This window comes from Gorilla gorilla, chromosome 15 (assembly GCF_029281585.2).
Source record: "Gorilla gorilla gorilla isolate KB3781 chromosome 15, NHGRI_mGorGor1-v2.1_pri, whole genome shotgun sequence".
In the NCBI taxonomy this organism is placed as follows: Eukaryota; Metazoa; Chordata; class Mammalia; order Primates; family Hominidae; genus Gorilla; species Gorilla gorilla.
Window position 1 is genome coordinate 86386607 of NC_073239.2, and position 69830 is coordinate 86456436.

Consider the following 69830-nt stretch of genomic DNA (forward strand, 5'->3'; position numbering starts at 1 on the left):
GACAGTGAGCAACAAGGGGATGCTGTCTGAGCTTGGGAACCCCAGAGGGGGTTAAGGGAAGAGTACCAGGGTGATGATTAGCTAGAGTCATAAAATGGGGAGATCTAGGATGGCCTTGGGGAACATCTAGTGGGCGTCACACATCCACATGCCTGCAGAGAGGGGCCAGGCAGGTCAGACAATAGGGGATGATGGGGCCTGTGGGGATGTGCCTTTAGGCATTACATTCAAAGACTTAAGTCTGCTGTGCAGAGGTGGTAAGAATGATACAAGTGGTTGTTGTTGGGGGGCTGATTGACTATAAAGGGGCATGAAGAAACTTTCTGCAGGTGATGGAAATGTTCTGTCTGTTGCTTTGGGTGGGGTTACATCTTATATACCTTCATCAAAGAAATAACTTAGATCTGTGCATTTTACCATGAAGTATACCTCAATTTAAAAACTCGGGGCAAATTCATAAAGCAATGTGGATCTGGCTCTCGGGCTAACCATTTGCAAACTTCTGTTGCAATCCGACTTCCAGAGCCGTCCTTGGCTCCTCGTCCTGGAAAAGCGCGACTGCGACGTGGTCTGGCGGGCGGCCGCTCACTGCGCGGTCTCCACGCCTGGCCGGTGGCGCGGGGCAGGCAGCTGTGCCAGCCTAGCATTTCCACCTGCCGGGAGGAAGCGGTCCCCTGGGGCCCGGCCGGCGTCTCCCTGGCCTGAAAATGAGCCGGTCACCCCAAACGCCAACTCCGAAAGGAGCGGAAGCGGATGGAACAGCTGGTCCCAGGGAGCGCGGGCCAGGCGCGCAGATAAATCACGGACACACACTGCACGGATAGCTCCAGACTGGCGTTGAGTGCCAAATGCCGACACAGACACGGTCAGGTTCCAGGAAGAGAAATCCGATCCGATGCGCGCTAGGCGGCGGCGGCGGAGCACAGTGAAACCCACCTGAGGGGGAAGGGTTGGGGGGCACCCAACCTTGATGGAGCCCCTCCCCGTGCGGGCACTTTGGGAGTCCTGAAGTCCTACCTGGCCACCCGCCTGCCCGGGGCATCAGGCATCGCCACTTCACTGGGGAGAAAAGCCAGACTGCCGCAGTTCACGGAGCGGTAGGAATTGCGGTGGAATTCCAGGCCGGAGTGTGTGACCCCACGCCCTAGCTCAGTCCTCTCCTCCACCCCGAGGCGAGCAGGTGTCTGCAGGAGTGCCTCCAACCCCATCGCAAAGCGGACGTGGCCCTCGTCTCGATGTCGGCGCTGCTCGCCGAGAGGGACCCCGGGGTGATGTTGGGCGCGCGGGGCGGGGACGGGGACGCGCTGCGGCCAAGTCCCCGGGCCCTGCGACCCGCAGGGACCTTCCGGACGCACGGAGCCCGGCCCTCCAGCCGGCGCCCGCCCTGATTGGCGCCCGAGGCCGGCCTCCCGCCGGCTCACCTGCCACTCCCAGCCAATCGGGGCCACCAGAATTGGGGCTGTCGCCGGGGGAGGGGGGCGGCTAGGGCGGGAGGGGAGGAGATGCTGCCGGCCCGAGGCTGAGCCACCCTCCCCGCGGAGTTCCCGCCCGGCTCTCTGCAATCCGCAGCCCAAGCCGCCGGCTACGCGCCCTGAGACCCCTTGGTGCCGCGTCCAGTGCCCAGCGCGCTTTGATGCTGCAGCTCCGGGCCGGGCCGCTCTGCTTCTCTGCTCGCTGGGACGCTCTCCGACGGCTCCGCCCTCGCCTCTCGCCCCGCGTCCCTGCCGACCCCGGGGAGGTGGGGTCCGGGCCGGGCACAGCCCCGCTGAGGCAGGATGTTCACGTCCAAGTCCAACTCGGTGTCGCCCTCGCCGTCCCTGGAGCAGGCTGACTCGGACGCCCTGGACATTAGCACCAAAGTGCAGCTCTACGGCGTGCTGTGGAAGAGGCCTTTCGGCAGGCCGTCGGCCAAGTGGTCCCGGCGGTGAGTGCGCCCCCGCGTCCCGAGGAGACCGCCGGGGAGAGAGCCTGGGCCTCGTTACCCCTCCCACCCCCTCCAGTCGCCGTCGTGCCTCTGCTTTCCTGTGTGACCTTGGCGTCACCCCGTTTCACTCTACACTGGCTCCCGCAGGAAAATGTGGACCATAGTCTGGGCCAGGAGAATGGGGATGGGGCCCCTGCCCTGGGGCGGTGGCAAATTCTCTATGGAATGAACTTGACCCTCGAGTGGGAATGTTGGGTGTGGGCAGAAGAGACCGTGGTCGGGGTGGGATCCCAGCTAGGTCAGATCAGGCCAGACCGAGGGGAGGGAGAAACTCCATCTCTAGCCAAAGATGCCCCCCACCCCGGGACCCCCACTGTCAATTCCATCGTCTTCACAACCCCTAACCCAGGCCGCGAGGACCGGGCCTGAGTGTCTTCCTCCCGCCAACCACCCACCCTTAGACGGAGAGGGACCTGGCCCTTCTGAAAGGCTCAGGCTAAGGAGGGAGGAAGGGCCAGGAAGGGTACTTGTCCATGGGGAAGTGACCTTGGCAACCCCTCCAACTGTCCCTTGAAATAATTTTTTTAAAAGTGAGCACAGGGAAGAGAGATTCCAGTGCTTCAGGCGGAGGAGCTGGAAAGGAGGGAGGCAGCTGGAGTGAGGGAGGGGATTGATTGGTTCTGCCAAGGATGATCCTCTGAAAGGAGTGGTGGAGAGAGACAGGGTAGTCCCAACCATCCTTCAGCCCCAGCTGCCTGGTCCCCAACTCAGACGCGACTCCGCGGACATCGGTAGCCACTCTCCACTTACAAATTAGCCTGGGAGGTATTGAGGGAAGAGGGAGTTCACAGCCCTGGACTTGCAGGAAGCTCCCAACTGGCTGCAGGTGCTGTGTGCCATTTTCTGGACAGTTTTCACTCTCCAGTCAATTTCAGTTCTGAGATTCACTACTGGTATGGCCTGGAGAATGCAGACCCTGTCCAGCCCTTCCGCGGAGGTGTGACCCTTCCAGGAAACCACGGGTACCCAGATGCCCCTTCCCCATCCCACACTCTATGAGTCTGCCCCTGAGCAGAGGGGGCCTCCAATGTTCCCAGGACCACAGATCATGTGGATTTGGTAGTGGTGGGTGCTGATGTTCTGTTCTGTTGAATAATTTAATGTTTCTATAAGACCGCAGAACAAATGGAGCTGTGGACAGTAGCTCACATTTTACATCTCTGGTTTCATATTGTTTTGTTGCTTCTGACAGGTTTCTCTCTGGGATTTAATGGGATACAGGCTTCTTGAGTTCCTCCAAAGTTGAGCTTATCTCTGACCCCCTAAATGAAGGCTTGGAGCAACATGGAGTGTATTTGGGGAGCTTCCAGTATTGTGCTATGTGAGCTGCAGCCCCCAGGGCCAGGAGAGCTGGGGTGGAAAGGCTGTGTGTAGATTCAAGCACAATTAGCAGAATATCTCCCCCCACCACCCACCTTTCTTCTGCCTCAGCAGCTCCAGATAGTTAATCTTTCTTTTGTATTGGGTCTGGCTGCTGTTCTGGGTTCTGTCAACCAAGACTTCTCTTGCCAGACATTTTCACCTGACAGCATCCCTAGAAAATGCTAGGTGCTTGTGACCCCCAGGGTATGTCCCCTGGTCCTCCCCTTCACCACTGCAGGTACATTGGGAACCTGGTCTCTGCACCCACAGTTGATTCCAGGGCTAGGAAGTGTCAGGAGTACAGGGCATAGGCCCCCAACTAAAAGCACAATGGTAGTGCCAAGGAGGCTTGGAGAGGTTTAGCGTCCCCCACCCAGAGACTCCATCTTCTACTCCATCCACTACCGTGGTCCCCAAAGCCACCCGAAACGATGCAATCAGAGTCTGAGCAGTATGTATGCTCTGCTAATACAGCTAAAAGTCAAGCCCTTTAGCCTCCTTCCAAGGAGATTGTTACCTGGGTTCCCTTCCTTTGTAGGAATTCCGGAGCTGCCACTGTGCAAAGACTACCTGGGGCTCAAGAAAGAACTAACATCCCACCTGCCCATTCTAGGCCTCTGTGTTCTCAGTTCTGGGAATACACAACACACACACACACACACACACACACACACACACACACACACACACACACACACACACACGCTATATTTAGTCTTGGGTCAGTGACAGAGCCAGCCAGAGAGGGCCTGGGTGTGGGGGAGAAAGATGCTCAGCTCAGCCCCCTCTCACTTCCCATCAGGGCCCCCTGGGCCCCAGCTTCCCATTTGTAAAGTAGAGTCTGTGGGCTCAGCTAATTAGCAGCCACAGGAAGACTTGGGGACAGAGCAGCTGAGGGCCGCCACCGCAGAGCCTTGCCATTAGGGCGATCAATGCCCTGGCTGGAGCAGTTAAGGGGAGGGGGCCTGGAAAGGCTCAGCACTGCATTAGTAAAGAACAGGCTGGAGAGAACTTCCTGTGGCCAGCTGGGTTCTGTAAAACCTTTTCCGCTCAGGGTCTGTCTTAGGACCTGTGCCTCCAGCTTCCACCGTCCAAGCAGCCCTGCCTGCCTGGGGTGGGAAGGTGCCCTTGAGCTGAAGGGTCAACTTATTTCCTGGGGGCAACAAAAGGGGAAGGGAATCAAAAGCATTAATTAGCAGAGATCAGATAATCTGGGAGAGATGTCTAGAAGGGAAGGCTGTTGACTGTGTCCTCACCTTGGTCTGTGAGTGGAGATGGAAGTGCAAAGACCTGGGCAGTGCCAAGACAAAGAGGAAGGGGGTGGGAGGTCTCTGCCTCAGCCAGTGTCATGCTGTGAGGGCTTGGCCTAGGCTAATTCTTTCCTGAGATTGAATGCTTTTTCCAGCGTTCTATTCCACCTCCCAAATCCCTGCTGAACACCTCCCAAGGCCGGAACCCCTCAGGAGGAGGACCCACCCACTTCCTTCCTGCAACAGGAGCATCTATAATCCTCCTCACCCCTTCTCCTCCCCAGGGGCAAGGTAGCCAGTATGTCCTGAACCGAGCTCCGCAGTTTACTCTTGCAGAGCATTGGTGGGTCCCTGACTTAGGGAGCTAAGATTCATGGTGTCCACCTGGTGCCAGTGGAGCCATGGAGACAGTGGCCATGTGTCCTAAATCTCAGGCCACAACCTGTACAGTGTGTAAAGATTATCTGTGCAGATGAGGGTCACCATGCCAAAAAGACTTGAGGAGACTTTCTTCCCACAGGGATTTGGAGCCCAGGGTTTTGACTTTGGTGCTCAGCACTGCTTCCCAGAGGTGACATCAATGCCGAGCTTTCCCAGAGGAGAGAGAAGAGCCTATCATGTCAGCTTCATGGCACTAGGCTCAGCCTCACCCTGGTGACCCTGGGGTTTGATCTCACTTTCTGGCACCCCTGGCATTCCCCTCAGCTGGCTGTGTGAGGTATCCCACAAGCAGAGTTGTAACATTTCCGCTGTAGAGGGTGCCTGCAGGACCCCCTTTAAAAAATAAACTTCTATTCTTCAAACTTCTACCAGAGTGGGAACATAAGGTGTGGGGAACAGTGACCAGGTGGCAGTTGAGGGGCAGGGATCTTCTGCTAATGTGTGTGGGAAGTTGGGGAGGGGACAGAGCAGAGGAGCTCTTTCAGCATTGATGAAGAAGAAGGACTTGGGGAACAGTGTCTCTGCCTCCAGAAAAAAAAGTGACCAAATTACTTTATTCTGAAGATTTCATAGTGTTTTTCACTCTCTGGCTCCTTGTTCCAGAGCTGTTCTCCCAAGCTCACTGATAGGAAACTGAGGCACAGAGGCAGGGGGAAGGTGCCTTTTCTCAGTCTCCTCAGATTCCTCTACCCATCACCCTCTTCCCTTTCTGTGCTGGTAGCATCCAGGTTACAGTGAATCCTTGGGTTAGGGAGATGGGCACACTCTCTGGATCACCCAGCCATAAATGAAATGATACACATCAGGTCAGGCTTCACTGGGGTCGTATGATTATTTACCCAGACCAGGTCTGCCAAAGTTAAGTGAGTTAATTGTGCAAACAAGTGGCATTTCTTTCTCACCCACTCCCTGAGGAGCTGCCCTCCGTGGCTGTTGATGTCCTATTTGAAAATGAGTCTCACCTGTGTACGGGTCAGACCTCCAGCTTGCAGAGAGTTCAGCTTCCTTGTCCCCAAGACTTAAAAATAACAAAGTAATTGTTTCTGAGAGCAGCTGTGGGTATGGTAGAAAGTGAATCTAAGGCCGGGTGTGGTGGCTGGTAATTCCAGCACTTTGGGAGTCCAAGGTGGGTGGATCACTTGAGGTCAGGAGTTGGAGACCAGCCTGGCCAACATGGCAAAACCCTGTCTCTACTAAAAATACAAAGATTAGCCAGGCATGGTGGTGGGTGCCTGTAATCCCAGCTACTCAGGAGGTTGAGGCAGGAGAATCGCTTGAACCTAGGAGGTGGAGGTTGCAATGAGCAGAGATTGAGCCACTGCACTCCAGCCTGAGGCACAGAGTGATACTCCATCTCAAAAAAAAAAAAAAAAAAAAAAAAAAAAGGAAAAAAAAGAAAGTGAATCTAAGCTTAGAGGCAGGTGCTCCAAGTTCCAGCCCCAGCTCTGCCAGTAACCAGCTGCATGATCCAGGCTGTGGCATTTCAACCCACTGGCCAGCAGTGTCTCATCTATAGAGTGGGAATGGGATGGGTCAAACTGTGTGCCACAGATGACCCCAGAGATGCCTTGAGTCTACCACAAGGGAATGGGGAACAGGGGTACAGCTCCAAGACTCCCCACCCACTTCAAGCAATACCTCTGCGCTGTTATATATATTTTTTGTTTGTTTGTTTGAGAGAGTCTCCTTCTGTCACCAAGGCTGGAGTGCAGTGTCGCGATCTTGGCTCACTGCAACCTCTGCCTCCCAGGTTCAAGGAATTCTCATACCTCAGCCTCCCGATTAGCTGGGATGACAGGCATGTACCACCATGCCCAGCTAATTTTTGTATTTTTGAGTAGAGATGGGGTCTCACCATGTTGGCTAGGCTGTTCTCAAACTCCTGACCTCAGGTGATCTGCCCGCCTCGGCCTCCCAAAGTGCTGGGTTTACAGGCATGAGCCACCTGTTATATGTTTTACACCAGCAGTCCCCAACATTTTTGGCACCAGGTGCCATGACTGGTTTCATGGAAGACAATTTTTCCAAGGACAGGGGTGGGTGTGGGGGTGGTTTCATCAGGCATTAGATTCTCATAATGACTGTGCATCCTAGATCCCTTGCCATGCACAATTTACAAAAGGGTTGGTGCTCCTATGAGAATCTAATGCTGCCGCTGATCTGACAGGAGGCGGAGCTCAGGCAGTAATGCCAGCCATGGGGAGAAGCTGTAAAAACAGATGAAGCTTCACCTGCTCATCTTCTGCTGTGTGGCCCAGTTCCTAACAGGCCATGGACTGGTACTGGTCCAGGGCCCAGGGGTTGAGGACTCCTGTTTTACACATTATGGTTGTCTTACTGTTGTTGGAATACTTGTTCCAGGGGGACTAAGTTTTTGAGCCCCCTTGGACTTGATAATCTCTCTGAACTCTAATGTGTCATGACTCATGCATTTCACAGATAGAATTCCTGCTGTTCTGCCATCTTAGACTGGATGCCAGATGAGAAGCACAGGCCAGGATGAGCATTTCCTGAACACACCAGGCCATCCAGAATGGACACAAGGGACACATACTGGGGTTGTGTCATTTCTACCTTCCTTCTGCCAGTTCTGAAAAGGACACTTCTGAGGGCAGTCCTTCTCCACCTCCACCCCCTACATAGCCATTCTCAGTATCCAGGAGGCTCGGAGAGGAGAGAGACTGGCTGCTGGGCCTATTCTGGAAGTTGGTGCCTGGGGAAGAGGGGGAAGCCAGGCTGGATGTTCGCCTTCCTGGGAAATGTAACTCATGTGTAACTCACACATCCACTGGGCTCTTGCTGCTCTCTTGAGAGTGAGATAAATTTGGTCCCAAGACCAAATCCCATATCTAAAGGAAGTCTAAAATCTGTACCAAGGTTTCTGTTAATCCCTAAGAGGCTGTAAACTAGTTTCTTTGTTGATGGATTAATTTGCTGACCAATGTACACGGTCCTTGTTGCACAACCAGAGGTGGAACTCAGCTTTTATTCCTCAGTTTTCCAGCCTTCCACACTGCTGCATAAACACAGCAGGTATTTATGAGTCTAGCAGCCTATCCTGAAGGGAAGCTGTGGCAGAGAGGAGGGCAGAGGAGGTATTTAAATTACAGAATTGCAAACATCTTCAAATTGAGCGTTAGGTCCCTGGCAGGCACCCCACTTCGCTGTCACCAGAGATGGTGACATCACTCTCTCTCTGGACTCTTGGATCCTCCCAGGATCCTCTCTCCTCTGCACTCTGCCATCACTCCTCCTCCCTGTTGTCCTACAGGATTTTCCCCAAATTCAAATTTCTTTCACTCTGTTAAGCAAAGCCCTTTCTAGCTCCTACTCCTAAACTCAATGGCATTCGCATCTCCAAACATTAGGGAGCTCACCCGAGTGGACAGAGACTGGATAGGCCTTTGTTTAACAGGACCTGCCCAACATAGAAGATACCTGTGGTTCTAGATAACATTTTCCTTGGCTCCAGATGGGCTTATCATGAGGCAGTGGTGACCATCAAGCTCTGGTTGAGCCCTTGTTGCATTCAGAGCACTGGGGAGGGGGGCAGAAGATGGGGACAAAGCTAAAGCTTGAGAAAACCCTTCTTGGGTTCCCTAATTCATATTGGATGGCACCTGTGCCACTCTGTGACCCAAGCTAGAGTCCTGGTCTTCGTGTCATCCCAGTCCCTGCTCACCCTGCCCTTGTTTAACATTTCGATGAGCCTTGCTGATTTGTACCTCCCAATAAATTTAATTTTCCCTTTGCCTGGTTGTGGACTTCCCCATGGCTAAAACTACAATATGACCTTACAAGTGCCCTGTTTGAAACTTGCTGGCAGCTCCCCTTGTCTGCAGGAAGAAGTCCAGCGTCTTCACAAGGACTACTCACTCTGCCCCGCTCTGTCCCTGCTCTCTGACCTTAACTCACTCCTTACCGCACCTCCCCTGCACCACTGCCCACCCTTTGCACTTTCTGCCAATAATACCAGAGATATTTTTATAACTTTGAACACACTATTCTTTGCCTATGCTGTTCCCCTCTGTCTGGAATGGATCTCTCCCACTTCCATTTCCTTCCAAATTCCCAAGATACTCCTATTCATTCTTCAAAGCCCTGCTTAGTTGTCACATCTTGGGGAGCTCCCTTGGCTGGACCCCTAAACCATTGATTCCTCCCGGTCTTCACTCTTCTTATACCTAATATAAACTTACAATGTTGCAATATATTGTGGCACATTACAACGTTGCAGTCTACTCTCCTGGTGTGTTGTGAAGTTACAGTGTACTGTGGTATGCTACGATGTTGCAGAGTACTTCCCTGGTATGTTACAAAGTTAAAGCCTACCCTGGAGCTTTACAATGTTGCGGTGTATCCTCTTGATGCTTTACAACTATCCTAGCTCCCCCATTCCCAGCTATGTGATCTGGGGCATTATTTAATTTCTCTATGCCCCAGTTTCCTCACCTACCTCGTGTGAGGAGTTGAATGAGTTAGCACAATGCTGTTACTAGAACAGTGTTTAGCACCTAGCACAAAGGAGGAGCTTGATAAACATTAGGTGTTTTGTTTTTGTTTTTTAGGGTCTTTTGAGACAGGGTCTGGCTTTGTGGCGCAGGCTGGAGGGTAGTGGCATGATCACAGCTCACTGTAGCGTCGACCTCCTGGTCTCAAGCAATACTTCTACCTCAGCCTCCCAAGTAGCTAGGACCACAGGCACGAGCTACCATACCCAGCTAATTTTTTAATTTTCTGTTGAGACAGTCTCCCTGTGTTGCCCAGGCTGGTATGGACTCCTGGGTTGAAATGATCCTTCTGCCTTGGTCCCACAAAGTACTGGGATTACAGGCGTGAGCCACCACACCCGGCCAATATTAGCTATTTTTAAAAGTATGTTGGTTTCTGCACTCTTTCTCCTGCTTTTGATTATCAGCTCCCTGAGGTCAGCAAATCATCAAGCTCCAGGGCCCAGCATAGTAGCTTGGTGTACCAGGGGAATCAGTCATGCTTTCTGACCTGAGCTGACCAGCAGCTTGCAGTCACTCTGCAGAGATAGCAGAGATAAGCTCTAGGAAGAGAAACAATTCCAGTCACATGTAATGAGGAAATGAGGAGGACCAGGCATCACAGAGCACAGCAGGTGAGAACTTGGGCTTTGTCAGCAGAGATAACCGTGTTCTGAGTTTGCCACTTACTAGTCGCTTAATCTCTATGCCTCAGTTTCCTCTCTAGTGAAATAGTTTCCTATTTCACTAGAGAAACCTCTGTGCCTCAGTTTCCTCACTAGTGAAATAGAAAAAACAAGCACGTTTACAACTATCCTAGCTCCGCCATTCCGAGTTGTGTGATCTGGGACATATTATTTAACTTCTCTTAGAGTTGTTATGAGAAATTTAAATAAGATAAAGTCAATAAAACACTTAGCATCAGGGCCTTTGCACTTGCAGCTCCTCTGCCAGAAACACCTTACCTCTCCTCAAAGATTACCTTCTTAACTAGGCTCTCCCTGGCCACTCTCTTAGCAAGGTGAGTGTCCTGGCACCCTGCGAATGCTCTTTAATCTGGAAATGAAAATACTATTCTTTATGATGGGAGAGAGAGACAGCCAGCGTTGACACAAGCCCCGTACCTCACCCAATGCTCTGGGCTTCACCCCAACACATGGGGACAGAAAAGGGCCAGAGCTGATGGGCAAAGCTTCTCCCAGGATTGATGTTGGGTCTGGAAGGAGGGATGGGCTTCACACAGGGGGCAGGGGGAAGCAGCATATGCAGGGATAAGCCATGTGTTGGGAGGTCAGGGATCTGGCCAGCTGGGCTGGAGCCAAGAGCTCCCTCCAGTAGCAGCCTTGTGAGCACAAATGGAAAAGGAGGTCAGGGGAGAGTGCAGCTTATTATTACTGAGTCTGAACCCAATCATAATAAATAATAATTTTAATCATAAAAGTAATCATTTATTAAATATTTACCACCATGTTCTAAGTCTTTAGGGGAACATTATCCTGACAGCTCTATGAGATACAGGTATTATTATTATTATCCTCAAGTTGCACGGTGGGGAACTGAGGCCTAAATATATTAGGTAACTTGCCCCAGTCACATTGCCAGTCAGTGGCAGAGCTCTAACACTGGCTACCCCAACCTTGAAACTTACAGCCTTTGGCCCATCTGTTTCCTGGTCAGGAGCTGGATGGAGCAGCTCCTTAGGCAATGGCTGTGGGAAGTAGGTGTAGGGACTATTGTCCATGGATTCCAATCCCAGTTCCACCTCTGCCCTAGGAGTATGGCTTTGCATACACTATTTTGCCTCTAAGCCTCAGTTTCCTCATCTGTGAAATGAGAATAAAATGCCCAACCGTCCACAATTGTGACGTGGATCAGATACATGTGGAACCCTTAGCACAGAAGCCAATGCATGAGAACAGCTGCAGAAAGGGCAGCCATCTCTCGCCCTTGGGCCGTCTCTAGCCAGACCAACTGCGTAGGGCCTGGGAAGACGTGGCCCCTGGCTTGCAGTCAGAATGAGAGTGTCAGGGAACAAGGGGACTTTGGAATAAGGGGTGGGAAGAGGAAGTGTTCCTCTGTGCAGGGCACTGGTGTTCTGAGTCCCTGCCTGTTGAGAAGATGCTGAGAAGGGGCAACTAAAATAGCAGGGCTGTCACTGAGACAGGTTTATAAGCAAGGCCAGATCTTTGGGTCCTAGAAATATGCTTGCCAGGTGAGCCCTCCATTGGGCCGAACTCATTCCTGCCTGCCAGGCCATTGTCCTCCTCCTCCAGGTCCATGCTAGCTCCCCTCCCTTGACCCCCATCTCCACCCAAGCCATTCTGGGGACAGCTGCAGCCAGGCCGGGTGTGGCATGTGTGATGTGTGGGCCCTTCACAATCCCTACTGAACTCTGGCCCTCACAGAGCAAAGACTACCCTGAACATCCACCTTCCTTCCCCTGCCCCTCTCTATGCTGTCCTTCAGAAGCACGAGGAGAAGAAGGGATATGACATTAGGGAACACTTTCTGTATGCCAGGCAAGTGCTGAGGACTTTACATGCCTCCATCCACTGGATCCTCTCTTGCCCCCTAACGATATGTGGCAATATCCCCTAATGAATCTCCCTGCCTTTACCCTGACAATCTGCCCTCAACACAGCAGGGATGAGACTTTTGCAATGTAAGCCAGGTCACTCCTGCTCAAAGCCTTCCAGTGGCTGTCTCTCTTACTCAGAGAAAAAGCCAGCCTCTACCAACTAGTGCTGTGACCTTCAGCAAGTCATGCCTCCTCTCTGCTTCATTTCTGACCATGTAAAATGCAGGGAGCATTTCTCTCATAGCATCATTGTGAGTGGCGTTAAGTGCATTAATAGCAGTAACTGCTTGGAATGAGGTGTGGTATGTGGAAAGTACTATATAAATGTTAGCTTGATCATTATTGTCATTACCATAGCCATAGAGCCCTATGCAGTCTGGCCCAACTGCCGCAGCCTTGCAGTTCCCTCGAGAGCTAGGCACACTTCCTGCCTCAGGGCGTTTGCACCTGCAGCTCCTCTGCTGGAAACACCTTACCTCTCCTCAAAGATTACCTTCTTAACTAGGCTGTCCCTGCCCACCCTCTTTGACATGGACCCATGCCCACTCCCAATTCCCCCTAACCTGCTTTATTTTCCTCCATAGCATATATCAGCATCTGGCACATGACATCTCTATGTCTCATTTATTCATCATCCGACACCCACTACGTGCAAGTAGTGTAAGCTCTAAGGAGACAGGGATTTTTGTCTGTCTTGTTCACAACTGTATCTCCAACACCTAGAGCAGTGCTTGGCACACAGTGGCAACTCAGTAATTGCTGAATCAATGGAGGAATCTTTATAACAGCCCTAAGAGACAGTTATTTGTACCCCCATTTTATAGAGGAAGAAAGGGAGGCTTAGTAAGGCTGGGAGTTTGCCTGAGGCTGCAGCTTGAAGGATGGGGGTTGGTGGACCCCAGAGCCCTGTGCTCTCCTTGCCATGTGTGTAATGATCTTCTGCCCACCCACTTCCCGGCCCTGGCACAGTGCTTTTCCTTAAGTGGGAGGGGCTCCAGAAGTGGCAGGAAGGCATAAAGGTATTTATTTGTTTCAGTCAGCTTGGGCTACTATAACAAAATGCCATAGACTGGGTGGCTTAAACCCTGGAAGTGTATTTGGTCACAGTTCTGCAGGCTGAGAGTCTGAGATCAGGTTGCCAGCATGGTCAGGTTCTGATGAGGGCACCTGTTCCTGGCTTGCAGATGGCCACCTTCTCAATATGTCCCCACACGGTGGAGGAAGAGGAAAAAGAGGGTGAAAGAGGTTTGATTTATTTATTTTTGCAACAGGGTCTTGATCTGTCACCCAGGCTGGAGGCCACCCAGGAGTGCAGTGGTGGTGTGATCACGGCTCACTGCAGCTTTGAACTCCTGGACTCAAGCGATCCTCCCACTCAGCCTCCTGGCTAGAAATACAGGCATGTACCACCATGCCCAGCTAATTTTTTTTTTTTTTTAATGTAGAGACAAGGCCTTGCTATGTTGCCCAGGCTGGTCTTGAACTCCTGGGCTCAAGTAATCCCCCTGCTTCAGCCTTCCAAACTGTCATGATTACAGATATGAGCCACTGTACCCAGCCAGGAAAGAGAGCTCTTCTTATAAGGCCACAGTCCTATTGGATTAGGGCCCTACCCTTATGACCTTCCTTAACATTAATTACCTCCTAAAGACCTTATCTCCAAATACAGTCACATGTGGGGTTAGGGCTTGAACATATGAATGTTGAGGAGACATATTGAGTCCATAGTAGTATTTCCAAAGCCATTGAGAGGAGGCGGCGGCCCTGGAGACAGTCGTGTGCTGCTTACTGCAGTGACTGTATTCAGACCATGGAATGCATCGCTCAGCACTGTCCTGAGTCCTCCGCAGATTGGTGGGGTGATGAGCACTATCTCATTTGACCCTCAAAATAACCGCATAAGGTAGTTGTTATTATCCCCATTCTATCGGTAGAGAAACTAAGGCTCAGAAAGGAGAGCTGACTTGCCCAAGGACCCCCAACCCCAGCCGGAAAATGTCAGGTCTCTCTGATGCCAAAGCCTATATGCTCTTAACTACTCTATGAAATTCCCTTGGAACAGCCAGGGGACACCTACCTGGGCCCATGGGACTGAAGTGGGATGTACTTGCCCTCCAGGAGCCTGATGCCCCATTGGGGCAAGATGCATACATGGGATGTGGCAGTGGGCCTAAGTGCCAAGTGCAGGCTCTGCTAGCAAGTGCAGAAGGAGCCCAGACATCAGTGTGGCCTGGGTGGGTCACCAAGGGTGGGAAGGGTCCCGCTGGCTGAAGAGCAAGAGGGAGGGCATTCCAGGCCAAGCCACACAATCTCCATGTGCAGGACCACGCAAGTGTAGCAGGCAGGGGACAGTGAGCTTGGCAGTTGACTGGAGGACAGAGAGGCTGAAGGGCAGACATGGCAGGAAAGCTGAGAGGTGGGCAGAGGTCAGGTGCTGGCAGGCCTGGAATGTCACTGAGGTTCTGCAGCAGGTGGTATTCATGTGCTGTTTCTGCAGTGGGGGCAGAAAGGCCTAGGAAGAGCGTTGGCTTTAGTAGGGTATCAACCCTGAGCAGGGGCCACAGGGCTGTGTTTGTTATGTGGCCGGTCAGAGAGGGTAGGTTCAGGTAAAGAAAATGGGGCTGAGTACAGTGGCTCAGCCTGTAATCCCAGCACTTTGAGAGGCTGAGGCAGGAGGGTCACTTGAGGCCAAGAGTTCGAGGCCAGCCTGGGCAACATAGCAAGACCCTGTTTCTATTTTATTTTATTTTAGACAGTCTTGCTCTGTCACCCAGGTTGGAGTGCAATGATGTTATCTCTGCTCACTGCAACCTCCTGGGTTCAAGTGATTCTCCTGCCACAGCCTCCTGAGTAACTGGGATTACAGGCCTGAGCCACCACACCTGGCTGATTTTTGTATTTTTAGTAGAGGCAGAGTTTTACCATTTTCACTAGGCTTGTCTCAAACTCCTGACTTCAAGTGATCTACCTGCCTCGGCCTCCCAAAGTGCTGGGATTACAGGTGTGAGCCATCGCACCCCAGCCTTCTATTTTTAAAAAAGAAAATGGGTTGACATGAGGCTCACACCACAGCACAGAGCTGAGCTTCACTTCCCTCAGATGGCAGCTGCCAGTAGTCCCAGGCCTGCCTCCCCATAGCAGCTGTGGCCTTAGGAAAGATCACGTGGCTGGTAGGACTTTCAGAGATTCACTGACTTCGTCATGCTCACCAGCAAGGTTTCTTTTTGTTTTCTCTTCTCTTCTCTTCTTTGAGATGGAGTCTCACTCGTGTTGCCTAGGCTGGAGTGCAGCGGCGTGATCTGGGCTCACTGCAACCTCTGCATCCTGGGTTCAAGTGATTCTCATGCCTCAGCCTCCTGAGTAGCTGGGATTACAGGTGTGCGCCACCACACCCAGCTAATTTCTGTATTTTTAGTAGAGATGGGGTTTCACCATATTGGCCAAGCTGGTCTCGATCTCCCGACCTCAAGTGATCCGCCGGCCTCAGCCTCCCAAAATGCTGGGATTGATTACAGGTGTGAGCCACAGAACCCAGCGTCACTGGCAAGTTTTCAAGCCCCTCACAAGAGGGCCCATTTGACCAGTTGTGTGCTGGCAAATGCTTACACTAGGCTCTTGGGGGAGGGAGCTGAGGCAATTCTGTAGGATTGGACTTGCATGGTGCAAATACTCCCATCACAGCCACTATCGAGCTACCAACACCATGTGACCAAATGCAGAGCAGGGAAGAGATTGACATTGTGGGCTCTTAGGAGCCCATCTGAGCTGGCTCCAACTCTCCCTGCATGTAAACTTTAAACTCTCATACGTGCACACACACACACACACACACACACTCACACCAGCTTTCAGAATCGCCACCACATTCTGCTCACACCCCGTCACTACAACAGCACTTATTAGCAGGGGCCTGGAGGAAGGAGCCAGCCACTCTGGGTGTCCCTGAATCTCTAGGCTTTGAGTGCCAATTGGACCTTCCCCTAGAGGGTGCTTGGTGGCTCATCATAGCTCCGAACATGAGTCCTGGGAGAGCCCCTGGGGCGGGTCCAAATGCTCCACATGTTGACCTCAAGGACGTGGCCTCCCCAGCAGTCAAAAAGCACCAAAGTCACAGAGCCCTCAGACCTGAGTCCCAGAAGGAGACTGGGGAGTAGCCCGAGACAAAGGGAAGAAGGAGACTGGGGAGCAGCCTGAGACAAATGGAATGCCAATGTCACACTGGGGTGTTCGGGGCTGCAGATTGCCAGCTTTCATGTCACTTGCCAAAGACCCATCTTAGCATCTTGCATCTTCTTGCGTTCCTTCTCCTAGAGAAGACCCTAAGTGGCTGGAGGTGAGAGCTCAAGGGGCTGAAGGTGTCCAAGGGGAAGAACCACAGCTCTCCTGCTGTGCTGAGCCAGGGTGGTGGTTCAGCGGGACAGAGGCAGCCAGACCTGGAAGCCAGTAGTGGGGCTCCCGCTCCAGCTGGCCACCTGTGCAGGGGCCCAGCTGCCTGTGGGGACGTCACTGGCCAGCTGAGGCCTTTGTGAGGGTGTGGAGCTTGAGTTGGTAAGGATGGCTGAGCTGGTGTCCCTGTGGGCTCCCATGTGAGTCCAGGGCCCCCAAGGGTGCTCTTGTTGTCCCAAGAAGCCTCACCCCTTCTCTCCTGGTTGCTTTTCCTTCCCCACCGCCCACTATAGGTTTTTCATCATCAAAGAGAGCTTTCTGCTTTACTACTCCGAGAGCGAAAAAAAGAGCTTTGAAACCAATAAATACTTCAATATACATCCTAAGGTGAGGCGGCCCCTCCCAGGGCCACAGCAGGGGAGGGCCCAGTGTGGGCATCAGGGCTTGCATCTTGTGAGGGGAGGGGACTGCGCTCTTGCTCTGGCCTAGCAGAGAGTCTGGAGAGCAAATCCTCTTGGGGCAAAAGACCCCCTGCCCCTGTCCTGGGCTGGACCCTCACCCTCCTGTGCCCCAGACCCTGCCCCAGCCCTTTCCCTTCTCTCTGAACATCAGTTCTGGCCTCTGTCCCGTGGCCCCAGGGTCTAGCTTCCATCCTGGGGCACTTGGCAGGAACTGGCTTTGTCCAGGGGCCCCCAGAATCCCTGAGTGACCCCAGTTGGGTGGGGTGGGGGCTGTCTGTTCTGGTTCTTCCTCAGGGCGTCATCCCTCTGGGGGGCTGCCTGGTGGAGCCCAAGGAAGAGCCTAGCATGCCTTATGCCATGAAGATCTCCCACCAGGACTTCCATGTGAGTAAAGCTCTTCCCTCAGCCTGGGCTCCGCAGGAGCAGACCAGCCTCTCAGGCCTCTTCAGGACAAACACCCCATGTCCTGGCCTGGGAGAGGGGCATCAGCACCCAGGGATGTGGGGTGGGTGACAGGGCAGAGCTGGGCCTCCATCACCCTCAGTGTGGCTGCCTCTCAGGCATGCGCATGGCTCCTCTTCCTGGCAGGGGAACATCTTGCTTGCTGCTGAGTCGGAGTTTGAGCAGACCCAGTGGCTGGAGATGCTGCAGGAGTCTGGGAAGGTGTAAGTGCTCACAGCCGGGAGGGCAGCCTGCAGATCCAGGATGGGGTGGGCGGGGCTGCCCCTGAACTCCCTGCCTCTCTGCTGGGATCCTGGTGGGCACAGGGCCAGGGCTGTGGGAGATGGCTAGGGTGGGGGAGAGGAGACAGGCCAGGTTTTAGAGCATCTGTGAGGGGTCCCCTGAGTGAGCTTGGAAAGTGTCTAGGTCACAGGTGGCAGGTGTGGTTACCATTTGTCTCCAACTCTTGGGAGTTGTATTTGATGCCTCCTGACACCCATCTCACCTCCCCAGGCCCATAATTAATTCTAGCAAGGACTAGAGCTAGTGCTTTGTAAATTAGGGTCAAGATCACAGAAATCTCCTGCCAACCCAGTACATCTTTATGTAAACCACTGTCCTGACACCTGCCTAGTCAGGCTAGGTCATGCTTTTAGTTCAAAAAACACCGACTGTGTGCTCTGTGGCAGGCCTTGCACTGGGTAGCGGACATTCAGTAATGTAAAAAAGCCACCCAGGAAGCAATCTCCTCCCTGCTCTAAAAGTGCTGTTGGCCCAGCCCCCAGCGGCCCACTTTGCAGCCTGGGCCAGCCTCCAGCTACTGTAACTGATCCATGCTGGTGACATGCCCAGAGCCATGGGTGCCAGAGTGAATGCAAGTTGAGATTCTGGAGGAGAAAGGGTGGGCGAGTACAAAACGTATGCCTTCTCTTTCCCCTCTACCCTTCCGTTTTAATGATTTTCTGTTTCTTCCTCTTCTCTCCTCTGTCCCATCTGCCCTCCCTCCCCAGGACCTGGAAGAATGCCCAGCTGGGAGAAGCCATGATCAAAAGCCTGGAGGCCCAGGGGCTGCAGTTGGCTAAGGAAAAGCAGGAGTATTTAGGTTGGCTGGAGGGGTGGTTCCCTAATGGTAGCAGCACTTGGAGACCAGGGGCTATAGCCAGGGGCTTGGTAAAGGACGCAGCAGGGATGAGGGTCTCTTAGGTGGGGCAATGAGGGAACAGAGACCAGTTCGGCACCTGGAGGGCTTCCTGGTACACTACGCATCCTTTTGGCCAGCATGACTGAAGGCAGGAGCGTCTGGTGGTTAAGAGCCTGGGCTCCGGATCCAGCTTCATCACTTGTCACCCATCTCAGCTGTGTATATCTTTAGGCAGCTCAGCCTCTCTAAGCCTCAATTTCCTCATCCTTAAAATCGAGTTAAAAATAGTCTCTAGCTTTTAGAGGATTGGGTTAAATGAGACAATGTCTGTAAGTGCTTGAGCCAGACATGCAGTAAGGGCTCCATAAGTGGAGTTGATGTTGTTATCCTATCCTTGGTCCCCAGAGTCTGGCTTGTCCCCAGTACCCTTGCCCCAGGCCATTTTAAACCTTGCCACAGCGTTCCAGGCCTTGTGCCCCTGACAGGTTGGTAAACATGCACTGTTTGGGAGAGAAGATGAGACTGAGGGTTTGCCTTCAGCCTGGGACCCTCTCCCCTCTGCCTGCTTAGACACTTGGGGCCCCAGCACTGACTCCCCTATGCCTGCTTCAGAACTTCCTAGGTTTTGCCCTCCTTACTAGCCAGACATTAGTGCAGGTGGAAGGTGGGCGTGGGACTAGCTCAGGTGCAGCAGGCCTGGGGGATGCAGAGACTGCTTTGAACTTCCAAGAATGAGGCCCCTCATAACCCTAGGAAAAGAAAAAGCAGGATGATGATGGGGAAGGAGGGTGGCAGCTTCCATCACCAGGAGCTGGCCCACCCTCTGGCTGGCAGGGCTGCAGGCCCCTTCCTTGGGAGATGCTGGGGGTGACAGCGACCACCTCAGGCACCAGCTCCCTCAGGACCTCAGAGCACTTTCCTGATTGTGTGTGCATGTGTGTCTGTGTGTGCATGTGTGTGTGTGTGCTTGTTTTGGCAGACAAACTGATGGAAGAGACCGAAGAACTCTGCCTTCAGAGGGAGCAGAGAGAGGTAGGTGCACACCAAGGGGCCCTCAGCAGCCGTGGTGTAATGGCTCACGTTTCTAGCACTAGGGAATGATGCAGGGGAGCTGGGTGCACAGAGGACTTGCTAGAAGATCAGATGGGGCAGGGCAGGGAGGCCAAATGGGATCACAGTGCTTGCTTGGGACTTGCTGTAGCTTGTTGGTAAGAAGTGTCTTTCTCCTTACCAACCCCTGGGAGTAAAGTGAAAAGGGTGGGTGATGACCTTCTAGAGAAAGAGCCATCCAAAGTGTCATCAGCTGCATCAGTTGGTAATGAGCTGCTTGTCAATGATGTTTACGGGAGCTATAATGCCTTCTGTTATCCATGGAGGGCTATCTGGCACCTGAGGGTGATTGGGCTTGATGATCTCAGAAGTTCCTTCATTCTCTGAATGTCAAAAGTCCACAGCAGGCTAAGCACTGGCTTGAGGCAGACTAGAGGGTAAAGGAGACTCTTGCCTTGTGTGAAGGTGGGGAGCCACCGAAGCCCTCTTCTTCATTTAGAATCTCAGTGCAGGCTGGGCGCAGTGGCTCACGCCTGTAATCCCAGCACTGTGGGAGACCAAGGCGGGTGGATCACCTGAGGTCGGGAATTCAAGACCAGCCTGGCCAACATGGTGAAACCCCGTCTCTACTAAAAATACAAAAATAAGCCGGGCATGGAAGTGCGTGCTTATAGTCCCAGCTTTTCGGGCAGCTGAGGCAGGAGAATCGCTTGAACCCGGGAGGTGGAGGCTGCAGTGAGCTGAGATTGTGCCATTGCATTTCAGCCTGGGTGACAGAACGAGACTCCGTCTCACAAAAAAAAAAAAAAAAAAAAAAAAAAATCTCAGCGTAGCACTGGGCCTTGCCTGTTCTGAGGAGTCATTACCACATATTAAGGGCAGGGGGTGGTAGTGGGTAGTACCGTGGATTCTGGAGCCAGGCTGCCTGTATTTGTATTTGACCTTCACTACTTCTAGCTTTGTGACCTCAGGCAAGTTATTTAACTTCTCCAAATCTTCTTATCTGAAAAACGCAGATGATAATAGAATCCATCTTAGGGATGTTCTGATGATTTAGCGAGATGTTCCATATAAAGTGTTTGGCACACAGTACATGCTTAACGAATATCTGTGTTTGTTAGCATTATGATCGTATTATTAATATAGGCCCATGCTGCAAGTGAACTGTCTGAGGCCTGAAGCGGCAGAGTGGCTTGACCAGAGCAGCCTGCAGAGGGAGGGCCTTATTTAGTTCACTTTTCTTTGCCTAGTCACTTGTCCTTGTCCTCTCCCAGGCAAGTCATAGGGCAGGGGCTATCAGCCTTGGCTCAGAACCTCTAACTTGACTCTTAGGAAGTCCTCAGTTTTCCCAACCACCCCTCCCTGGGCTCTGAAACAGGCCATATCATCAAAAAGCATCATGTCCCCTTTGCACCCCAAATATTCCCAGGACCTGGCACAGCTCCTGGCCCAAGATGAGTTCTCGGTAAATGTTTGTGGAATGAATTAGTAAATGAATGGGATTGATTTTTCACAGCTTTACATCTTAATTTTAATCCAACAGGACAATCCACCCTCATTTTTCTTCTTCTAAAATTGTATTGGTTATTCTTGCTCATTTTATCCTTCCAGCTGGACTTCAGAATCATTTCGTTGATTAAAGAGAAAATAAAAAAAGAATGGGGATTTGTATTTGGATGGCATGGATTTGAGGACTGGCATTATAATGGCAATGAGTCTTCTTCCATCACCAGAGTTGGTCCTCTGTGTCTCCAGGCTCTCCTCTAGGTCCTGTGTTAGGGTTTTGGCATTTTCTGCACACAATTCTATACATTTCAAGCGAGGCTTCTGTATTGTCAGCAAATTAAAAACAGGTGCCCAGGGATGGGATGGAGTGGCAGACACAGCCACTGGCAGGGAGAGAGACGGACTTATCCATCAGAGAGGCTAAATCTGGGGCAGCAGTTGGCTGGAGGAAAATTTAGACACTCTATCTAGGTCTTTAGCCAGGAAATTAGGACAGCGGAGACCCACTGCACACAGGCCTCCCTTAATGCCACAGCACAGGGAAGGAGGGAGGCCTGTCAGCTGTGAACTCCCTGGCTTTCTGGTATAAAATGTGAATGAGACTCAGGCCCAGCTGGTACCCACCATGAAGGCTGTTCTGGGCAGGGAGAGAACTGTGCCTCAGTTCTCATTTTTTGTCAGCTGCATGCTCTAGATCTGGAATAGAGCTCAGGTTCTAGTCTTTGCCACTGAGTCATTCAGTCAAAGTTTCTTCTTCCTTAACTTTCTCATGCATAGGATGGGTCCGCCTGTCTCCTGCATTTTTCCCATCTGCACTCAGGTCAGAGATTGTCTGGGTGTGCCTTGAGCCGCTGAGGCAATTGATGTAATGGACCAGTGATAAGATGAAGGTTCTCCTGCTGATTGCTGTGGTCTCTTTGAGACAACCTGGCCTAAAGAAAGACTGAAGATATGGAACCAGGAGACCTGGATTGGAGTCTTAACTCTATCACTGATTGTGTGATGTTGGGCATGTCAGTTACCCTCTTTGAGCTTCAATTTCCCCCCATCTGGGATGTCTGATTAGAGTTATGCTGGCTGCTGCCTACTTCTAGGGTTGCTGCGAGGCTCAATGAAGTAGAACGCGGGGAAGGGATTTGTGAACTGGAAAGGCCCTTGTGCACTGTGTGATGTACAGTCCTGACATCCTCCATGCAGCAGAAAAGGCCTGGGACTCTGGAGGAATGAGCAGAGCGTGCAGGGGGAACCGTCTTGACTCATCTTCCCAGAGCCGGAAGTCCATGCCCTTCCCTGGGTTCCTGGTCTTTGGCTCCCTCTGGCCTTATCCCTCTCACCCCTGGAGGAGGGCAGCCTGCCTACCTTTCCCCTTCTGACTGAGCTGTGAGAGCTCAGCCATGCACATGAGCAGGTGCAGAGAAAAATCAGAAATGCCCAGGGTAGGGCAGGGTTTCTGGCAAGATTCTTGCCACCTGGAGTGCTCACAGTCAGAGTATAGACTCTTTGAGTTGGAAAAAATGTGCCACTACAACTGAAGGTCTTTGTCAACCTTTTTGGTGGACATTGTTCCTGGTTCTGTGATAAATGACTCACTACCTCCAGAGGTGTCCTTTGCATGATTTCTCAGTTATTTGAAAGCTCTTCCTTTCGTTGAGCTGAAGTGTGCGTTCTAGTGACTTTTTCTCACCTTTGTACTCCTGTAACTCAAGTCAGACCCAAGATTCAGCAGAACACACGATATAGTAGAGAAAGGTTTGAATTGTGGCAGGGCTTAGCAGACAACTCAGTCTATGATGGGGCTGCTACAAACACTCAAGCCATTCTGGGCTTCAGGAACAGAAAGTTCTGGCTGCTCCAGGTTTGTAAGTGGTAACTTCCACTCTTATCAGCATTCTCAGGCTACACTTGGACACTAGCTTCCTTTAAGAAACATACAGGTGAAGTGAAAAGTGGAAAAGAAATGAGAAAGGAAGTGAGAATTTCTCTTTCCTTAATAAACTTTATTTTTTGGAGCAGTTTCGATTCACAGCAAAACTACACAGCAAATACAGAGATTTTCCACATAACACTTGTTCCCCCACAGCGTTCCCCACTATCAATATCCAGCACCACAGTGATACATTTGTTACAATCAATGAGTCAACATTGACACACTGTCACCCAAAGTTCATAGCATACATTAGGGTTCACTCTTGGTGTTGTACATCCTATGGATTTTGGCAAACGTATAACAATATGTATCTACCACTGTAGTATCATACACAATAGTTTCACTGCCCTAAAAATGCTCATTTCACTGTCCTAAAAATCCTGGCAACTGCTTTTTTTTTTTTTTTTTTTTTTTTAAAGACGGAATCTTGCCCTGTTGCCCATGCTGGAGTGCAGTGGCGCGATCTCGGCTCGCTGCAACCTCTGCCTCCTGGGTTCAAGTGATTCTCCTGCGTCTGCCTCCTGAGTAGCTGGGAATACAGGCGTGTGCCACCATTTTTGTATTTTTAGAAGAGACGGGGCTTCACCGTGTTAGCCAGGATGGCCTCGAACTCCTGACCTCATGATCCCCCCTCCTCGGCCTCCCAAAGTGCTGGGATTACAGGCATGAGCCACCGCGCCCAGCCACTGCTGATCTTTTTACTGTATCCATAGTTTTGCCTTTTCCAGAATGTCATGTAGCTGGAGTCATATGGTATGTAGCTTTTTTAGATTGGCTTCTTTCACTTAGTAATGTGCATTCAGGTTTCCTCCGTGTCTTTTTGTGGCTTGATAGCTCATTTCTTTTTAGTGCTGAATGATATTACATTATCCGCATGTCCTACAGTTTGTTTATCCACCTCCCTACTTAAGGACATCTTGGTTGCCTCCAAGTTTTGACAATTATGAATAAAATTGCTATAAACATCCATGTGCAGGTTTTTGTGTGGACATACATTTTCAGTTTATTTGGAAAAGTAATAAGGAGTATGATTGTTGGATTGCATGGTGAAAATATGTTCAGTTTTGTAAGAAGTTGCCAAACTGTCTTCCAAAGTAGCTGTACCATTTTGTATTTGCAGTAGCAATGAATGAGAGTTCCTGTTGCTCCAACATCCTTGCCAGCATTTGGTGTTGTCAGGGATTTGAATTTTGGCTATTTTATTTTTTATTTCAATTTTTAGTTTTTGAGACAGAGTCTTGCTCTGTTGCCCAGACTGGAGTGCAGTGGAGTGTGGCTCACTGCAGCCTTGACTTCCTGGGTTTAAGAGATCCTCTCACCTCAGCCTCCTGAGTAGCTGGGACTACAGGTGCACTCCAGCACACTTGGCTAATTTTTTTTTATTATTTTTATAGAGACGGGGTCTCCTTATGTTGAACTCCTGAGATCAAGTGATCTCCCCTCTTGGCCTCCTAAAGTGCTGGGATTACAGGCATAGCCACTGTATCTGGCTGATTTTGGCCATTTTCATGAGTTTAGCGGTAGCTCGTTGTTATTTTAATTTGCAGTTACCTAATCATATATGATGTCGGACATCCTTTTATATGCTTATATGCCATCTTTAAAATTTTTATTTATTTTTTTAGGCCGGGCGTGGTGGCTCATGCCTGTAATCCTAGAACTTTGGGAAGCTGAGGCAGGCGGATCATGAGGTGAGGAGTTCGAGACCAGCCTGGCCAACATGGTGAAATGCTGTCTCTACTAAAAATACAAAAATTAGCCGGGCATGGTGGTGTGCGCCTATAATCCCAGCTACTTGGGAGGCGGAGGCAGGAGAATTGCTTGAACCCGGGAGGCAGAGGTTACAGTGAGCCGAGATCGTGCCACAGCACTACAGCCTGGGTGACAGAGCAAGACTCCATCTCAAAAAAAAAAAACCAAACAAAAAACTATTTTTGAGTCAGGGTCCCACACTGTCATCCAGGCTGAGTGCAGTGGCATGATCACGGTTAACTGCAGCCTCCCAGGCTAAGGTGATCCACCTGCCTCAGCCTCCCCAGTAGCTGGGACTATAGGCATGCACCACCATGCACGGCTAATTTTTTATTTTTTGTTGTTGCCTGCCACGATCCCTGGTGGACTGAACAAACAGGGGCAAACATGGGAATAAAAGACAAGAGACAAAAGAGTATATTTGGAAGAGGGGGTCTGGGGAACCTCACGGACAAGTGCCCTGAGCTTTACACAGCCGTCCATATTTATTAGGCAAAAGAGATAGTGAGAAAGTGGGGGTGATTATCGGATAATTGTCAGTTGACTGTTTGATTTACAGCAAGCTTGCGAGACTGCATCCTTTGAACAATAGGCACTAGATTCTCAACAGGTAACTTCAAGGAGCCCAGCGCCAGGGAGTGATGGCCCTCAGCAAGCCTTTTGGTGGCAGGTGTGTAAGTTTGCTCACATTCTACATTCGTGATAAACAGTTTGCTGTTTGATCATATAGCCTCCAGTAGAATGCTGAGTTGGTCACGATCCCTTTGGCCTTTTCGGCTCCCAACATTTTATAGAGATGGGGTCTTGCTCTATTGCCCAGGCTGGTCTTGAATTCCTGAACACAAGTGATCCTCCCACTTTGGCCTCCCAAAATGCTGGGATTACAGATGTGAGCCACTGTGCCTGGCCTGCCATCTTTATATCTTCTTTGCTAAGATGTCTGGGTCTTTTGCCCATTTTTTTTATTGTTGAGCTTCATGAGTTCTTTGTATATTTTGCATAACAGTCCTTTATTAGATGTGTCTGGGAATGTTTTCTCCTAGTTTGTGACTTGTTTTCTTATTCTCTTGATGTCATTCACAGGGAATAAAATTTTAATTTTAATGAAACCCATCTTATCAATTATTTCCTTCAAAGATCATGCCTTTTGTATTATGTTTAAAAAAGTCAGTACTGTAGATTTTCATCACCTTGATAAAAATCTTTTTGTAGACATCACCTAGGTTGTCTCCTATGTTATCTTCTAGGAGTTTTATACTTTTGTGTTTTGCATTTAGCTCTATGATGCATTGTGATTTATTTTTTGTGAAAAGTGTTTAAGGTCTGTGTATAGATTCTTTCTTTTTCTTTTGCATGTGGCTGTCCAGTTGTTCAAGTACCATATGTTGAAAAGACTATCTTAGGCAGTGCACGGTGGCTCATGCCTGTAATCCCAGCACTTTGGGAGGTTGAGGTGGGTGGATCACCTGAGGTCAGGAGTTCGAAACCAGCCTAGCCAACATGGTGAAACCCTGCCTCTACTAAAAATACAAAAACTAGCCAGGCGTGGTGGCGGGCGCCTGTAATCCCAGCTACTCAGGAGACTGAGGCAGGAGAATCACTTGAACCCGGGAGGCAGAGGTTGCTGTGAGCCAAGATCACACCACTGCACCCCAGCCTGGGTTACAGAGCGAGACTCCATCTCAAAAAAAAAAAAAAAAAAAGACTGTCTTTTGCAATACTATTGTACTGCCTTTGCTCCATTGTCAGAGTTGAATTGACTATATTTATGTTAGTATGTTTCCGAGCTCTCTATTCTGTTCTATTTATATATTTGTTTATTTTTTCATCAATACCACGATGTCTTGATTGCTGTAGATTTATAGTAAGTCTTAAAGTTGGGTAGTCTCAGTCTTCCAATTTTCTCCTTCAATATTGAGTTGGCTATTATGGGTCTTTTGCCTCTCCATGTAAACTTTAGAATCAATTTGTCAGTTTCCACAAAACAACATGCTGAGATTTTAATTGAGATTGTATTGAATCTATAGATCAAGTTGGGAAATGATATCTTGCAAATATTGAATCATCCTATTTATGAACATGGAATATCCCTTCATTTTATTTCTTTGATATCTTTTATTACATTTTGTAGTTTTCTACATATAGATTTTGTACATTATTTTTAGATTTATACCTAAGTATTTCATTTTGGAGGGTGCTAATGTCAATGGTAATGTGTTGTTAAATTTCAAATTTCCACTGCACTCCAGCTGGGTGACAGAGCAAGACCCTATCTTCAAAAGAAAAAAAAATCTCAAATTCCACCTTTTTATTGCCAGTATATAGGAAAATAATTGACTTTGTACATTAATCTTGTATCCTACAATCTTGCTACAATCGCTTATTAATTCCAGGAATTTTTTTGGTCAATTCTTCCAGATTTTCTATATAGACAATCATGTCATCTGTGAACAGAGACAGTATTATTTCTTTCTTTGTAATCTGTATACCTTCTATTTCCTTTTCTTGTCTGATTGCATTAGTTAGGAATTCCAGTACAATGTTGAGAAGCACTGGTGGAAGGGACATCCTCATCTTCTTCCTTTCTGATCTTATCAGGCAAGCTTCTAGTTTCTCACCATTTAGTATGATGTTAGCTGTAGGTTTTTGTAGATGTTCTCTATCACATTGAGGAAGTTCCTCTCTATTACTAGTTTGTTGAGAGTTTTCATCATCAATTGGTGTTGGATTTTGTCAAATGCTTTTTCTATGTGATTTTTTTTCTCTTCTTTAGCCTGTTGATGTGATGGATTATATTAATTGATTTTCAAATATTGAACCAGCCTGTATACTTGGGAATAAATTCCACTTAGTTGTGATGTATTATTCGTTTGGATTTGGTTTTCTTTGTTTTGTTTGTTTGTTGTTGTTTGTTTGTTTTGAAACAGAGTTTCAGTCTTGTTGTCCAGGCTAGAGTTGCAGTAGTGTGATCTTGGCTCACTGTTACCTCTGCCTCCTGGGTTCAAGTGATTCTCCTGCCTCAGCCTCCCAAGTAGCTGGGATTACAGGTATGTGCCACCATGCCCTGCTAATTTTGTATTTTTAGTAGAGATGGAGTTTCATCATGTTGGTCAGGCTGGTTTCAAACTCCTGACCTCAGATAATCCACCTGCCTTGGCCTCCCAAAGTGCTGGGATTACAGGCATGAGCCACCTCACACAGACCATTGTTGGATTTGATTTGTTAATATTTTGTTGAAAATTTTTGCATCTGTGTTCATGAAAGATACTGGTCTGTGGTTTTCTTTTTCTCCTTTTCTTTTTTTTCTTTTTTTGAGACAGAGTCTTGCTCTGTCACCCAGGCTGGAGTGCAGTGGCACCATCTCAGCTCGCTGCAACCTCCTCATCCCAGGTTCAAGGGATCCTCGTGCCTTAGTCTCCCAAGTAGCTGGGATTACAGGTGTGCGCCACCATACCTGGCTAATTTTTGTATTTTTTATTAGAGACAAGGTTTCATCATGTTGGTCAGGCTGGTCTCAAACTCTTGGCCTCAAGTGATCTGCTTGCCTCGGCCTCCCAAAGTGCTGGGATTACAGGTATGATCCACTGTGACTGGCCAGTCTGTAGTTTTCTTATAATGTCTCTATTAGGTTTTGGTAAGGTAATTCTAGCCTTGTTGAATGGATAAGGAAATATTCCCTTGGCTTCTATCTTGAGAAAAAAAGATTATAGATAATTGGTATAGTTTCTTAAATGTTTGATATAATTCATCACTGAGCCCCTCTGGGCCTGGTGCTTTCTGTTTTGGAAGGGCATTAATTATTGATTCAATTTATTTAATAGATATAAGCCTATTCAAATTGTTTCTTCTTGTGTAAGTTTTGACAGGTTGTATCTTTCAAGGAGTTGGTCCATTTCATCTGAGTTATCAAATTTATTGGCATGGAGTTATTCATCATAGTTCTTTATTATCCTTTTAATGTCGGTGGTATCTGTAGTTATGTTCCCTCTTTCATTTCTGATATTAATAATTTGTGTCTTCTTTCTTTTTATTTAGCCTGGTTAGAGTCTTATGAATTTTATTTATCTTTTCAAAGAACTGGTTTTTGATTTTGTTGATTTTCTCTGTTGATTTCCTGTTTTCAATTTCATTGATTTCTGCTCTATTTCTTTTTTTCTGCTTACCTTTGATTTAATTTTCTCTTTTTTTTTCTAGTTTCCTAATGTGGAAGCTTAGATTATTGATTTTAGATATTTCTTCTTTTCTAATATATTAATTTGATGCTATGCATTTCTCTCAAAGCACTGCTTTTGTTACATTCCACAAATTTTGATGAGTTGTATTTTCATTTAGTTCAAAGTATCTTTAGGTTTCTCTTGATATTTCTTCTTTGACTCATGTGTTATTTAGAAATGTGTTTTTTAATCTTCAAGTATTTTGTGGATTTTCCAGTTAACTTTCTTTTGTTGATTTCTAGCATAATTCCACTTTGGTTTAGGAGCAGACATTACATGATTTCTATTCTTTTATGTTTGTGGTCTGGGCACAGTGGTGCATGCCTGTAATCCCAGCACATTGGGAAGCCAAGGCAGGAGGATTGCTTGAGGCCAGGAGTTTGTGGCAAGCCTGGGCAACACAGCAAGGCCCAGTCTCTAAGAAAAAAAAAAAGAGAGAGAGAGAGAGAAAGAAAAAAGAAAAAAATTCACCAGGGATAGTGGCATATGCCTGTAGTCCTCGCCACTCAGGAGGCTGAGGCAGGAGGATTACTTGAACCCAGGAGTTACAATGAGCTATGATTGTACCACTGCACTTCAGCTTGGATGACAGCAAGACCCTGGGCATGGTGGTGCATGCCTGTAATCCTAGCTACTCAAGAGGCTGAGGCGGAAGAACCACTTGAACCCAGGAGGCCGAGGTTGCAGTGAGCCAAGATGGCACCACTGTACTCCAGCCTGGGTGGCAGAGGAAGACTCCATCTCAAAAATAAAATAAAATAAAATAAAATAAAATGAGTTTAATTGAGTAAATGAAAGATTCGCAAATCAGGCAGCCCTCAGAATCACAGCAGATTGACAGAGACTCCAGGGGTGCCTGTGATCAGAATAAATTTATAGACAAAAAAGGTAAAGTGACATATAGGAATCAGAAGTGAGGTACAGAAGCAGCAAGATTGGTTACAGCTTGGTGTTTGCCTTATTTGAACGCAGTTCGGACATTCAGCAGTCTATGAGTGGCTGAAGTGTGGCCGCTGGGATTGGCTAACACTCAGCTATTGTTACAGGTGCATACTATTAAATTAGGTTTTCAATTTTGTCTATTAAGCTAAGTTACAGTTCATCCATAAGGACTCAAATATAAAAGTATGGAGTCCTTCTCAGGCCATATTTATTTTGCTTTAACACACTTATTCACTCTCCGATGCTCTTCCTTTCCTTATGTAGATATGAGTTTCTGACCTATATCATTTTCCTTCTCCCTGAGGACTTCTTTTAACATTTCTTGCAAGGCAGGTCTACTGGCAACAAATTCCCTCTATTTTTGTTTGTCTGAGAAAGTATTCCTCCTTCACTTTTGAAGGATGATTTTACAGGGTACAGAATTCTAAGATGGTGTTTTATTCTCTCAATACTTTAAATATTTCACTCCATTCTTTTCTTGCTTTCATGGTTTCTGAGAAGCCAGATGTAATTCTTATCTTCTTTCTTCAATAGGTAATTTTTTCTTCTTCTGGCTTCTTAAGATATTTTTCCTCATCTTTGATTTTTTGAAGTTTAAATATGAAATTTCTAGATATGGTTTGTTTAGGGCATTTATTCATTTGGTGTTCTCTTAGCTTCCTAGATCTGTGGTTTGATGTCTGACATTAATATGGGAAAACTCTCAGTCATTGCTTCAAATATTGCTTCTAGTCCTTCTTCTGATTATTCTCATTATACATTTTGCACCTTTTGCAGTTGTCGCACAGTTCTTCGATATTCTGTTCTGGGTTTTTTTTTTTTTTCAGCCTTTTTTCTCTTTGCTTTTCAGTTTTGGAAATTTCTATTGTTATAGCCTCAAGCTCAGAGATTTTTTTTCCTCGCCCATGTCCAGTCTCGCAATGATCCCATCATAAGCGTTCTTCACTTTTTTACAGTGTTTGTGATCTCTTGCAATTTCTTTTTTATTCTTAGAATTTTCATCTCTCTACTTATATTATCCATCTGTTCTTGCATGTTGTCTACTTTTGCCATTAAAGCTCTTAATACATTAATCATAGTTTGCGTTTAAATTCCTGGTCTGATAATTCCAGCATTCCTGCCATATCTAATCTGGTTCTGATGCTTGCTCTATCTCTTCAAATTGTGTTTTTTTACCTTCTAGTATGCCTTGTGATTTTTTGTTGAATGCCCTTTATTTTTTCCCTGGCCACGATGTATTGGGTAAAAGGAGTTGTGGTGAATAGGCCTTTAGTGATGTGGTGGTCTTAGCCTTTTGGTGAGTTGCGCCCTTGGACTGTGAACTTCATAAATGCTTCTCAGTGCTTTCCCCCACCTTAGGTAGAACAGCATGGGTACAGTGGGCTGGAATATGGTATTTCCCTTCCCCCAAGTAGGTTACACTCTGATAAAACAGGTTAGGCTCTGGTATAATAGTTTATGGCAGGCTTTGTAAAGAAGAACAGAATGGGCTCAGGCACAGTGTAATCCCAGCACTTTGAAAGGCCAAGGCAGGTGGATCACCTGAGGTCAGGAGTTCAAGACCAGCCTGGGCGACATGGCGAAATCCCGTCTCTACTAAAAATACAAAAATTAGCTTGGTGTGGTGGTGCATGCCTGTAGTCCCAGCTACATGGAAGGCTGAGGCAGGAGAATCGCTTGAACCCAGGAGGCAGAGGTTGCAGTGAGCCAAGATCATGCCATTGCACTCCAGCCTGGGTGACAGAGCGAGACTCTGTCTCAACAAACAAACAAACAAACAAACAGAAAAAAAAACACAGAATGCTGTGTTGCATTTCCAAATGGCTGCTTTCCCCTTATATTCACTGAGAACCTGGTAGATCTCCTGGAGTTATAACTCACAGAAGTGAGGAGGCCTCCCTAAGATTGGCTCCCCCTGGAGTTTTAACTCTTCAAACTGAACCTCCAGCAATTTGTCAATTGCAGTTCAGGTTTTCCTACCCCAGTGCTGGTTCCCATGGAGGTTTCTGCTGGTAGTTTCTGCCTCATTAGTGTGACTCTCTGTATCTGTGTGTTAGGCCATTCTTGCATTGCTATAAAGAAATACCTGAGACTGAGTAATTTATAAAGAAAGGTTTGATTGGCTCATGGTTCTGCAGGCTTTACAGGAAGCATGGTGCTGGCATCTGCACAGCTTCTAGGGAGGCCTCAGGAAGCTTACAATCATGGCAGATGGTGAAGGCGGAGCAGACATGTCACATGACCGGAGCAAGAGAGAGAGCATGGGCGGGGGGAGGTGCCACACACTTTAAACAACCAGATCTCATGTGTACTCAGAGGGAGAGCTCACTTATCACCAAGGGGATGACCCAAGCTATTTATGAAGGATCTGCCCCCGTAATCCAACTACCTTCCACCAAGCCCCACCTCCAAGATTAGGGATTACATTTCAACATGAGATTCAGGCAGGAACAAATATCCAAGCTATATTAATCTGCCTGTCTTTTCAATTTTGGGAATAGAACTTTGCTTTATGACCTCACTTCTCTGATGATGTAAGAAGACTTGCTGATTTTTCAGTTTGTTTGGTTTTTCAATTTATTTTATTTAGAGACAGGGTCTCACTATGTTGCCCAGGATGGTCTCAAACTCCTGGGCTCAAGTGATCCACCTTGTGGATTACAGGAGTGAGTCACTGTGTCCGGCCTTGTTCAGCTTTTTACTTATTAGATTAAAGTGACAACTTCTAAATTCCTTACATGCTGAACTGGAAACTGAAGTTCTTCAGTTCTCTTTCTTTTTCCTCCTTAATATATAACTTTTCCCCTATTTGTAGAAATCATGCTCTTTGTAGAAAACTTGTAAAACATGAATAAGAAAATAAAATTTATCCATAATCCCATAATTGACAGACAACTGTCACCAAACTTTTTGGTGCTTTTCATTTTAGCCTTTTTTTCTCTATATACTATTCTTATATATGGTATATTTTAAATATAATTATCAGCACATTGGATATTCAGTTTTATGGACTGCCTTTTCATTATACTTTTCATCATACCTTCATTAACATTATACATTTTTCATGTCCTTCAACATTCTTTGAAAACATCAATTTTAATGGCAATGTACTGATTCATTGTATGTGATGTTTTATTTAAATAATCTTCTATTTTTGATCCTTCTTCCTGACCAAGAAGAAGCAATGAAGGTTTTGAGCAGGGAGTAAGGAAAAAGGGTGGGTATCATGATTTGATTTCCATTTTTGCGGGGGAGGGTGTCTCCTTCTATCACCCAGGCTGGAGTGCAATGACACGATCTCAGCTCACTGCAGCCTCGACCTCCTGGGCTCAAGTGATCCTCTCACCTCAGCCTTCCAAGTAGCTGAGACCACAGGTGCACACTACCATGTCCAGCTTTTTTTTTGTATTTTTTGTAGAGATGGGGTTTCACCATATTACCCAGGCTGGCCTCAAACTCCTGAGCTCAGGTGATCCGCCTGCCTTGGCCTCCCAAAGGGCTGGGATTACAGTGATTTCTATTTTAAATAGTGATGTTGGCTGCAATATGGAGAAAAGGATGAAGGGGGGCCAGAAAGAGTGCAAAGAGCCCAGGTGGGAGGCCACTGCATTAGTCCAGGCAAGACCTAATAGCAGTGTGAACCAGAGCAGGGCAGTGAGATGAAGAGAAGTTGCCTGGCAGGTTCTAGAGTGGGGGCTGGGGGTGGGGGGGCAATACGAACTGGACTTGAGGGTGGAGTGGGAAAGAGTAGAGCGGGGAAGGATGAGGTGAAGCATGAATCTCAAGTTTCTCACCTGCATCAGCAGTGGATGGTGGTGCATTCCCTGAGACAGGGTGCACTGGAAGATCACAAGCTCTGGTGGGGAAGATCATGAATTTGTTCTTGGACATGTGTTTATGATATCTTTGGATATCTGGCTGGAGATGTGAAGCCAACAGTTGGATATAAGAGGATGGAGCTCAACCAAGAGTAGGGACTACAGGTATCAACATAGGAGTCATTTGCACCTAAATGGCAAATGAAGCAGGGAGGGGTGGGGGAGTGGGAGTGGTCTAGATTGCCTTGGATCTAGCGCAGACAGAGGGCAGGGGCAGCACTCTCTGAACTGAGGCAGTACTCCATGGTAGGGCTGTTGGGAGGATTGCATACAAACTGCTTGCAACATAGGAAGTGCTTAATAAATGATAGCCACTGTCAGCCTGTCCAGCTTCCCTCCCGTCATGTTCACTCTCACTCTGGGCCCAACCATGTGGTCCAATCTCGGTTCTTTCAGGGCAGCAGGTTTCCACAGGGGCTTTGTACCTACCTTTCCTTCTGCCTGGAATGCTCCTTCTTTTTCTTTCTATTGATTCATCTTCATCTGTCAGCTAAAGAATCACCTGATCTCCCCCAACCTCACACCGCATACCTGCCTCACTCCCATCAGGGTAGCTCTACATAGAACCATGTCCCTGTCCTGCATATCATGTATCTTGGTTTGTAATGCTACTCTAATGTGTCTGATTATTTTGGTAATATTTGATGTTTGCATTTGATCTACAATCCTGGTCTGATTTTATTTATTTATTTATTTATTTATTTATTTATTTATTTATTTATTTATTTATTTGAGACAGGGCATCACTTTGTCACCCAGGCTGGAGTGCAGTGGCGTGATCTCGGCTCACTGCAACCTCTGTCCCCCGGACTCAAGGGATCCTCCTGCCTCAGCCCCTCAAGTAGCTGGAACTACTACAGGCTTGTACCACCATACCTGGCTAATTTTTTGTATTTTTATTTTTAGTAGAGATGGGGTTTGCCGTGTTGGCCAGGCTGCTCTTGAACTCCTGAGCTCAAGCAATCCTCCCACCTCGGCCTCCCATAGTGCTAGGATTACAGGCATGAGCCACCTCTCCTGGCCCTGATTTTATTAATAGTTGCACTAGACTGTGAGCTCCCTGAGAGCAAGGATACATCTGTTTTTGCTTATCTTCATATCCTCAGTGCATAGCTTGGCAGATGCTTGAAACATATTAGACAATAAATATGTGTAGCATGAATGAATAGAATTATAAGAAAAAATCTCACTGGGGTTTTTACTGGAATTGCATTGAGCTCGTAAATTAATTGGAAAGAATCTTTACTGTATTAATTCTTCCTAACCAGGAGTCTAGTCTAGAATTGCATTCTTTTCAAGAATACAATTAGTTTTACTGAGGATGAGAAATCATGCCCTGTGAAGTGTGGTGAACAGGAATTATTTGGCTTGGAGGAGAGGAGACTTGAGGACAGAATTGCTCTTTTAAATACTTGAAGAGAAAAGAAGTTAGTGTTGTTTTATGGCCTCAAGGGGGATAAGCCGGACCCATTGAAGGATTATGAGGTAGGCAGCTTTTGGCTCAAGTGGAGCTGGTGGTGGAAATGGGGTGCCTCCTCCCCTAGGTGTGCTTGAGCAGCCCAGAGTGGCTGGGCTTTGGCTGCTGTCCTTGGCTTTGCCTGTGTTTTGTTTTGCTAAGAGCTGTTCCCTAGCTCTTATTTTGGTGACAGAGACATGCAGGCTTCCTAGCTGAGGAGAGGGGCTTCAGGAGAGAGTACAGCTGAGACAGAGAGAAAGGCCCAGGAAGCCAGGCAGTGGCTGAAGGGAGAAAAAATTTGGGCAAGAGACAGAGATGGTTTATGAGATTTTGGAGGGGAATTTTGCTCCATAAATTAAATAGAATGCTCTCATTGAAGCCCCACAAAACTTTCAACAAAAATCTTCATTATTCATAAATGCTTTTGTATTTATAGCTGTCGGGGAGTGGCAGGGCTGAGCATAGCAGAGGGTTGAGCCTATAAGGAAAAGGCTTTTATCAGGGTTGTTCAGGGGTGAAATGAGCTGTCATGAGAGCCAGTCAAGCAAAGCTTGGACCATCTCTTGGCAGGAAAACCAAGCAGGAGACTGAAGCATCTGATGGAGACTTTAATTGCCTTGAAAGTTCCTTTGACCCTGGAGGGTTCTGACTCATGGGTGCCTGTTTCTCTGGCCCTTTCACAGAGCAATAAATGCTGTGTGGGCACATGTAGTACAGACTCAGGTAGAAAAGCACCTTATCGCATATATCGGGGACTACTGGGGAAGGAAGGGAATTCCAGTCATTCCAAGCCAAATGATTGTCTTGCCATATTATTTTCAGGTGGATCACATTCACTTTCTGCTTCTCAGAGGCATAGCTGGGATCTGCTGGCGTCACGAGGCACTTAAATGCCAGGGAGGGAAGGAATGGGTTTTAATCATTGACCCTCCCCCCGTTTTCAACTACAAAAAGATATCCCAGCGTAATATTAAGTAACAGGAAATATTTGTAAGTTGGAGTGTTAGAGAAAGGGACTTTCCAGGGATGGGGTGGAGCCTCCAGGTGGGTCCAGGGTGATCATTTGTGAAGCGGCAGAGGCCTCAGACCTGTAAGAGCTGGGCGCCTGGCCACGCGTGGTGGCTCACGCCTATAATCCCAGCACTTTGGGAGGCCAGGGTGGGTGGATCACACGAGGTCAGGAGTTCAAGACCAGCCTAACCAACATGGTGGAACCCCCGCAACTGAACTCTACTAAAAATGCAAAAATTAGCCAGGTGTGATGGTGCGCGCCCGTAATCCCAGCTACTCGGGAGACTGAGACAGGATAATTGCTTGAACCAGGGAGGCGGAGGGTGCAGTGAACTGAGATCGTGCCACTGCACTCCAGCCTGGGTGACAGTGAGACTCTGTCTCAAAAAAAAAAAAAAAAAAAAAAAAGAGCTGGGCACCTTTGTTATTTTCCGGTGTAAGCCCAGGGATGCTTACAGCTTGTAATTTCCCCAGGCCTCTAAACGGCTCTGCCCCAGGAGGCAGAGCCCACTGAGGAGAGGGAATATGTGAGGTTTGTTGAATCTGAGGCTATAAAGGGGTTTATCATCATAAGCAATATCCAATATCATGTGTTAGCTACCGAGAATGAATAAAATAGGGAGTTTCAAACTTTTCTGAAGCTCCAAACTCTTATTTCATCAAAGAGGGATTGGGGTCTATAAGAAGAAAATTTTATTGGGAGGCCAAGGCGGGCAGATCACCTGAGGTCAGGAGTTCGAGACCAGCCTGGCCAACATGGTGAAACCCCATCTCTACTAAAAATACAAAAATTAGCCGGGTGTGGTGGTGAGTGCCTGTAATACCAGCTACTCAGGAGGCTGGAACAGGAGAATTGATTGAATCTGGGAGGCAGAGGTTGCAGTGAGCCGAGATTGTGTTACTGCACTCCAGCCTGGGCAACAGTAAGACTCAGTCTCAAAAGAAAAAAAGAATACAATTTTAATTATATTTATATTATGTCTATATATGGTATCTTGTATATAGACACTGGTTGCCATGGCAGGGGGACGGCAACGTAGCACATTATGCATTGCCTCTTAAAGGCAACTGCCTAGAAGTAACACACTTCTGCTCTCATTCCATTGGCTTTAGCTAGTCCCACGGACCCACTCACCTTTACCAGGTGCACTGTGGCCATGTGGTGTGCCCAGGAGGAGCATCAGAATGCCAGTGAGAGCTGGGCTTGGTGGCTTGAGCCTGTGGTCCCAGCTACTCAGGAGGCTGAGGCAGGAGGATGGCTTGAGCTTGGGAGTTCAAGGTGGCAATGAGCTATGATTGTGCCACTGCACGAGTGCCACTCTGCCTGAGTGACAGAGACTCCATCTCTAAACATAATAATATTAATACCAGTGAGCAGTGAGCAGTCTTGGTGGTGACAACATTTGGCAAAAACTGAGGTCAGTTTGTAACCAGTGATCCATGCCCAAAGTGCCAGTAATGATTAGAAGGGAAAGATATAGCAACTCTTTGGGTAAGTAGTTTAGAGATGGAGGTCCTAGGGTTTGAACGCAGGCTCCTTCCTCTGCCTCATATTTTATTCCTTCTTTGCATCTCCTCAAAGTCCAGGGCAACTTCTCCATATAGACAGCCTCTCTCCCCAGTGGGGTTTCCATTAAACTTGGGAACAAAGCCCCCAGGTGAAAATGAGAGTGGAATTTGGAGCTGGAAGATGAGAAAGGAAGTGAATGTGGAAATAATATCCTCCCACAGTGTAAAATGTGGAGGAACAAAGCAGTTGTCACAAAAATGTTTCAAGCCAAATTATGTGAAATGTGCCCCCCAATGCCACCTGCCACTGAACCCCAGGAAAAGAGGACTCCTGGAGGACACACACTTGCTGGGAAAACACTTGGGCTTTCTGGGATTCCTGAAGGGGCAAGTCTGGTTCCCTGGGGCCTGTCCTGCACTTTCTAGTTCTCCTCCACTTTGGGGCCGGAGCAGAGGGAAGCTGAAGCCACCTGGAGTCATTGCTTCCCAGATACCTCAAGAAAAAAAAGAGTCCTTATTCTCTGACTTTTGGGTTGGGAATAGCTTTTCCTTGCCACTTCTAACAGACATCACTCCAGGGATCTCGAATGGAAATACACACTCACCACTCTTTCCTCCGGGTGTGAGGGACAGCCAACCTGCCTGATGGTGGCAGTGACTGGAGCTGCCCTGCAGAGTAGACATTTAGAATTATAGTTTCCTCCAGCCACAGGGAGTAATGTTGGGAGTGTTCCTAAACCCAGTCTTCAGCATGCAAAATGTGTTTTCAGTGGGCTCGATTCATCATAGATTTTGGGTTTGTCAGGACTGCATGTCAATGAGTGGGGCCAGCGGGCCTTAGAACTTAATTGCCGGTCTGGTGCAGCACATGACCCAGGCTGTGCTAAATCCCAGAGGGTCCCTTGGGATAGAGTGGGGGATCCTGATCTCAGGGGTCCTTTGCTGCCTGTGACTCTTCTCTTCCTCTCTGGTCTCTTCAGGAGCTTGAGCGCCTTAACCAGGTGCTGGAGGCTGAGAAGCAGCAGTTCGAGGAGGTGGTGCAGGAGCTGAGAATGGAGCAGGAGCAGATCAAGAGGTGGTGGTGGTGCCTGGGAATTGGGGGTGCCACTAAGTTAGGGCATGCAGAGCCCACCTTCCCCGTCAGATCTGAGGAGGCCTCCACCTCAGAGATGCTATCTTCCCAAGGCTCCAGGCTTGGGTCTATCCCAGTTTGAGTCTGTCCTCCAAGGCTCCAGGTTTGAGTGTTCCCAGAAGAATCTGTAGACTCCTCTGCCCCAGATAAATGGGGTCATTTCTACCCACTAGAGCATAAGGCAATGGAGCATCCCTCCAAGCCACAAAGCCCCCTGCCTTCATGAAAGCCTCTCTCACTCAGGGCCAGACAGGACACGCTGGCCTAGAGGTGCTTGCTGTTGGCCAAGACCCTCAACATTTGCTGTCTTTCCTGCATAGTCCTTTTTGGGAATGTGTCATTTGAGATTTTTAGTACCATGTATTGTTTGTAAACCTAGTTGTACATTATAATCATCTACTGAATTATAATCTTTTAAAGGTAGAGCCTAGAAATCTCTCTATATATACATACATGTATATATCTATATACAGGTATATATGTATATATAAAAATGTTTGTTTGTTTGTTTTTGAGACAGAGTCTCACTCTGTCACCCAGGCTGGAGTGCAGTGGCACGATCTCGGCTCACTGCAGCCCCGCCTCCTGGGTTCAAGTGATTCTTGTGCCTCAGCCTCCTGAGGAGCTGGGATTACAGACATGTGCCACCATGCTTGGCTAATTTTTGTAATTTTAGCAGAGCCAGGGTTTTGCCATGTTGGCCAGACTGGTCGCCAACACCTGACCTCAACGATCCTCCCACCTTGGCCTCCCAAAGTGTTGGGATTACAGGTGTGAGCCACCGCACCCGGGCTAGAAATCTATGTATTTTTTAAAAACACCCCAGGTGATTCTGAGGCAGCCTCCAGGAATGTGGAGACTACTGCTGTGGGTGGGGGTAGTCATCATTGTCATCCTCATCCTCATCATTATCATCACCACACATGATCAGTGATAGCCCAGAAACTGTTTTCTTATAACAACCTTATCCAAGGGTGTCAATTAACTATGTATTTTGAGGAGGGAAAAACCCAGAGGATCTTACTAAGTAAATAGCCAAGCACCTACTCAGCTTCCAGAATGTTGCCAGGTACTAGAAGGAATAGAAGACAAGTCCACTCCCTTGAAGAGTGGACATATGATCTGGTTGGGGAAACCAGACTCATACCCAGGAAACATTAGTGTAATAATATATAATCAGGTGCTAGAAGGCATGGTGCAGATTTCCTGTGTTACGAGAATTGAGACACGTGCATGATGCTTGTGGGCTTGAATACAGGGCTGAGTGAGATGGGCCTTGAAAGGTGAGTAGGATTTGGAAAATTGGGCAGGAGAAGGGAAAGACTTTCCAAGTCGGATGAGGGGACACTAGTGTAAAAGCCTAAGGTGACTGAAGCTTGTGAAGAAGGCAGCAAGGAGCTTGTTACTAACCCAAAGAGGGGCCTTAGCCATGTTCTATGTCAGAATGACCATGGGTTCTAGCAAGTGCTGTCCAGAGAAGACAGGGTGAGGCTGGGGCCCCTTTGTTTCTCCAGTGTTTCCCTCTGCCTGTGGGGTGGCCCTAGGTTTATTCCAGGTGACAGATGCAGTGTACCTGGAACAAGTGACTCCAACCCCATGTGGCCAGGACTTCCTTTCAGCTCCAGGCACCTACTGCTGCTGTCAGGGCCCAGCTGTGCAGAGGGGCTGGCCATTCAAGAGCCCTTCTGAGCCCCATCAGGAAGTGAAGCAAAAGCATTTCTAAGTGCAGAGGTGATTGGTGGGGGGTGGGGAGAGTGGGCACTGCCATACCCAGCCCTCTGTCTCCACAGGGAGCTGGAACTGACTGCAAGATGCCTTAAGGGTGTAGAACAAGAGAAAAAGGAACTGAGGCACCTCACGGAGTCCTTGCAGCAGACACTGGAGGTGAGGGGCTGCTGGTGGGTTAGTTGACCAGGTGGCAGGCTGGTTGGTCGGACCACATGACACTGTTTTTTCCAGCAGTGTTTCCCCAGGGGGTGATCTGTAAGAGAAATGGGCATGGAGGGGTGCTGATCTAAAGGGTCTCTTCTCTATGGATCATTGAAAACTCTGGCCGAGGCATGAGGCCCAAAGCAAGAAGTGTCTGTTCTCAGACCTAAAAGGACAAATTCAGGCTTGTCCTTGCTATTACCATGGCCTCAGGAAATCCACCTCTGGTGCTTATATTTTTATACCAGATAGAGGATTGGTTAAGGTGGGCAGTGGAGCTACCCACCGCTTCCTTCTTGTGTCTTGTTCGCTTAGCTGCTCCTGAGTGACATTGAACATAAAGGGAAATCAACTGCCAGGTCACCATCATCTGATACCACAGAAACTGGGATGGGGTGGGGAGGTGACAAGCCTCAAGGACAAAGTACAGGCTCCTTAGCATGGCAAGCAAGTGAAAACTCTGGCCCTGGTCTCCCCTTCCCCCTCGCCTCATTCTTCCCTTCGCTGCTCCTCCATGCCCTGCACAGACTCCCAACCCCTGCTCCAAACCGCGGAGCTCAGGTATGCCAAGGAAGCAAGCTCTTTCATGCTCCATACCTTTTCCCACGCTGTTCCTTCTACACAGTGTATCATTTCCACCTTTTCTCTGCTTGGAGAACTTCTGTTCACCCTTCTAAGTCTCAGCTCAAATATCTCCTCAGTCAAGCTTCTCTGATTTTCAAGGCAGGTATCTACTCTGAGCTCTTGGCTCCCATGGCATTTTGTACATATTTTATGGGACTTAACATGCTAGGTGTGTTTTCCAAACTGTGAATTTCAGTAGACTGTGTCTTCATGGTCTCTCCAAGCCCATCCCCTGAAGTGGGCCTGGCACATATGGTGTATGGCCCATACCTGTGCTGTACGCATGAATTGCCTTCAAGGCTGCAAAGGTTTCTTGTCTCCCTTGACTGACTGGAGCCTTGGAGCTTGTGGGGCCTTTATTCATTTATCTTTCCCTGTTTCACATCATGGGAGGTGGTTCCCATGGATATTTTCAACTCTGCTTCTGTGTAATGCCATTGAGTACAAGATCCCAGTCTGATAAATGGAGAGGACATCTTTTTTTTGGAGCGGGGGGGTGGTTTGGGGACAGGTTCTAGCTGTGTTGCCAAGGCTGGGATGCAGTGGTGCAATCATAGCTCACTGCAGCCTCGCTCTGTTTGTGAGAGCATCTAAATCTGTTCTTGGGCTGGTTCCTGTTGGGTGTTTTTCACGTAAGCCCACTATGTCTCCTCATTCACCCCTGGAGGAACCAGGACCCCAGAAGATCATGCGACCCCGTTCTAGTAGGTGCCGTCTCCACTGGAAGGCACTTTGGGTTCCTTTATGACTCTTGATGGAGGAGTAACCTTGCCCTGTTGTGGGAGAGATCTGGGCCTTTTAGCTTTGGAGAAGAATGAAGACATTTCGGCAGCCATAGAGGACTGAGAGAGGAGTGGGTCACTCCCCCGAATGGAAAAGCAGGTGAGGGCAGCCATGTTGGAGAACCTAAATTGGGCTTTTCTTTTCCTTCCCTCCTTCCATGCCAGGAACTCTCCATAGAGAAGAAGAAAACCCTGGAAATGCTGGAGGAGAACGAGAACCACCTGCAGACACTGGCCAATCAGAGTGAGCAGCCCCCTCCCAGCGGGGGCCTCCATAGCAACCTCCGGCAGATCGAGGAGAAGATGCAGCAGCTCTTAGAGGAGAAGCTCCTGGCAGAGAAGCGGTGAGGGAGCCCCGACCCCTGAAGACACCATTGGCTTTGGGGTCTGGGGACTTTCCTCGAACTGGACATCCAGACTCTTGGGTTCTACTTGGCACTGACCAAGTAGGACTCACTCACTTCCTTTTGCCTAGGACTCTGTTCTCCCACCAGGAAAGTGGGAAGAGAACTTTCACTACCCAAAGCTGGCTTGATAATTATCTCGTGCAATGGTGTGAACCATGCAGAGTTATTAGGTCCTTGTCACCATGCTTTGTGACAGGCTGGGCAAGTTTTTAAGCCCCCTTTTACAAATGAGGAAATGGAGCCTCAGAGGCATTATATGACTTTTCTGAGGTCACAGAACAAGCAACCTCTGGACCCAGGACTCCAGTCTTCTGACTCTAAACCTAGGGCTCCCAGCACTGACCACACCATCCATCTCATCCCCTGGGTGCCTGGACCCACAAAGTTCAGGGGCTCATAAAGCCTGGGATTCAAGGTTTCTCCAGCCCAGGTCTCTAAGAGGAGCTGTCCATCCATTGGCAATCCCATTTGGCGAGTGAGCACTGAGTAAGTGCCTCTTCTGTCCCCACAGGATGAAGGAGAATGAGGAGCGCTCACGGGCCCTGGAGGAGGAGCGTGAGTTCTACTCCAGCCAGTCCCAGGCACTGCAGAACTCGCTGCAGGAGCTGACGGCAGAGAAGCAGCAGGCTGAGCAGGAGCTCAAGGTGCGACCTGGCCTGCTGGTGCCAGGGCCCTTCCCCTTCCCTGGAGACTCCCCTTCCACCCCTGCACTTTACCGGGTAGCTGCATGAATTATCTCTGTCAGTCTGACCAGACAGCCAGGCATGGGGGATGGAGCCACCACAAGGGGAAGCAGCAAGTCTGCTGCATCATTGACAGACACCTGCTGGGTGCAGGTGCCAAGTCCAGTCCATCTGGTTCAAAGGGTAAGACTCAGAAGCGGGATGTGATAACTCCCATCCACGCCCATTGAGCCAGGGGTGACCAAGGAAGGCTTCCGGGGAAGATGGCAGCTACTTCCAGGACCTGACTTCCTTCTCATTTCCCTCTCCTCAACCTCAGGCTGAGGTGAAGGTCCGCATGGACCTGGAGAGGCGTCTCCGGGAGGCAGAAGGGGCCTTGCGAAGCCTGGAACAGGGGCTGAATTCCAAGGTGCGGAATAAGGAGAAGGAGGAGAGGATGCGGGCTGATGTGAGCCATCTGAAAAGTAAGCCCTGCCTCTAGGCCCCGGCCCCCAACTTTGGCACTCAGCCCCAGATGGGATCCTGGCCCTGTAGAGCCAGGAAACCCACACAGGGTCTGCTATGCATGAGGTGCTCCCTGGATATTGAAGGGTTTCTTCTCCAGTTACCTGCCTGCAGGCATCTCAGCACCACTGCTTTCTTGTGGCTGTTGGATTTGTGGTGAGAGGAAAGCCAGGAGCTTCTTCCCTTTATCAAAAGCTCAGAGCTCTGTTCTCAGCAGACCTGCCCTGAGGTGGCTGCAGATTGTGGTTTGAAAGGCAAAGAAAGTCCCCTTCAGCAGGTGGCTCTGGAATCTCGAGGGACGGGGTCAAAATATTTCCCACTCAATCTCACCAGGATCCTTGGGAAGGGAGGGACTGGCTGGGGGTAAGGATGCAGTCGAACTGCACCCTTCCTGGCCGTGCCGCCACAGGGTTCTTTGAGGAGTGCATCCGGAATGCCGAGCTGGAGGCCAAGATGCCTGTGATCATGAAGAACTCCGTGTACATCCATAAGGCAGCCACTCGCCGCATCAAGAGCTGCCGCTTCCACCGACGCCGGTCCAGCACCTCCTGGAATGACAGTGAGTGTGGCTGTCTGCGTGCCCTGGTGGGATGGTGACAAGGCAGGAAGAGGGCAACATGGGGAGCCAGAAGGGTTGGCCCAGCTCTGAGGCTGGAGAGTGTGGCCTTGAACCTGGCCCCACCATCCTTGGGCAAACGAGTGAATTCTCAGGGCCCTGGGTTTCTCAAAGGATATGGAAGCCCGTGTGTGGGAAGGGGCTGGAAGAAGCTTGGCACACATAAAGGAGTGAGGGGGTGGCATGAGGCTGGGGACAGGGCCAGGCCTTCGTGGAGGGAGCACTGTTCACAGGCCTGTTGGGCTCCTGTTTCCCCAGTGAAGCCGTCCCAGTCCTTCATGACCTCCCAGCTGGATGCCAACAACATGGAGGAGCTAAAGGAGGTGGCCAAGCGGCTCAGCAGGGACCAGCGCTTCCGGGAATCCATCTACCACATCATGGCCACCCAGCCTGGAGCCCCCTTGGCACTCTCCCGGGGTGGAAAGTGATGGGCGCTCCTCCCCTGCTTCCCAAGTCTCCCCTGGATGGGCGGGGGAGGGGAATGGGTAGCAGAGGGAGGCCTCACTCTACCAGCTCCTGGCCTCTCTGGTATGGAGCCTATGTCTCCTCTGGGCCGGAGCTCCACTTGGGGGCCAGCCTTGCCTTCAAAGGACATGGACGCTGCCTTCCTCATCCTCACCCCACACCCCACCTTTGGGTCCACACCAGGGCCATGCAGGCCTGAGCTGGGTGCTGGTTGTCATGGTGAGGTGAGGACAGGACCTGGTTATATGTGGAGATTTGTGTCGGTTAGGGAGTGGGGTGGGGAGGTGCTGTCTACCACTGTGCCGTCAGGCAGGGTCTGCCCCACTGAGGAAGATGGCAGCCCTCCCTGGTGCCCACTGGACCTCTCTGGGACTCTGCTGCCCTGCCCGTGGTCCTCATGTAGAAAGGCCTTGCCTCCCCACCTTGACATTCCCTTTTCCCCAGGGTTTCCTAACCCTCCCTTTGCTTCTGACACTCAGCAAAATGTCCCTCAGCTGAGACCCCTCATTTACACCACATCATGCTGTGCAGGAGGAAAGGGGCCTAGGACAGCAGCTTCTGGGCTCCTGACATACCACACACCCACCACAGTGCCACTTTTCCTGAGCTCAGGCCCTGGCTGTGGGGCCACCCACTGATTCCCCTCTTCCTCTGGTGAGCTCACTCACAGCCTTGGCACCCTGCGAGGGTACAATGATGGCACCATGTCCCTCCTGCCTGTGTACCTAGGGCCCTGGCTGGGAGCTGGGGCCAGCAGTGATGCTGGGGGCTCCCCCAGAGGACACGTAACAAGCTCAGGAGTGGGCTGGGCACAGTGGCTCATGCCTGTAATCCCAGCACTTTGAGAGGCTGAGGCGGGAGGATTACTTGAAGTCAGGAGTTTGAGACCAGCCTGGCCAATACAGCAAAACCCTGTCTCTACAAAAAAATAAAAAAAATAAAATAAATAGCTGGGCATGGTGGTGCATGCCTGTAGTCCCAGCTACTTGGGAGACTGAAATGAGGGGATTGATTGAGCCTGGGAGGTTGAGGCTGCAGTGATCTGAGATTGTGCCACTGCACTCCAGCCAGGGTAAGAGAGCAAGACCCTGTCTCAAACAAACACAAGCAAAACAAGCTCAGGAGTGAAGGAAAGTCACTCTGGTTCCTGCATTATGTACTCCTGGTTGGGCAGGGAGGCAGTGTTCCTGCTGGTCAAGAGATCACAGATGTCTCCTTCCCAGCTGCCCCTGCTTCAGTCACCTTGCTGCCTCCTCTCCCTGCAGAGATTTCAGCCTGTGCAGCAATGTGACCATGAACTCTGGCAGTTGGGGACCCTGGGCCTGTGATGGGGCCAGTAGCCATTGGTTGGCTCAGTGTCATTGGGAGTGAAGCTGAAACACCAATCTGCAGCTTCTGTGGAAGACCACCACCCTCCAGGGGGCTGAAGGGTGTGTCTGTCCCTCACTCATGGACAGACAGACTGCCCAGCCCCTCTCCCTGCAGGCCCACCCTCCAAAGCTACCTGAGGCTATTGGCCTCCAGAAAAGGGGTCCACCTGGGATCAGGGTGCTCTTGGACACTGTTGACATTAAAGGTGCTCATTCTTTGCTGCTTGGAAAACCAAGAAGTTCTGAGAGATAGACAGATGGCTTCGGGGCAAGTCCCAGCAAAAGGTGCAAGAACCTGGGAGCCCACAACCTATTCTGTGGGAAGAGGAGCATTGTTGTCTCTAAGAACACATGCACATCTGCTGCTAGGCTGGCCAAGCCCAGGCCAGGCTGCCCTGCTCTTTGCTCAGTGCTTCCTGCCAAAACTAATCTCAGTGGTTCCTTTCAGTGATGGGTGGACTTTGGTGGCTTCATACAGTCTCTGCAGAATCTAGCTGGGGAGAGGGCTGAGTCAGTTTGGAATAAATGCATTTGACAGGGCTGAGCCTAAATGTAAAACTTTAAACATGTATAACATGCATAAACCTGGAACTTGTTTCTCTAATACATATGAAGGATGAACTTTGAATTGAAGGGGAATATTTATAAAACCAAGATTACTGTTTCCTTTTTTTTAAAAGAATTAATCATGGCTTGCTTTTAGAGAGATCTTTCATAATTTTCAGATGCATTTGTTTTTCTTGGGCGAGCTATTAACCAGACAGGAAAGTGCTAGTCTTCGTTTGCTTTGTACTGCTGTAACAGAATACCTGAGACTGGGTAATTTATAAGGAACAGAAATGTACTGGCTCACAGATACGGTGGCTAAGACGTCCAATATCAAGGTGCTGGCATCTGGCAAGGACCTTCTTGTTGCATCATCCCATGGTTGACAGGCAAAGAGAGGATGAGAGAGCAAGAGGGGCCAAACTTATTCTTTTATAACAAACCCACCCCCTTGATAATGACATTAATCCTTTCATAAGGGAGAGTCTTCATGGCCAAATCACCTCTTAAATGTCCCACCTCTTGCGGATCACCTGAGGTCAGGAGTTTGAGACCAGCCTGGCCAATATGGCGAAACCCCACCTGTACTAAAAATACAAAAATTAGCTGGGCGTGGTGGTGGGTGCCTATAGTCCCAGCTACTCAGGAGGCTGAGACAGGAGAATCACTTGAACCTGGGAGGTGGAGGTTGCAGTGAGCCGAGATTGTGCTATTGTACTCCAGCCTGGGCAACATGAGTGAAACTCTGTCTCAAAAAAAAAAAAAAAAGGTCCCACCTCTTAATATTGTTACAATGGCAATCAAATTTCTTTTTTTAATCCTGCAAACTACTGGGATGGTAATTAAATTTCAGTGTGAGTTTGGGAGGGAACAAACATTCAAACTGTAGCAGTGCTTTTCCATGCACATTTACCAATCGATACTTCCTCCTATTCTCACCCTGTATTTTCCATGCCTCAGGCAAGTCTGAATTATCTTCAGCCAACTGAACAATCCATAAGTGTTTATTTGTTAAAAGCTCACTATGTACCTAGCACTGTAAATAGAAAAATAGCAACATCTCTATATCAAAATACGTAGGAGTGGAAATTACTTAGTGGAAATATGTTGATGTAATTTTTTTAATTTTTAAAAAGAAAACTCTTTTTCCTTGGCCAATTGAATGCATTTCCTGCAGTGTCTATTTAAGTATGTGGTGTGGTCATTGCTAGAGAGATGTTGCTCCCTGCAGGCCAAATGTAGAATTATGGAATCTGCTTGTCCTGTCTCTAACACATACTCCTGCACGTGCTTCTCTACATTTGAGGAAGTGCTCCCCACTGCTGCACCTCCTAATAATTAATTGAAAAATCTGTGTTCCAGCCCTGAGGTCCTGGCTGTCCCTGTGTAACAAGGACTATCAGCTAGATTTTCTTCTGATTTTAGCACAGACTAAAGGAACAGGACTGACCGTGCCAGTGAGAATAGCCTCAGGGAGACAAAGGATACCTAGGTTTTTTGTTTAGTGAGGTTTTCCTGTTTGTTTTGTTTTCCTGTTTGTTTTTGTTTTTAAGAGACAGAGTCTCACTCTGTTGCCCAGGCTGGGGTGCAGTGGTGTGATCATGGCTCACTATAACCTCAAACTCCTGGGCTCAAGTGATCCTCCCACCTCAGCCTCCTGAGTAGCTGGGACTACAGACACGTACCATGATGCCCAGCCAGGATACCTAGCTTTATGGCCTGCTAGTTTCAGTATCCCTGCTGGAAACTGACAGTTTTACCTGCTCTGATGTGGAGAAGTGTATGCTTTTGTTTAGTAATCATATAAAGGAGAGCCAGAAATGGGTGAGAAATGGTAATGACTGGATTCTCCTCCTGTTTGGTTTGCGTGCTTTTCCACCAATGATGTTAATGGATGAAGCAAGAGATCATGAAACACCTGGGTTCTGACCCATTCCCCAGCTCCCAGTCCTTGCAAAGGATGCACTCTCTCTATTCATCTGGAAGGATGTAATTCTTGCCCCCAACCCACTCCAAGCCCACCTAGCTCAGCATAGTCTCAGCAGCCTGTTTGGAGTCCACAATGAATGATGATAGTGGAACAAAACTTGCTCAAGTCTCAGGGAGCCAGTCCAGGTGTGTCAGATTTTATCTAATAGGAAGGTAAATAAATCCACTGGGCAAAATAGTCCTGAAGCCCTCAGATAAAGTCCAGCAGTCTCTGTGGAACTGTGTGCTTCCACAATCAGCCATGTTGACACTTCTCAGACCCCCAGGCCTTGCAAGGTCTCTCCAAAGTCAGAAACTCTGCAGCTTTGACTCTTGGAGAAAAAGCTGCTGACTTCTCTTATCTCACCGCGCCCCTGGCAAACAGGAGTTGAGGGATGTCTTTTGCAAGGCTTTAGGAGAGATTACAATGGTTGTTTTTACCTCTTGAAAGAGAGCCACTCCCAGACACACAAAGCAACTGGGAGAAACTGGTTATTCAAACTTCCGAGTGGGTGTGGAATGTTGTGGTGTCAACATCCCCAGGTTCAGTTCTCCTGACTCGGCACATCCCATCTCCCATTCCCTTCCCTGGACGTGGGCTTCCACCCATGGCTTACAGCTCTTCTGACCCAGAAATGAACTTCACCACTCCATCTTACTGGGTTAAAGGTGTTCATGGGAAATATAGGAAATACTATAGTCCAGGAGTCCTGGGGGGTGGGGACCTTAATATCCAAATCCCTTGTGGTGAACTTTACCTGTCACTGTCAACTCTGAGTATGCCTCTGGCTGAGACTTGACAGTCGGGCAGGGAAGTTGGGGTGAGTCAGAGTTGCTCACAAGGGCTAAACAGCAGGGGCTCCAGGAGACATCCAGGCAGTTGCAGAGCCAGCTGCATTTGGGGGCTCATGCTCTCTTTGCACTCCACCACCCTTCCCCTGGAGGATCTGACACCTGCCTCTGGGCTGAGAGTCCCATTATGAACAGACTCAGCCTCCCCTTGTAATCCTGGCAAAAGCTGTGGTTGGTGGGCCTTGGAGTGTCAACAAAGAGAGCCTTCCCCCTTGCAGAGCAGTGACTCCAGCGGCAAGACGAGACCAAGGGGAAGAAGTTGTTGTGCACTGTCTGCTGCTGTAGGTGCGGGGGAAGGCTCTGCTTTGCCACTTGCTGGCTCCTGTGGCTTTTGAAAAGTCACTATTTAAAATGTTTACTGTATTTATGCATTTTTAGTAAGCAGGAGAGAAATCCCTTCAATCTTACAGGCTGCTCAGAGCCTTTGTGGTTCTGAAGTTCTATGATTGGGACTTTGCATCCCTGAAATCAACAGAAAATTGGCTGCCACTGCTACCAGTGATCGAGAACACACAGGATGTCAGGTTCTGGCTCAGGTAGCACTCAATGCCATGCCATCCTTAGAACTGTCTATGAAAATATATGTTTGCTTTGAGATGAGAACAGGAAAGATAACTAATTTATCACCTCAAGGAAAAGGTAACTGTGACTAATCATAGTTGCTTGGAAGGCTTTTCTGGTAAAGAAAAGATGCCTATTGTCATGTTCACCCTGTATCTGAGACCATCAGTCAGCATTACTTCTTTCCATCTCTGAGAAACAGGGTTTGCTCTGTCACCCAGGCTGGAGTGCACTAGTATAATCATAACTCACTGTAGCCTCCTGGGCTTGAGCAATCCTCCTGCCTCAGCCTCCTAAGTTGTAGGATTACCAGTGTGAGCCACCATGCCACTTCTTTCCATCTTCGTTCAACACGTATTTATTGTGATTCTATTGCATGAAGTCAAGTGTCTACCACGTGCTTATCTCTTTCACTTACTGGTTCTTAAATTGTGGTGAAATACACACAACCTAACATTTACCATTTTAACTATTAATATTTCTAAGTGTACAGAGGCTGAGCACAGTGGCTCACACCTGTAATCCCAGCACTTTGGGAGGCTGAGGTGGGTGGACACTTGAGGCCAGGAGTTCGAGACCAGCCTGGGCAACATGGTGAAACTCCGTCTCTACTAAAAATACAAAAGTTAGCTGAGCGTGGTGGCGCCCACCTGTAATCCCAGTTACTTGGGAGGCTGAGGCACAGGAATCACTTGAACCCAGGAGGCGGGGGTTGCAATGAGCCGAGATTGTGCCACTGTATTCCAGCCTGGGCAACAGAGTGAGACTCCATCTCAAAATACATACATATATATACACACACACACACACACACACGTATATATTTCTTTTTTTTTTTTTTGAGTGAGACGGAGTCTTGCTTTGTCGCCCAGGCTGGAGTACAGTGGCACGAACTCGGCTCACTGCAAGCTCCGCCTCCTGGGTTCACGCCAGTCTCCTGTCTCAGCCTCCTGAGTAACTGGGACTACAGGCACCTGCCACAACGCCTGGCTAATTTTTGTATTTCTTTAGAAGAGACGGGGTTTCACCATGTTAGTCAGGATGGTCTCAATCTCCTGACCTCGTGATCCGCCCACTTCGGCCTCCCCAAGTGCTGGGATTACAGGCGTGAGCCACCGTGCCCGGCCACACATGTATATATTTCTAAATGTAATATAATATATGCCAGTTGTGTTAAATATGTTCACATTTTGTGCAACCACTCTCCAGAACTTTTTCATCTTGTAAAACTCAAACTCTGTATCTATTAGACACTCCCCATTCTCCTAACCCCCAGCCCCTGGCAATCACCATTCTACTTTCTGTCTCTGTGATTTTTGACTACTGTATATACCTTATATAAGTGGAATTATACAGCATTGGTCTTTTTCTGTGCCTGGCTTGTTTCACTTACGATAACGTCCTCAAGGTTCATCCATGTTGTAGCGTATGTCAGAATCTCCTTCCTTTTTAAAGTTGGATAATGTCCTATCAGTTTTCAGGAGAAAACCTGATTGAAATCTCATTCTTCTGACAAATTGTTGGTCAATGGGGAGGGCCCTGGATGTCTTAAAGGACAAGAGAGTCACAGCCAAAGGAAACTGGATCCCTACCCTTTCCTTTTCCAGGTTTCTGCCTCCCCACTGTAGCCTGGTGTTAGGGATGCTTTGGTGTTCACGTCTATCTTCTTCCCAGCAGATGGCAGCATGCTCTGAGCTGGCTTGCAAATTCCAGTGGGAAAGTGGGCTGAGGCTCTGAGAGACGGCAGGGGTGGAGGGGTTTTGGTGACAATCTGCTGCAGTTTTGCACTATTGGTGTTGAGTCTCACCCTTGTTCTCCCCTTTAAGATATGAAACAAAGGACTCTGCTTTGTCCATCACTTACTGAGTCCATTATACACCATGCACTTTCACATTGACTTCTCTTCTGTATTCACATATCTTTCCTTGATTTACAGAAAAAAATGGAACCCACATAATTTGGGGGACTTGCCCAAGGTCACACAGCTTGTAACTGGAAGTTCAGCTTGTATCTGAGTTCCAGGGCAGTGCTTTTTCTAGCATCCCCTAAAAAAATGTAAAAATTTAAAGTGACTTTTTCCATTGCCTCATTCATTCATTCAGTCATTCATTCAGTAAATATATTGAGCTCCTCTATATTCTAGGTCCCAAGAATCTTCACTCAGAGATTTTCTATCATGAGTTCTTAAGGTAACTCAGCTGTTTGGTAACTGCTGGTCTCCTAAGAACTCTTCTTTTCTGGAAGTCTGGTTAGTCCAATGTAACAAGTTCAGAGTTTCTCAACCTCAGGACTTTGCAAAGTAACAGGTCATTTCTTTTCTTCATTTATTTTTAGAGACAGGGTCTTGCTCTGTGGCCCAGGCTGGAGTACAGTGGTGAGATCACAGCTCACTGCAGCCTCAAACTCCTGGGGTCAAGTGATCTTCCCATCTCAGTTTCCCATGTAGCTGATACTACAGGCATGTCCCACTATGCCCAACAAATTTTATTTTTTGTAGAAGTGGGGTCTTGGTATGTTGTCCAGGCTGGTCTCAAACTCTTGGCCCCAAGTGATCCTCCTGCCTCAGCCTCCCAAAGTTCTGGGATTATAGGCATGAACTACTGTGCCTGGCCAACAGGCCTAGTTTCTTGCTGCCTTCAGTTACTTCCAAGCTGGCACTCTCTTGATTTTCTCTTTTCTTTGCCCTTTATCCACACTTCCCACATCAAGTATCCTCTAGAAGAGAAGTAACCTCTTAGAGGAGGCAGCCAATGGGAAGCCTCTGGGCTGGGGATCTGAAGGCCTGGGTGATCCTGAAGAGCCAACAATTAATCCAAGACATCCAACCTCCCCTTTGTAAAATGAGGGTGTGCAATTAGATGCTCTCAAAACCCTCCTCCAATCCTGGTATAGATTATATAAAATTTCTACCTTATGGAGGTTTTTTGGGAAGAATGTTACATTTGCAGGAAATGAGTATCAGCACATTTTTGAAAAATCATTTTTGTTTTTGGAGTCAATAGCACTTCTACCTTGACACATTACTAAATGCCATCCCCATTTCTCCCCTGTGACCGCCTGCCTTCATCCACTTGAAGGCAGCTTCCTGCACGTGGCTGTCTAGAGCAGGGCACCTGCCATCCAGGTCACTGGAGCAGATACTGTGGGTCAACTTCAATGGTCTCCAAAGAGGGGCATGGGCACCCTGGGGACACACATGATGGCCCCTTTGGGCCATGGGGAATAAACATGCAGAACTTTTTCTTGAAGGGTTTTCTTCTCTAAAATAATTAAAAGAAAATGAAGTCTTCCTTAGTTTCAATACATATATTGACACTGGCACCCTCACTTACCCTGGATGCCAGGGATGTTATGTCATGATCACATGAGGGTTTCTGAGTGCCACAATTTGGAGGAGGAAGTGACAATGACACTCTCCCATGTCACATTCAGGGTATTGTGGTGCATTGTAGTTTACATCTTGTGAAATGAGTATACAGATTACATATCTAGTTTTAACAAGTTAACTCTCATAGACTGCATTCATGGCTCTAAACATTTCCTGCAAAGAAGCTGTAAGTCATACTATTAGCACAAGTACAAGCATACAACAAGGAAAAGAAGTGCTGACATTTTCCCCGCCCCTATAAGAGCTGTGTTAACTCTATTACAATAGGTAGGAACAAATATGATCTAATCAGACCTAACAAGGAGTTGGCCCCCTACATTTGAAATAATTAAGAAAACTTGGGAAGGTATTCAGCTGCAAGTAACAGAAAGCCCAACCATGGCAGCTTATACAAACTCCTGACCGCAAGTGATCTACCTGCCTTAGCTTCCCAAAGTGCTGAGATTACAGGCTTGTTTATACAAACAGAGGCTTATTTTTCTCATGTATCTAGAGATCTCAAAGCAGGCAGCTGATGATATTGCTAAATCACATAAAGAAATGAGGGCCAGCTTCTCTGCCATTCTCTTGGCCTTTCTCTCACAGTTGCAAGATGTTCAGCCATCACATCGGCACTGATGGTAGGAAGAAGGTGGGAAGGAAATAAAAGGCAATGTCTGCACCTTTGACCTATTTTTCATGAAAACTCCCCAAAGCACCTCAAAAACTTTTGCAGATATTTTGTTGGCCAGAGCTGGATCACATGGCCACCTCCAGTTGCAAAAGAGGCTGAGAGTGACTATTTGGCTTTCTAGTCTTTGTGGCAGTGGTAGCAAGAGAGAAGGGAGTTAGGAGTATCTGGTAAATTAGCCAACCAGTAGTGTTTGCCACAAAAGTGCTTAAGTATGGATTTACATTCACTCATCATTAATGATGTACTTCATAAAAAGTGAATATTGAGGCTATGTGTCATGACTCATGCCTGTAATCCCAGCACTTTGGGAGGGCGAGGCTCACTTGAGACCAGGAGTTAAAGAACAGCCTGGACAACATAGTGAGACTCCATTTCTACAAAAAAAAAAAAAAGCAACTATTGAGCCTTGAGATATTTTCTCTGACAATATAATACATGTATAAGGGGAGTGATGCTGAAAACAGTTTTACTGTACAATAAAACACTTGGATAGCGTTACCCTAACACTTGAAATTCATTCACTTCTTCCTTAAGAACAAAATCCCGGTTCACCCCTAAGGGAAAGGTGAACTCTATTTCAAGCTCGAGGGTAAATCCTGATTAGTTTAATCCAATTATGGCAATTTCACTTCTCTACCAGAGATTTCATTAGGAGTGGGCCTGCAACCCAGGCTGGCCACTGAAATGAGAAGCCCACTGGAAGACTTCTGGGATGGATTTTCTCTCCTTAAAAAAGAGTCATGGGGCAGATACGATCCTTTTCTCTCTACTGGATATTTTATGTCTGAATATGACACTAGAACTAAGACAGCCAACTTGGGACCATGAGGGCAACTGGCTTGAGGACCAAGCCAGCATGTCTGGGATGGCCAAGCAGAAAAATGGCAAGAAGCCGTAGTCCTTACTGAATTGTAGAGTCACTGAATTAACCAACACTGTATCTGCCCAATTTCAGGGCTCCTTGTGATATGAACTAACTTACCTTTCCTTATAGTTTAGGCCATTTTGTTTTGCTTTTGTTTTTTGAGACAAGGTCTCACTCACATCTTGTGAAATGAGTATACAGATTACACTATCTAGTTTTAACAAGTTAGCCCTCATAGACTGCATACATGGCTGTGAACATTTCCTGCAAAAAAGCTGCAAGTCATACTATTAGCACAAGCATAAGCATACAACAAGGAAAAGAAGTGCTGGCATTTTCCCTGCCCCTATAAGAGCTGTGTTAACTCTATTACAATAGGTAGGAACAAATATCATCTAATCAGACCTAACAAGGAGTTGGCCCCCTACATTTGAAATAATTAAGAAATTATTCTTAATTATTGAATGCAGTGGCACAATCAGGGCTCACTGCAGCTTCGACCTCCCAGGCTCAGGTGATCCTCCCACTTCAGACTCCTGAGTAGCTGGGACTATAGGTGTATGCCACTACACCGGGCCAATGTTTTGTAACTTTTTGCCATGTCACCCAGGCTGGTCTTGAACTCCTGGACCCAAGTGATTCTCCCACCTTGGCCTCCCAAAGTGCTGGGATTATAGGCATGTACCACCGCACCCAGCCAGTTGAGGCCATTTCGATTGGGTTTGCTGTTCATTTGCAAACAAGAACAATCTAACCAGGCTGGGCCTGGTGGTTCATGCCTGTAATCCCAGCACTTTGGGGGGCCAAGGAGGGAGGATCACTTGAGCCTAGGAGTTCAAGCCCAGCCCGGACAATATAGCAAGACCCTCATCTTAAAAACAACAACAAACAAAAGAACAGTCTAACCAACACAGTCACTTTAGCTTTATCAGAACTGTATGATCCTCAAAGTCTGAAGGCCTTTTCCCAAGGAAGTCAAAGCATTTTCCAGTCACCGAAAGGGAACTGGAATTTATCTACTCACTCATTCAACAAATATTTATTGAGAACCTACAACATATTTTTTAAAATTCTGTGGTGCTTCCCCGCTGTCCTCACAACTTAAAAATCTCTGAAGTTGGGCTGTATCTTAAATTCTTGGCATCTTGCAATTGCTGTTGGCCATGCTGCAGTCTTGATGAGGTTATCATTCCCTGTGCAAACATCAAAAGTTCCAGCATTGGCTGGGAGCAGTGGCTCATGCCTAGAATCCCAGCACTATGGGAGGCTGAGGCCGGTGGATCACTTTGGGTCAGAAGTTTGAGACCAGCCTGGCCAACATGATGAAACTCTGTCTCTACCAAAAATACAAAAATTAGTTGGGTGTGGTGGTGTGCTCCTGTAATCCCGCTACTTGAAATGCTGAGGCACAAGAATCACTTGAGCCCAGGAGGTGGAGGTTGCAGTAAGCCAAGATTGCGCCACCGCACTCCAGCCTGGGCAACAGACCAAGACTTGGCCTCAAAAAAAAAAAAAAAAAAAAAAAAAAAAAAAATTCTAACGTCAGAACTTGCAGAATGTGTGTAAATAGCTTGGAGGAAAAAATCCACAAACAATCATGAAGCATGCTCTTAGCCCATAAGAATCAAATGGTGGTGTGGGGGAAGTGGTGAATTCGACATGTTTGGCAGCATTCATGATTATAGGAGTCAACAGCAAGCTAAATCCACAAAATTGTGAAGCTGTTTTTTTTGTTATTGTTGTTGTTGTTTTGAGACAAAGCCTCACTCTGTTGCCCAGGCTGGAGTGTAGTGGCACAAACTTGGTTCACTACAACCTCCCCCTCCCTGTTTTGAGCGATTCTCATGCCTCAGCCTCCTGAGTTGCTGGGATTACAGGCACCCACTACCAAGCCCGGTTAATTTTTTTTTTTTTAATTTTTAGTAGAGACGGGGTTCACCTTGGCCAGGCTGGTCTCGAACTCCTGACCTCAGGTGATTTGCCTGCCTCAGCCTCCTAAAGTGCTGAGATTACAGGCATGAGCCACCGTGCCCGGCCATGAAGCTGGTTTTAAGAACCCAGCACATATGACCCACCCTGAGTTCTTTTATGGATTCTTTTGAGAAACGTTTCATCACCAACACTCTTGATGCCACAGAGAATGACAGTGTGCGAAAAAAGATGGTCATTTTCAAGTCTGAGTCAAAAACAGAGGAGTCAGATTTGGAATGAGAAGAAATTCTAGAAATATCTTAGCCAACTTCTTTCACTTCTCTTTACTGTTTTATTATGCACAAAAGTGATTTATAATAGAAATCTATGGTGAACTGAATCTATAAAAGCTTTTCTCAATAAGTACAAAATAAAAATTCTAAGTGAAAGGAGAGTGTCATAGTTCAATTGGCAGCATTCTACTTTTTTATTGGCACATAAAATGACGATGTGCCTGGTACTTGCTGGTGTCGTAAGTTGGGTGATATACAGTATGTGCCAAGCACTGCTCTGGTCCTAGATGCAGCAGTAGAGACAATAGAGACAAAAACTCTGGTTGTTTGTGCAAGTTGACTGTGCAGAGCCCTTTATTACTTATTTTATTTTTTTGGAGACAGGGCTTTCCTCTGTCACCCAGCCTGCAGTGCAGTGACATGATGATAGCTCACTGTAGCCTTGATCTTCTGGGCTCAAACGATCCTCCAATCTTAGCCTCCCATGTCGCTGGGATCACAGGTGCCCACCACCACACCTGGCTAATTTTTTTTTTTTTTTTGAGACGGAGTCTTGCTGTGTTGCCTAGGTTGGAGTGCAGTAGCGTGATCTTGGCTCACTGCAACCTCCGCCTCCTGGGTTCAAGCGATTCTCCTGCCTCGGCCTCCAATGTAGCTGAGTTTACAGCATGTGCCACCATGCCCAGCTAACTTTTTGTATTTTTAATAGAGATGGGGTTTCGCCATTTTGGCCAGGCTGGTCTTGAACTCCTGACCTTAGGTGATCCACCCACCTCAGCCTCTGAAAGTGCTGGTATTACAGGTGTGAGCCACCTCGCCCCGCCATTTTTTTAATTTTTAGTAGAGATAAGGTCTCGCTACGTTGCCCATGCTGGTCTCGAACTCCTAAGCTCAAGCAATCCTCCTGTCTGGGCCTCCCAAAGTGCTGAGATTACAGGCATGAGCCATCGCACCTGGCCCAGAGTCCTTTATATGTCATTTGGGGACCTATATGATAGCTACTTTTCCATCATCAACTGGTGGCTTCCAAGGTTGGCCTGGGAGCATATTCTCCAGTCACCCATAAGGATTCCCCCTTTCCATTGTGCCTGGAAGTCGCTCAGAGCACGTTTGTTTTCATGTAATTGGCTGAAATGTGGTCACATGGCCCCATGTGCTTGCAGGGGGAGTCTGGGAGGTATAGTTTGAGTGTCTAGGAAAAAGGGTGTTGATGAATATTATTGTGGATGAGCAGTCGATTGTCTGTGCTACATACTGTAAGCAGCACTGTGCAGGCGGAGGAGAGTCCCAGCAGCCTAGGGCCTCTCCAAGAAAAGAAGACAAAAACCCCAACTTGCCTGTCCTGCCACAATCTCTTGAGATGCTGTCCTGAATATCAGGCACACCACCAAATAGGAAGATGTTCATGACTGGTGAACATTATTAACAGACCTGGTGACCCATAGGGCTAATGAAGTTAGTGGAGCCTGTGGTGCTTATTCTAAATAATGAACCTCTCTACTCGAGATATTTTTGGGCAGAGGAGATTTTCCAGGAGTGCCCAGAAACCCCATCATTTAGCACTGCTGATTCCACCCACTCTGCCTGCTCAGAGAGACTGGAGGTGGCTGGGTGGCTTTCTCAGTACAGTTCGTGCTAGTAACTCTAGATACAAGGCTACAGGCTCCAGGATACAGAACACAGCCATGGTGCAGAGGCACTGGAAGCCCTGTGTATGAGTTTGGGCATCACCAATTACAAGCTATGACTCTGGCAAATTACTTAATATTTCTGAGCATTGGAGTCCTCATTTATAAATGTACATTTCTCAAATGTAAACGTGGTTTAATACTTGCCCTTATTACCCCACACATTGTTGAGAGGATGCAGAGCTGAAGTAGGGGAGACGTTTGTGAACCATCAAGCTTTATATAAACATACATTGTGACGATGAGAGCAGTGTCTGCACTTAGGAGGGGCTGCACGAATCCTTGAATGAGTGATGGTGGTCTTGCTCATGCTCACTGCATCTGATTTGACCTTTGTAAGCCCCTTGTTTGAAAGCCTTTCCCCCTTCTTCCAAGCCCCTTTGGATGTGTGCATACACACGCACACGTACACTCACAGTGGAGCTTGTTCGTCTGGCATTAAGCATAAGGCCTGTAAGTCAGAGCTGAGGAGCCGAGACCTAATGCCCATGGAGCACCCTCAGGACAGGGAGGAAAGCTGGGGGTCATGGTTGCCCTCTCCCCCGTGTGGCGGCTGAATGCATTTTTCACTTGAAGTTCCAGAAGCCCACAAGTAGGAGCTGTGCTGCAGCACGCCGCTTTGTCCCCATCCTTAGGACAAGTCTGTGGGCTGGTTCCTCTCTGCCTCTCCACCTCTCCTCACCATGAACCATTCGGCCACTCCTTGAGTCCCGTGACATATTCCTGACATTAAGCTGTCTCTTCTTGCTCCCCTAACAGCTCCTAGAGAGAAGAGACACCGTAAACATGATGTGTTCTCTCCATTTCAGAGCTATGAAAACCAAGGCGTAGAGAGGAGAAGCGATTTCTTCAGATGAGGCCAAAGAGGTGGATGGGAACTAACTGAGAAGAATCCACTTGGAAATAGGACATTTTGGGGGTTTGCCATGTTAGCCAGGCTGTTCTCAAACTTCTGACCTCAATCTAGTGGCATCCAAAGCTGGGAAGGACTCTGAATCATGATATTAGCCATAATAGCCAGGGCCTCAGCGCCTAGAACTGGGGACTGGCTGCCACAGGGATGGCTGCTGTCTCTGCTTGCCTCTAGTTCTTTGTGTGATGATGGCTTTGCTCTCTCCCACTGCAAACACCTGGACAAGAACACAGCCACTGGCAGGCCCAGCCTGGCTGGTAGGGAGAATACATGCCGAGGATAGACGCGGAGGTATGGGTGTGTATGAGGTGCAACCTGCCAGGACGAACTGTTGCATCACAGGGTGAGTCATGTTGAGGAACAGCGGCAGTAGCAGGACCACATCCTTTCTGGGCTCCAGCTGCCGCTTCCTCAAGGCTGGGTCAGCAATGGTTGTCATGGCAACGGCCTGATGGGAAGGTCTCAAGGAAAACGCTGAGGCTGGAGTATTTTGAATCATATTTGCCTGTCAATGAGTCCCTCTCTTGCTAAGAACCAAAGAAAGAAAAGCCCGACTATGGGGGTCCATCTCACTCTGAGTAGGGAGGTCAGTAGAAGTACCTTGTGGTGTCAAGTTTGGGTTTCCCTCTCTCCCCTGAGGTTTCGGGGAGCAGGCTGGCACTAGCTTTTCCTGTTACCTGTTAACAAAGATGTATGTGCCTGCGCTTAACGTTTCTTCCCAAGGCATGAGGAAAAGCACACTGCCGTGAGGTACCTGGGACAAGTGTAGCCCCCTCTCCTAAGTGGTCTCTTTGCGGCCAGATTCTCCTCCAGCTGCTGCCCAAGTGATCTTTCAAACAAGTGAATCCCATCAGCTTGCTTCCCTGCTTAAATCCTTCAGCGGCTCCAGATTCCTGGCCAAATAAAGTTCAGTACCTGAGCTTGACAGTCCTCCTCCTCATCTTGCCTTCTCTGGACTCTGTGTTGCTGTCACTGTCCTCTGCTCACACTCCCTGCAAATCTCTATTCCCAGAGAGCTTCCTGCCTCTGTGTCTTTGTGCATATTGTGTGTTCGGAATGTCTTCCTGCTTCCACCAGAGAACCAGTGGAATGTGTGACTCTCAGATGAGAATGGTGCCAGCCAAGTGACCTTGTCTCCAGTCTCCTGAGCCCTTTGCGTGCCTAAGGCCACAGCCAGGCCTGCTCAGCCCTTCTGTCCATCCCCTGGATGGACTTCCCCTTTAAAGATTAGCAGCTCTAAGATAAATTAAAACCCCTCTCCTTGCTTCCTTTTGCCTCTTTGAGAAGGATTCATTCCTTCATCTGACAAAGATTTAATGAATGGCCATTATGCACCAGAAACTTACTGTTCCAGGCACTTGGATACATTAGTGAACCAAACAGAAATCCCTGCCCTCATGAAGCTTATGTTCTGGCAGGGGAGATGGACAATACACAATGTATATAGAAAAAATATTATATAATATATATCTAAAGGCCTTAAGAGCTATTGTAAATAGAAAAGGTAGAGCAAGGAAGGGAGTTTGGGAGCCCTAGGAAGAAGGGTGGGACAGGTGGCAATAGCATATAGAGTGGCAGGATCAGCCTTGTCTTAGTCAGCTAGAGCTGCCATAACAAATGCCCCAGGCTGGGTGGCATAAGCAGCGGAAACATTTCTCATGGTTCTGGAGGCTGGACATCCAAGATCAAGGTGTTGTCGAGGCAGGTTTCATCCTGACGCCTCTTCTCCTGGCTTGCAGGTGGCTGCCATCTCGCTGTGTGCTCACATGCCCGTTTCTTTGTGCTGGCTTATGCAGACAGCGCTGCAGTGTCTCTTCCACTTCTATGAGGATACCAGCTCTATGGTATGAAGCCCCACCCCATGACCTCTCTTAACCCTAATTACCTCTTGTAGGCCCTATCTCCAAACATCATCACATTGTGGGTTGGGCTCTTAAACCAAAAAGAACTTGAAACAGGTCTCAATCAATTTTTTTTTTTTTTTTTTTTTTTATGAGACAGAGTCTCACTCTGTCCCCTAGGCTGGAATGCAGTGGCATGATCTCGGCTCACTGCAACCTCCACCTCCTGGGTTCAAGCAATTCTCGTGGCTCAGCACCCCAAGTAGCTGGGATTGCAGGCATGCACCACCACACCCGGCTAATTTTTTGTATTTATTTTTTTTTTTCTGAGATGGAGTCTCACTTTGTCGCCCAGGCTGGAGCGCAGTGGCACAATCTCAGCTCACTGCAACCTCCACCTCCCAGGTTCAAGTGATTCTCCTGCCTCGGCCCCCTGAGTAGCTGGGATTACATGTGCCCACCGCCATGTCTGGCTAATTTTTGTATTTTTAGTAGAGACAGTGTTTCACCATGTTGGCCAGGCAGGTCTCAAACTCCTGACCTCAAGTGATCTGCCCACCTCAGCATCCTGAAGTGCTAGGATTATAGGCGTGAGCCACCGTGCCCAGACTTCTTTTGTGTCTTTGATGAGCCTTTCACTGAATACATAATTTACATGAGGCGGGATGGGGGGAGGGGGGCGGAGGGGTGGTAGAGGAATAGTCCCTATGCCATGTCTAGCTCAGTGAATCTGCATTTTTACATCAGAGGAAGCAATCAGATATGCATGTGTCTCAAGTGAGCAGAGGGATGACTTAGAGTTCTGTCATTTGTCCCATGCCTGTGAAGATAGGTTATCCATTCACATTGTCCGGGTAAAATTCAGCAGATCCATTTCAGCGTAAAAATCTTGGGGCCCCAGAATTTCCTAATGAGGAAATTGTGGGGGAGGTATGTAGCTTTTTTACCTTTGTAACTATCTTATTATTTAGGAATAAAATGGGAGGCAGGTTTGCCTGATGCAGTTCTCAGCTTGACTTTTCTCTTTGATGTGGTGATTTGGGGGTTCTTGAGATTTGCTTTCTTTTCAGTCTTCAACATAGGAATTTGGAGGGCAGACACAATTCAGTCCATACCAAGCCTCATTGAGAAGGTGAGATTTGAGCATAGAATTAAAGGAGGTGAGAATTAGAATATCTGGGAAGAGCACTCCAGGCAGTGGTGTGGCTACAGCAAAGACCTTGGGGCAGGAATGTGCCCGGCGTGTGGGAGGAACAGCAAAGAGTCCACTGTGGCTGCAGTGGGCAGAGCAAGGAGGACAATAGTGAGAGGTGAGGTTAGAGAAGCGATAGGACTCGGTCCTGTAGGGCCTTGTAGACCAGGTAAGGCCTTCGGCTTTTCCTCCAAGAGAAATGGGAGCCATCGCAGGGAGGTTGACCAGAGGGACCACATGATCGGCCTTATGTTCTAAATGACCACCCAGTACTGTATTGAGACTAGGCCATGGGAGTAAAGGTAGGAAACAGAAGGACCTGCTAGGAAACTTCTACAGAAATCCAGATAAGGAATGATGGTGGCTGAGACCATAGTGATAAGAATGGTGGCAGTGAGATGTCAGATTCTGTACATATGTGGAAGGTAATGTCCACAGAACTTCATAACAAATTGGACAAGGAGTGTGAAAGGAAGAGAGGAGTGAAAAATGACTCTTAAGATTCTGGCAGGGAAGAATGGAGTTGCCGTCAGTTGAGATGAGGAAGGCTGCCGGTAGAGCAGGTAGAGGTGAAAAGATCAGCTGTTTCAGTTTTGGACATGTTGAGTTTGAGATGTCTGCTAGACATCCAGGTGGATATATCAGGTAGGTAACTGGGTATATAAGCCTGGTTTGGAGAGAGACCCGGGATGCAGATAGAAATTTGGGAGTCATCCCATGCTGATGGTATTTAAACTATGAGAGCAGATGAGATCATCAAGGGAGTGAGAGAGGAGCCAGGACAGTGGTCTAACCCTGGTGCACCCCAACAAGACCAGCTGCCATGGAGATTGAGAACAAGGCTGATTTGCTCAAAACCAGGATGCCCAAGGAATGACAAAAGGGAGATGGATAATATAGACCAGGTACCGTGGGTCCCCAGAGACAAGTTTCTGCTCTCCCCATTGTTGACCTCCTTGCAAGGCCACATTTCCCAGCCTCTGCCCTAAGACTATCCTGCTGCGGCCCAGAGGTTCTCAATGCTAATTTGTGGCCTTTTAAAAAATAAGCATAAGGCCGGGCGTGGTGGCTCACGCCTATAATCCTAGCACTTTGGGAGGCCGAAGTGGGCGGATCACGAGGTCAAGAGTTCAAGACCAGCCTGGCCAAGATGGTGAAACCCTGTCTCTACTAAAAATACAAAAAATCAGCCGGGCGTGGTGCATGCGCCTATAATTCCTGCTACTCCGGACGCTGAGGCAGAGAATTGCTTAAACCTGGAGGGTGGAGGTTGCAGTGGGCCGAGATCACGCCACTGCACTCCAGCCTGAGCGACAGAGCGAGACTCTGTCTCAAAAAATAATAAATAAATAAATAAATAAATAAGCATAAAAATGTGAGATTAATGCTAAAAGATCTGACTTTGATCATCCACGCCTGCGAGGTTTACCTCCCTACCGCTCAACTCCGATGCACTCCTGAGGGGAGGGGAGGTGCTTTGCCTGGCCGCCCCTTCTCCTGGAATCCTGTCTTGGCCGCTTCCCCCACCCCTGTTCCTGGGCTTGTCTCAACCCCACCCAGTGGCTGCTGCTGTCTGCGCCCGAGGACCTCATCTCCTCGCAGAGGCTGGCTCCCCGCGCCCCGCATCCCACGCTGGGACACGCGTGTGGCCTTGCCAGGGTGGGCGAGACACGGCCGCCTTCCTTCACATCCAACGCCGGTGAGGCTCAGCACTCATTGTCTCACTGGCAGCACAGACAAAGCCTTGCGGGTTCCACGGGATAATCAACAGCGAGAACGCCCCCAGGGACCTCCGGAAAGAGACACCATTGGTTGCAGGCCTCCAGGTTCTCGTCTGCCTGGTGAGTGAGGTGGCACGCAGCGTCAGTCGTCTGCAGGAATTTGTGCTGGGGTAAATGCGCGCTTCGTGCAGACCGCAGAGCTGGAGGCGGAGGGCTGGGGTCCCTTGGCCGCGGGCGGGTTCCGCGTGCCCCTCCCTCGCCGCACCGCGCAGTCCCGCCAGGGGGCGCTAGGCGCCGGCCCCCCGCTCTCTGGGCTCCCTGCGCAGGTCCAGCTGCGCTCCAAGATTATCTTCCTTCTATAGCTCACTAGATATTCTTATGCTCACAGGGGTGCTATCCCTCAATCCAGAGCCATCCTCAGAATTCAAAAGCAGAATTAGAAAAATCCTTGCTCCACCAGCCTGGGCAACATAAGGAGATCTCTACAAAAAATGAAATGTAGTCCCAGCTACTCAGGAGGCTGAGGTAGGAGGATCACTGGAGCCCAGGAGTTCGAGGCTACAGTGAGCTATGATCGAGCTGTTGCACTCCAGCCTGGGCCACAGAGCGAGACCCGCCTCTAAAACAATAATAATAGTGAAAATTTAAAAAACAAATAAAAAAGAAAAATCCTCACTCTTTAGCTATTGAATTTTGTGGCGGTGATTTCTTTGGAAACTGCCTCTTCCCACCCCCACTCCACCCACAAACAGGCTGAGCTACATCAGTACAGAGCCTGGCACTCCGGATGCTGGCGGAATTGATTCACTAGCATGAGCAGGAAGGTCCATTTGAAGGGATCACTCCAAAACAGCGGTTCACGACAAGGTGGGAGTGGAAGGGAATGTTCTCCTGGGAGTGGGTAGGGGTGGGGTGTCAGCATGTGGACCTGGTACAGCAGCGTTTGAAAATACCTCCAGTATTCTAATATAATTTAAAATAATAATTAGCCGGGTGTGGTGACTCGTGCCTGTAATCCTACTACTAGGGAGGCTGAGGTGGGAGGATTCCTTGAGCCCTGGAGTTCGACACCAGCCTGGGCAGCATAGCAAACCCCTGTCTCATATAAATAATAATAAGGATTATTATTCAATGTTTTTGTCATTCAAACCACAGGTAGTAAAGCTTGACAGAATTTTTGTGGGTGGGATGTGAGCTAAAAATGTTGAGAACCAGGACCTAGCAGATTGTCTGCTATAAGTTCCCTGGCTGTGGAGGATGGAGCCTCCCCTGAAGAGCAGTGTTGGTCCTTGGGACAGTGGCCGCAGTCCAGCCCATCACAGAAGGGAATGGTGCTCCCTGGGGCTGGAAGCCTGGGTCTGGGGTCGGGGGAGGTGGGGAGGAACTTGGAGATTCGGCTCACTGTCAGTCTTGTTAAGGAGGCCAATGTCTAAAGTAGGAACCACACCAGGTAAGCTGCGTTCTAACCTGCTCCTTGTTTTCCTGGCAGAATGGTTCATGCAGGACAGAAAAAGGAGAGATAAAAGACTGTCAGGAGAGTAACTGTTTGGTCCAAATGAGGACTCAGGACCCCCCAGTGGACCCAGAGAGAAAGACGCTCTGGGTGGGAAGGGTGTGGGAGGCGATCACTATGCACTTGTGCTGGAGCAAAATGACACCAGGGGAGGTTGACCAGCACCCTCTAGGTTCATTCTTTTTATGAGGAAGACTTCTGGTCTCTTACTCTGTTCCTTGAATGGATTTACATCCCAGAAAGATGTGTGCTCTGTGCAAATGAAGGGGTGCTCTTCCACTGTAAAGAATGCATTGGCTTTCTGGACTGGGGGGCTGGCTGGCACAAGCCTTTCCCAGGATACAGCAGTTTCTGAAAGGGTTTTTGGAGCTGCAGAGTCAAGGACCAGGCTGGGAGTCTTGGTGACCCTACCAAGCACAGAGAATGCCAGGCGCCCGATTGGAGAAAGCTGTGGGAGTCTTCTAGAACAATCGTGCTAACTGCACACACCATCTGCATGAACCAATACCAGGTTGTATTGGTATTCGGCCATCTTGTACTGTTTCCTCAGGGTGTCCCTAGAGTGTTTTGTTTTTGACTAGCATTTAAGCAGCCTGCAGGCAGGGACTGCATTTCATACACAGTGTGTGCCTCCCAGGAGCCAGGTGCAGCTGGGGTGTGTGACTGTGAGGCTCCTTGCTGTCCATGACATACTGTCACCCCCACTGCCTTAGCTTACTCCCCAGTCACCCCTTGAGGTAACAGGGCTGGTGCTTTTACAATTCTCATTTTAAAGATGAGGAAATAGGCTGGGTGTGGTGGCTCATGCCTGTAATCCCAGCCCTTTGGGAGGCAGAGGCAGGTGGATCATTTGAGGTCAGGAGTTCGAGATCAGCCTGACCAATATGGTGAAACCCTATCTGTACTAAAAACACAAAAAAATTACCAGAGCGTGGTGGTGCATGCCTGTAATCTCAGCTCCTCGGGAGACTGAGGCCCGAGAATCGCTTAAACCCAGAGGTGGAGGTTGCAGTGAGCCGAGATCGCACCAGTGCACTCCAGCCTGGGTGACAGAGTGAGATTCCGTCTCAAAAAAAAAAAAAAAAAAGAGATGAGGAACTAGAGGTCAGTGAGTGCTGGCCTCAGGAGAACCTTGAAATCCCACTCTGCCGAGCCCTGACCACCCTCGTCTTCAATCCTTGAGGACCAGAATGATGCCAGGTGTAAGTCATTCAGGTATCTCCCCAGTACCTCCACCTGGGGAGGAGATAATGTTCTCGGCCTGCATGGTGGGGAGGGTGACCACGGTGCGGGGTGAGGGGAAGGCTCTTCTGCCATGCCTTGGGACTTCCCTTTCTGTGTGAGTGTGAGGTGGGTGGATTGCGCCTACTCAGCGTGGATTTTGCACAGAAAGTCTTGCTCGCTTTTCCTTGGTGTGATTTTTATTGAACTCACCTTTCCTTACTAAGGGAGTGTTAAGTTGGTTTGGGTTTCAGGAGAAAAGAAACATAGCCTACTTAGGTGAGCCCCCCAGCCTACATTAAGGAATCTCTTACATGGGACAGCCTGGTCCACCCAGGCAAAAATTTTCAGTAATAAATAATTTGCATTTGCCCACCCTATGATGGGACAGGAGTGGAGGATACAGTTTCTGGCCAGATCCCATGATCCTGTCCTCATCCCACAACATGCACTAGGGACCCTCCCATGCTCTCACTGCCACAAAAGGCAGAATTGGGGCTGGAACATCTGACCCAAGTCCACACCTGTTTCCTCTCCCCTTCTGCATTTCTGAGTCTTGAAGCGATGCTGGGCCAAAGTGGGGGTGGTCTTTGGCCGTCCTGGGAGGAGCTTTGCACACTGGCTCTAAGTTCCTATTTCAGTTGATGGTTCTATAGTGAATGAGCTCCACATTCAATTCTTATACCCCTGCAGCTGCCGTAGGAGGCAGGGTGACCTGTCACCAAGGCAGCTCCCACAACCTGGTCACAACTCTTTCCTCAGGGCCTGTTACCCAGCATGAGCTAAAGTCCTTGGGAGCTTCTAAGACCACCTAAAGGAGGAAATTTATCCTGTGTCTTTCCTTCTCTCTTTCTCCCTCCCTCCCTGTCTTCTTTTATCTTTCCTTCCCTTCCTTTTTCCTCCCTTCCATTTACTCAAATCTAGGTGATGCATCCCTGTAGTGTGCTAGCTATTGTTTCTCTAGGTGAAGAGGCATCAGAAACAGAATACTTCCCCTGAGTCAGGAGCAACACTGAATTATTCATAGGCCAATTTATTGCAAGTTTTAGAGGGAATTTTCTTCAAGGTTGTGGCTGTGAGGCTGCAGAGTGAAAGGAGTAATGAATATGCCTAACATTCACAGAGGTGAGAAATGCTGCCTGGACTCACACAGCCCAGGGTCTCAGGCTCACGCAGCCCTGGGACAATCGCAGTGAAGAGGAATGCCCTGAATAGAGAATCACACTGTCTTGGCCTTGGTGGATGGAACCCTAATCTCCCTGAACTCTTCAATCTGTGGATTGATGGATTAAACACACATGTATTCAACGTAAATGGATAGCTGGGTCTCCTCGAACTCTACACCTGTATGGAATCCATTTCCGCTTGTTCTGGACCATTTAGAAGGGCACGTGGGTAACTGGAGCTGTCTGACAGAGATACTGGCTGGAGAAGCGGTGAGGTCCCCAACGCTGAAATGCTTTGGGTTGGAAATGATGAGTAACCATCAGGCGTGCTGTGGGAGGGGCTCCTGCTCTGGGTGGAGATGGGACCGGATGTCTGTTGATGATCAAAGTCATCTTGTTAATCAATTTGAGGGTCAAGATCATCCTCACATCTGAGTATCTTGAAAGGTTCCTCACAAATCTAAGATTCAACTACTAGGAATAATGGTCTCAAAGTAGAATCTGAACATGTATTCCCTTAGACTCAAAACTGGAATCTGAACTTGGATTCCCTTAGACTCACAACTGTTTGGCTTTGTCAGGTGTTGCTTCTTGGATTTGCCTCCTGACTGTTGCCAATCCCCTCCCTACCTCATAGTCTTCATTCATCCCCTGCAGTGCCCCACTGATGACACCATTCTGCCAGTGACGCCTGGATCTCCCATGGCATCGTAGGTAGCTTTACGGAGAGGAAGTGTAGGCTTATGGAGAAACCAGCAACTCTGGAGCAGGGGGACTTACTTAGATTAATATCTTGATTTCACCATTATGGCTGGGTGACTTTGGCTAAATCAACAAACCTCTCTGACCTTCACTGTCCTGTTCTGCAAAATGAAAATAGTAACAACCATTATTTATAGGATTGTGAGGTTTATGTGAAATAATGGAAATAAGGCACTTGGCCAGGTGTGGTGGCTCATGCCTGTAATCCCAGCACTTTGGGAGGCAGAGGCGGGCGGATCACCTGAGGTCAGGAGTTCAAGACCAGCCTGGCCAACATGGCAAAACTGCATGTCTACTAAAAATACAAAACTTAGCTGGGCCTGGTGATGCGTGCCTGTAATCCCAGCTACTTGGGAGGCTGAGAGAGAAGAATTGCTTGAACCCAGGAGGCGGAGGTTGCAGTGAGTCAAGATTGCACCACTGCACTCCAGCCTGGGCAACAGAGCAAGATTCTGTCAAAAAAAA

At 48.4% G+C, this 69830-nt stretch overlaps 1 protein-coding gene across 1 annotated transcript; it reads left to right on the top strand.

Annotated features, from left to right (window-relative positions):
• The first annotated feature begins 1510 nt into the window (after positions 1 to 1510).
• PLEKHD1 (pleckstrin homology and coiled-coil domain containing D1) lies at positions 1511 to 48020 on the top strand. Its single transcript, XM_004055364.5, has 13 exons — positions 1511 to 1924; positions 16785 to 16878; positions 17247 to 17336; positions 17541 to 17617; positions 18404 to 18495; positions 19514 to 19566; positions 38760 to 38854; positions 40702 to 40795; positions 42412 to 42590; positions 43165 to 43297; positions 43656 to 43800; positions 44250 to 44399; positions 44715 to 48020. The coding sequence occupies exons 1-13, from the start codon at positions 1776 to 1778 to the stop codon at positions 44882 to 44884; spliced, it is 1521 nt and encodes a 506-aa protein (XP_004055412.1). The 5' UTR covers positions 1511 to 1775; the 3' UTR covers positions 44885 to 48020.
• Positions 48021 to 69830: the final 21810 nt, after the last annotated feature.

What these genes read in the sequence shown, in the direction of transcription:
- PLEKHD1 (XM_004055364.5), top strand. Translation starts at nt 1,776, where the DNA reads ATGTTCACGTCCAAGTCCAACTCGGTGTCGCCCTCGCCGTCCCTGGAG. An exon ending in ACTTCAATATACATCCTAAG is followed by an intron (nt 16,879 to 17,246) that starts GTGAGGCGGCCC and finishes GTTCTTCCTCAG; the next exon opens with GGCGTCATCCCTCTGGGGGG. An exon ending in TCTCCCACCAGGACTTCCAT is followed by an intron (nt 17,337 to 17,540) that starts GTGAGTAAAGCT and finishes TCTTCCTGGCAG; the next exon opens with GGGAACATCTTGCTTGCTGC.